This window comes from Haliotis rubra, unplaced genomic scaffold (assembly GCF_003918875.1).
Source record: "Haliotis rubra isolate DU_JTF1 unplaced genomic scaffold, ASM391887v1 Scf1278, whole genome shotgun sequence".
NCBI lineage: Eukaryota > Metazoa > Mollusca > Gastropoda > Lepetellida > Haliotidae > Haliotis > Haliotis rubra.
Genome location: NW_025765201.1, coordinates 75260 through 147348, shown reverse-complemented (window position 1 = coordinate 147348; position 72089 = coordinate 75260). Strand labels below are relative to the sequence as shown.

The following is a 72089-nucleotide window of genomic DNA, read 5'->3' as shown; positions in this document are numbered from 1 at the left end:
ACAAAAGCCACAATTATCCTCTCTCACAAACAGTACCTAGTATTGCAAGTTTTTCCTGAATTCGCGAATTCATTGAAACAGTGACCCTGGCACGCACATAATTCAACAGTTTCCGATACAATATCTTTCATAACCAACACTGTATAGTATGAGGGATGAATTACATTTAATGACAGTCAAATTTCTACCCCTGTCGAGCATTATTTCTTTCTGCTCTTGCCCTCGGTGATTTCAAACGGCGTCAAACAGCTCTGATTCAAAATGTTTTTGCAATGTTTTCAACCACCAAGGGCTTCGCTGAGATATGACACGCTCACCATTTCTGCAACACCTTGTGTCATCATAGTTAGCATATATATTTTGATTATAGAATAGGTTTTTGATTTAAGGGGTTAACGCCCTTGACAGATCTGTGCAATCATCAGTTCACTCGCAAGATGTTATTATATTTTATATAATTGTTCGATTCACTGCTAGCAATGGGAAATGTTCATCATGCATGATGTAGTGTGGTAGCCTGAAGGACAGAATCAATTAGAGAAGCCACACTTTATTGTAGATGAATAATGGAAACATGTCCGCCTCTACAATATTGCCTCTTCCTCATGTGACACATTGCGCTTTGCGTAGCTTTAACAAAGTCAGTAGATTTGAAGAAAACACAAGCAATAGTTGCCATATTTTAATAGATTACATTGTGGATATCCCTTCTTGTAATTCGGTATACAGATAATCATTTTGTTTTCAGTCGAGGAATAAAAAATTACAATTTAAGATTAATTTCGTTAAAGATATTTGTAAATTCCACATCCATCTGGTTTTAATCATTCCAGTTTTTAAGACATACTTGCCAACACAGTAAAAGGTCGTCGGTGAACTTCAACATTGAATCCCAAAAACCGGAACACCTAAATTAACAGGTGGCCACAATGTCTCACGACATAATTCCGTTTCTGCTGTATATGTTTACTGAATGTATTGGGGTGGTGGGTTGATATTGCTGGAATATTGCTAAAAGCGGTGTAAAACTAAACTCACTCACTATTATATACTGAGTCAAAAAAAGAAACTTCACAAAATGTAATTTGAAAAATAATGAATAATTTTTCTCTGATGATTCATCTATGTATCCGAAATGGGATCCCTATCTTTCGACTCAGGTTTTGCACGTGCAGCCGATCACGTGATCTTCGCATCGAAGTTTTCTTCATATGCACGTGTTTGCATTGGCCTCAAGAATTGAAAAAACACTTTTAAACCAGTTCTAACGGTACTTGAAATGCCACGATTGTCAAATGTGCAACGTGAACGTGCCGTTGGCATGTTGCAAGCGGGAAGATCAGTTATTGACGTCGCAAGAGCAATGGGATGCAGCCGTCGTACTGTGTATGACCTGCGAGGTCGTCTACAACAAACTGGCACCACTTCTGATCGCCCAAGGTCGGGTCGTCCACGTGTGACGTCACGAGCAGAAGACCATCAAATCGTCCTACGTCACCTACGTGACAGATTTCTGCCGGCTACACGAACCAGGGCTGAGATGTTTAGAGGTCGACTGTCCTCACAGACCATTCGAAATCGGTTGCGGGCTGCCAATCTCGATTCTCGACGTCCATATCGTGGGCCAATATTGACGCCGTTTCATCAACATCAACGTCTGCTGTGGGCCCAACGTCACCTCCGATGGACCCAGAGAGACTGGAATCGTCTTTAGCGATGAATCCAGGTTTACCCTCAGATTCGCGGACGGCAGGCATAGAGTCTGGAGACGACGTCGTGAACGGTATGCCCAATGTTGTGTACAGGAAGTCGACAGATTCGGGGGCGGAAGTTGCATGGTGTGGGGTGCTTTCTGTGGGAACAACCGTTCACGACTTCTGGTCATCCGTGGAAACCTCACAGCTGCTGCTTACCGCGACCAGGTGCTCACCCCTGAACTCGTTCCTTTCATGGCGGCTCATGGCCCAGGTCTACAGTTCCAGCATGATAATGCTCGGCCGCATACCGCGATGTTGACACGAAATTTCCTTCAAAACGCTGGAATCAACGTCATGGACTGGCCATCGAGGTCCCCTGACCTTAATCCAATAGAGCACGTTTGGGATGCACTTGGGAGAAGGCTTCGTGGTCTTAGGAACCAACCTCAGAATTTGCAGGAACTTGGCGCTACCTTGCAAGAGCAATGGCGCAGAATCCCCAACCACGTGTTCACAAGCATCAGGCAGTCGATGAGGAGACGGTGTTTGGCAGTGGTGAATGCGTGGGGCGGCCACACACGATATTGAACTGAGAAATTTCGCATTTTTATTCTTGTGACTTGACATTCTGTATACCCATGTTTTGGAACGGCGGTGTAGCCTAATGGAACTGATTATGGCACTGTCAGTGTATCGAGTACATCACACAGATCTCAGCAATGAAATAATAACAATTTAACCATCTTACCATCTCTTGTTCTTTTTATAGTGCCCTGCTCTTTTTTGACTCAGTATATGTACGTAAGAAACAACTATTAGAACAAGAGTTGTAAGACTCTATGTTTTGTAACACAGCACTACAACAAAGATGTTAAATTACATTGCTCGAGAGTTTTCCTGAAGTATCCACTTAACATGTCGTCAGATCTATAATCTGATACCTTTTGGTGACGTTGTGTTTCTTTCTTCTAACTTCACTGGACTTTAAGTTACAATCCCAGTATATTCCTTTTTAACTGATGGCTCGATGGATTTACTGCATCTAAAGTCGTTACAACCGGAGGCAGGCATCATGTTTCATCCAATAAAAATAAATTAAAAAAAACATAATGATCTTGACTAATAACTTTTATAGACATCACATTTGACAAGCTTTCCTTCAATGTTCAAATCAACCTTTAATTTTCTTCACATTTAAATCCTAGTTATTTAAGCAACTCTGGATGTCAGGATAAAACCAGATTGTTACTTTATGCCTTGTGGCATGATACAGTCAGTATGATCTACGGATAAACGAGAATAAACTAAGGTGCGTAGGAAGACAATGTTTGCAATACATGTCAGTGAGTAATAAAATTCGTTGGTATGCAAATAGCTGAATTGGCAACTGCGGTCATAACTAACGTTGAGGTAGATCAAGGGGCGGTGGGGTAGCCTAGTGGTTAAAGCGCTGGCTCGTCACGCCGAAGACTTGGGTTCGAATCCCCGCATGGGAACAATGAGTGAAGCCCATTTCTGGTGTCCCCCGCCGTGATATTGCTGGAATATTGCTAAAAGCGGCGTAAAACCAAACTCAGTCAGTCAACAACCTGAGAATTGATGATGCCAACCAACCAACCAAAAGCAAGCAAGTTAAAGACACACGCATATATTTTATGAGTATTTAGGAATGTGGGTGTTCAGTGTCCGATTGTTTATGTCGTGATCTCAACCATAATGGTTTTCTGTTGTAATATGAGGTAGACATCTTAAAGGTATATCGTTTGTAAAACATATGCCATCAGGTTAACGCTTTATGGTTGGGTAATTTGCAGATCACCTAAGGACTGACTGACTGACTGAGTTTGGTTTTACGCTTTTAAGCAATATTTTGCAACATCACGCCGGGGACATCAGAAATGGGCTTCACACTATGTGGGGATTCGAACCCGGGTCTTCGGCGTGACGAGCCAACGCTTTAACCATTAGGCTACCCCACCGCCCCAACACCTAATACACGTCACTGTATAATAAGTCCATGATTATGAAATCTTGTGTGGAATCTCTGAAGTACATTTGGCTATTCATACTGGAATACGAAACGGAAACCGAATATGTCATGGCACGGCAATACGTTTCCATGGCAATAGGCATTGATTACCTCGAGTTCATCTGTTACGTTGCATCATAGGACACTGTAGTCTGTAGTGCTTGTTGCAAAGTTGCATACTGAGAAAAGTAATATGGATAAAAGATACATATGAAAATCGTACGGAAAAATAGAAACATTCTCTTTAAAAATGTGTTAAGATCCGTAACACAAACCCCATTGCGTCTCTTATCGAAGCATGTTTAATGAGGATTGTGTTGTACAAGCTAGACGTCTTTAAAGTCTCCATGCACGGTCTAGATCTAACATGTTTCTATGTGTTCGCATTCTGAACATATTTTTTACATTCGCGACTATAGTCTATTTGCAGTTAAAACGTACCGATGAATTTCACTTTAAACAAGAACGTGAATCAGATCAACAGAAAATAAGATTGCAAATCCTCATAATTTTACCTTGCCAAATAAACATTTACATCTCAGAATTTTATTTAACATAGGATAAAAGTTGTTTAACAAACAATCATAGATTTAAAACTACTATTGGTTTTTATTAAAAGGGTTTAAGCGCGGTAATTGGAACAGGAAACAAATGCAAGTGCGGTACGTGATGAGCGTTAACTTAGACCAATCCTACTTGTACTCGGTGTTTCATTTAATGTGCACACCCCTTGTAATACCAACCGACAATAGCGGCTTGAAACAATGATCGTTTGTTAAACAACTTTTATCCTAAGATGAATACAATTCTGAGATTTAAATGTTCAACTGGCAAGGTAAAATTATGAGGATTCGCAATCTTAATTTCACAATTTCACGAAGTACGTTTTGAATGTCTGACAGTTTTTTCTGTGTTATCGTGTTTAAAATATATTCATTTAAGAAATACAATAGGTGCCTTTAAAGATTATGCAGAAGCAAGTTCCATGTAAGAGCAAATAGGTAACATGGTTGTTCGTTCTGTGCTTCAAATGTCAGTCAGGCTGAAATCATGTATACTCCCCATCAAAAGTTTGTAAATGTAGCAACTTACTTCAGTCAACTGTTCTAAACTTGATTTTGCAAAATATTCCATTCAGTTTAAAAGTACTGTTTACCCATGAACTACAGTATTGTAAAACAAATTCGTAACGTTGAAAAGATTATTGTCATGAGTTCAGTAGAAGATGAAAATCAGTGAAACTTGGCGAATTCTTAACAAAACTTTACACCAAAACACAGCTTTTCACATGAACCATATTTCAACATGCTTTTTAGCAATTTGATGCATGATCCTCGTACAACTCATCTGCATACCCTGAGAGGAACCCTTACCCTGGATACACTAACCTGACATATTTCTCTCAGATCCAGGAAACAAGGACCAACAACATGTGTTCTTGTAACTGTGTGACGGGGCGGTAGGGAAGCCCAGTGGTTAAAGTGTCCGCTCGTCACGCCGAAGACCCAATTTCGATTCCCCACATCAGTACAATGTGTGAAGCCCATTTCTGGTGTCCCCCGCCGTGATATTGCTGGAATATTGCTAAATGCGGCGTAAAACCATACTCACTCACTGTAACCGTGTAACACTATAGCTCAAAAGTAAATTACCATCTCCTCCTACAGGACGAGTTATTGGGTAATTCAGTATTAATATTTTCTATAATTGTGTTTTGAGCAGTCCAGTATATGCATCTTTTCAACGTAACGACAGCATAATGTAGATGTGCGAGAAACACTATTCCGTTAAGGTAGCATTTGAGTAACAACGAGGTTCACCCTACAGTATGTGAATTATCCAGACAGTAAAATATGTTTTAGTAACAGAAAACAACACAATTACACACTCCAACGAATTTTTAATGTGATTTCATGGACAGACATTATTTGCAACATGTAATTATCATACTGTTGTTCAGTCATCATCATCGCTGTTTTGAATTTGGGAAATATGTGTGAAAAATAACTTCCAATGAGATACCATTTTATGACAGTACGTAAATCACAAAATGTTTCAATAGACTGTTATTTATTATTTACATGTAGTGTTTTTGTTTCAAATTATTTGTTCTTTGACGCGGCTCTCAGCAATATTCCAGATACAATGTGGCGGTTTGTAAATAATCGAGTCTGAACCATACAATCCAGTGATTAATAGGATATGATGACGATCTACGCAACTGGGATACGATGACATGTTTCAACCAAGCCAGCGAGCCTGACCACCCGATCCCGTTAACCGCCTCTTACGACAAGCATGGGTTGCTAAAGACTAATTCTAACCCGGATCTTCAATGGTTACGTGTATCAGGCTGTAGACCTTAAGAGGATAACAAAAAATGACATGGTTGTTTTATCTCTGGATTTTAACCAAACCTACATTTCTTGCAAAAAAGGTCTAACAAAGAATTGTTTCAATGTTACATCATGAACATCCTACCACAACAATAGTGACAGTGAAATGCGTCGGAGTGGATCCTTTTTTAAAACAATTCCCATTTCTCAGCTGGTCCTAATTCGATTTTATTAACTCAGTGAACTTTATCTAATGACAATTTCTCTGCTGTCAGCACAAAACAGTAAGTCAGACTATAGGAAACACGAATTAAAGAACAAACTTCAGACGCCAGGTTGCACTCTATGTTACTGATGGCGATATGCAGTCCTAAAAATGTCGATTTTCTCGTGGAACGCTGAAGACTCGATATAGTACTGAGTCTCCATAAAGTCTCCTCATAGCCTTCTCATTTTTCCGCAGTTTCGATGGATTCTTCAGTTCCAGATAAAATACTTCGTGGACAATACGAAAGCTGCAGTGTTGAGCAATAAGAAAACTAGAGCTGAGTCAATTTGATCTTATCAGCTCTCAAGGGCAATTGATTTCTATTTCAAGAGTTGAGTGCATGTAAACTAGTACTGCTATTTTCTAAATGACCTCGTTGAGATACATGTTCATTTATAGCTGACTGGGACTAATGCACCCACACTGTACTGGATGGTCAACTAGATTCTGTGATCACGTACATGTAGACACAACCAGAAGTGGTCTATAGAAAAGAGTGAATGAGTTTGGTTTTACGCTGCTTTTAGCAATCTTCCAGCACTATCACGACGGAGGGACACCAAAAATGGGCTTCACAAATTGTACCCATGTGGGGAATCGAACCTGGGTCTTCGGTGTGACGAGCGAACGCTTTAACCACTTGACTACCCCACCGCCCCTACAGAAAAAGATAAGGTCGGATACAGAGCGCGTCCACAAATGACACTGGTCTGCGAATCCATCATGTCTTCAGATAATTTCATACAGCAAGACTTGGTAGAGTAACTTTTGATACGTTTTCTATGGATTGAACTTTGGGACATTCTTGTATTCTTACATTCTCGCGATCTCGACCTCTGGAATTATGCCATAGGTTCGAGAAATCGAGAAATCGAGAATGTGGTTTTGGTCGATGTCGCGCATTCGCGCTATGGCCTATTTCCTTTCTTTTTTTCTGAAATGACAAATCAGGCCACAAAAAACGAAATCACGACATCGTGTTCTCGCACTGTTCGCACATGTAGTTAGTTTCAAAGGTTGCGATAATGTGACAACACGAGGATATACCTTACAATTATATACTTACAGGTCCATCGAACATCCCAAAAAAAATAATTACGTATCCTAAGGACACAAGCATGCAGTTGGTGTGCAAGCATACTTCGTGGTGGTAGTGTTCAGTTGCCCAACATCTTTCACATATAGCAACATTGTCGTGGTTGCAATCTCCGTTTATGACCAAGGTGGAGTCTTGTGCTGCTTGCTGTAGACTATAGGCGGATCATTAAAGTTTTACACTGAAATCAAAGTGTTAATCTCCCTGTAGTACTTTCTTCTTGGAAAAATTTGGAAAAATCTGTCATCGAAAACCTCCAGTTATAATTCTGTACGCCTCTTCAACAGTCATCGCGACCCGTACATTCCAGACGTGTTATTCTATAACGAGGTACTGATAGTACCACATTATACATCGCATTAACCTGTCGATACAAATGTGTGGTATAATTAAGATGATGTGTTCTCGTAAATTGAATTCTGTATTGCCAGTATGATAGCGTGTCGAAATATTTCATCATTAGGCACCATTCTCTAGACAGCGGTCCACATAATTAAATTATCGATATCGCCATCCCCTAATAACATTTATTACTGGATCTACTTTATGTCATTTAGACAAATGAATGACTTGGTGGTTGCCAGTAAATCCTTAACCTGCAGGTTGGCTGATTTCAATGACTGAATGACTGGCTGAATGCCCAGTGGTATAAGGCAGAACAATTCGATGAGCAGGATCTGCTGATACATCAGTCTGCCACTTTGATCCTTGGTCTGTCAGGACCATGTTTCTTGGTAAGTGTGGACGTGGTAAATGTGGGTGGCCTACTTACACATATAATATCTGAAATACTGTTGAAATACTGTGACATAAAATCAAACTCATTCCCATTATGGCCTTAAGCATACATGGATATCTTAAGTGAAATGTGAGAGTATGTGTCCTAGTGAGTTTAAACCGAAAGACAAAAAGAAAAACAACAACACATTGCTGCTGCTGCTCCTCCTCCTCCTCCTCCTCCTCCTACTCCTACTACTACTACTACTACTACTACTACTACTACTACTACTACTACTACTACTACTACTACTACTACTACTACTACTACTACTACTACCACTACCACTACTACTACTGCGCTTTTTGTCATATACAGAAGTTGGAATGACGCTGACTGTTGCAAATATTCCCGTCCTTACAGCCAAGAGATTTATGTGTCGTGACATGCAGCGTCTGTGTCTATTATCCCGGAAGCACTATGACAATATTTAAAGATTCAATTGTAATCATTTTCCAGGCATGAACCATTTATCATAAGGTCCATCAACCAAGATCTCACTAACAAATTGCTGCAGCATTATCTGTGTTCTGCCTTGACTAATAGCAGAGCTGGAAACTGGTACAAAGAAATATGTGATTTTTCTTAACTGTGGCATTGTAGAAGGCGGTAAATCTTACTTCCCAATGTCAATATCGTGACATTGTTGCCAAATACACTGACGCGATTAGGTTACTGTCAACGTTTGCCTCGAGGGTCTATCATAAACAGATATGTCTCTGTGCATTGCCTAATCTAGAATTCACCATTTCATATAATCAAAGTCGATGAGACATGCGAGAAGGGCATCTGTTTTATAACATGGCTCATGTTTCCCTTGGGTTAAGGTTGTCTAATAGTCCCTGAACCGTATTATTTTCTCTTACGCCAGCAAGGTTAGATTTTCTTCTGAATTTCCCGGATTAATGGAGATCCTTTTCAATTTAATTCAGTTATTTTTTCCATCCCAATGATATATTTTCAAGACATTAAGCATTATTTTGTGCTTTAGGATCATCTTTGGCCTTGATGACGATACCTCAGTGGTTTTTCTTCTTCAGCAGAGATAGCATAAGGGTACAACATATGTATAACTACCGTGAGACAGATGGGAAAGTAGTTGCTGTATTAGTTAGTTTCAGCATCTTCGGAGTCACCTGCATCATCAAAACAATATTTGTGGGACGACATAGCGTCATCATCTCTCGGGACGGATCACTTTTATCATCACCACTTAGGTTATAATATAGTAATCTAGCGCCACAGTTCTGGATCTCAATATACGATGAAATCTCCAAGCCATATTGAACGAGACAAACCTGTGCGCTGCTCTGTTTTCATGCTAACCCAGTTATGTTCGACATTAGGCCAGATTGATATTAATGTGAGTCGTCAACAATGATTTATACATGCTGCACATCATCTGATATATCCCCAAGGGGATATTCTGACGGTCTTAAATGACGTCAATTCAAAATTGATATTCTGCAAATCTATTAACCTACAACGTCTGATTCACCAGACTTGTGTAAATACTGTGTTTGTGGAGAAATATTATCAAGGGAATATTATATATATTAGATATGTATCTTGACTTGCAAAAACTGCAAGCAATTACATCCATCCTCCGTAATACTGCATGAAAAGTGTCATATTAACTAAAGTTTGATGATTTCTATTTATTCCGTAATGAAGTAACATTGTACGTGTCAGTTTCTTTCTTACACAAGATGTGTCTTTCTTGTTAGATAACCTGGACCTATCAGTCAGAAAAATGTTTCCGATAAGACGTCAACATCCCTGTCAGTAACTAGGCACTATCAGGATATAGCTAGATCAGCGAATGGTCAACAGTTTTACTGACACCAGAATGGGGATACAATACACTTGATCATCCGGGATAAACACGAACACTTCATATGTTCATATTACATATCTCCCACCATACTTACAATCAACAAACCCGTGATGATCCGGGATAGAATTCGTTCTCCAGTAACCCATGCTTGTCGTAAGAGGCGACTAACGGGATCGGGTGGTCAGGCTCGCTGACTTGGTTGATACATGTCATCGTATCCCAGTGCTCAGATCAATGCTCATGATGTTAATCACTGGATTGTGTGGTCCAGAATTGATTATTTACAGACCGCCGCCATATAGAGGTTCTTTGCATATGTACCGACTTTCATAAAGCATAAATTCGTACAAGTATGATGGTACTCAGTATCTCCAGATCAACAAACTCCGTGTAGATACAAGCATAAAGTATATCTAAATAGCGCCAGTGGTAAGGAATGATACGTCTAAATTACTCCACAACCAGATTTCTTCTTAGATGTTTCCCCCAAACGGTAGTATCAAATATAATCCTCATATTTCATTGTATTTCCAGCAAAAGCCACAAAGTGCCCACACACTAGTTTTAGTTATTTTCTGACATTTGGGAGTGAGTGAGTTAAGATTTTAAGTCACATCTGCAATATTTCAGCGATATTGTGACTAAATCAAGTTATAGAATTATAATAATAAAAGGTATATTATAAAAAAACCTGTCAACGAAGGACAGTAAAACAGCTATATTATCACAGATATACATTTTAAAACTAGTAATTAAATGTAAAACATTTTAACTATACATGACAAGAGAATATAATAGCTTGCCAACAGCTGAAGGTAGATCACCCTACTAGGGACCACAGGAACTTACAGTACTTTAGCTTCCTGCATGGACCTGACATTTTTGAAGTAATGAATTCCTTTATTAATATGTTAAAAATAAACAGTAGACAGTGATATCCTGTAAATCCACAGTTTGAGGTTCTTATTAAATATCAAATGGGTTTGTCAAAAGGGTAAGAATGTTCTGCCCCACCAGTAACATCTTCACAAATGGTCGTGCATGTAAGTAAAGACGATATATATTTGTATTGAATCTATATAAAACATAGCCATTAGGATACGCCAATGTCGCAAGAAGCCCGCATGTTGGTGAACTATAACATTCTATTTCTACGTTGTTTGACAAGGACCTGTCAAAGAGGTGAGCTGCGAGTGAGTCTTCCTCCAGACAGGCTTGACAAAACAACATCTAGAAAAGAGCGTCCCATTAGCTTAATTATACAAGGCACTATATTCAACTCGATAGGAATTCCGTACAATAACAGAAAGGAAACATCTACCGTTAAAACCGACTCTAAGCAGACCCTCTGTGAGCAGTCTGTAAAGCTTGTGACCCTAACTGCTTATTATAGACGGCAAAGTGTTGGTTTGTCTGGGCAAGAGGCACAGGAGGTCGTTACCGCATGTTTACAGATGAATCAAGGTTGTGAGACGTATTCCTGGGCACCTATTCTTGACAATGATCGGTAAAGGAATAGTACTGTTGTGGTGTGGGCCGTTATTGCACATGACGGGCGAACTGATTTGGTTATTGAGGATGAATTTGTTAATTGTCCACTTGAATATTGACTGGCATGCGATATGTTGACGAAATTGCTTGAATCATCGGCAATTTTAGACCACATTGTAACTGTGCCCAAGCTGACACCGATTATCACTGACGGACTTCGGACTGGCCCACAGAGGCCACCGACATGCTCTCAACTGAGCAGCATTGGGATGATTGGCTAATGAGTGTACTCTAGACACCCTCAAACCCGTCAAAACCCGCCTGGGGTAGCTCTTCTGGCTGAGTGGCGGACAATACCAAGTAGTCCAGTAGCTTAAAGCAATTGAGGGTTTTAAATAAAATATGTTTTAAGATGCACCCTTAACATCTCAAGCGCCAGCAGAGAACCATAAGTTGTGTAGCACAAAATGGAGTACATTCTGTGAAGTCTGTTTACCAAAATGTAGCCGATTATCAAAAGAGGGCCATTTAAAAATAAAAATAACAACAAAAAACTCAAGTCTGCCAAGGTGGCATCAGATAGTTTATTCATCTTTAGTGCCCAAGGGTATGAAATCATGCAAAAATTAGTGGGACCTAAATTTCAAGGTCATGTTAACATTCTGCCGGACTAAAGGGCAACCACAAGCAAGTTTATCCATTGGAAACCTTGCCATCAAGGTGTTGCGAGTGTATCGCCCAAAATGATAAATACCCCAGATTGCCATCAAGGTGTTGCGAGTGTATCGCCAAAAATGATAAATACACCAGATTGCCATCAAGGTGTTGCGAGTGTATTGCCCAAGATGATAAATACACCAGATGTTGGTCTACACGCCCTAAATACATCTTACAGACAATTATTTTCATTACATCTTTACTATCATTTTATCACTTCCCTTGCATGAATCTGAACTCTGTCAGATAAAACCCCCAAACAAATCAGATTTCTCCTAAGCAAAAATCTTATCTTTTCCATTTCTAAATAAGCACACCAATCACCATGACTACATGAATTCATGACTCATAAATATGTGACAGAAATATGATAAATTCCAAATGACTCTTCTCCAAACAGCTGGCCGTTGCAGCTGATGATGTCATCAACTGTTTGTCATTGGTTTGTAAATGTTTTCATCAACTTGCTAGGGTATAATTACGGCTATCAAGGTTTAAAATAAATGCACGTAATTACCTCATCCAATATAAAACCCGTTTTACTGTTTTGTTTACATCTATTTGCTTAATTGATTATCTGAAACAAACACTCTGTTATGTTAGATAACCCGGTCCTGTGAGTCCGAAGAATGTTTCCAAAAAGACTTGAACATCCCTGTCAGTAACTAGGCACTCTCAGGATGTAGCTAGATCAGCGAGGTGAGGTGAGATGAGGTGAAATTGGGTTTAACGTTGTGCTTGAGAATATTTCGCTCATATGACGACGTGCATGCGTGTGTATGTGCGACTGCTTGTACTAGCCCAGACTGAAGCTGGTTTTATAGTGCTAGCCCACTGAGATACCATGCCGCAGTGAAGCATGAATACCCCACTCAGACACATTATACTGACTCCGAGCCGACCAGTCCTTGTTGTACCCATTAATGCCGAACGCCAGGCAGGGACCAACAAGTACCATATTTTAACGTCTTTTGGTATGACGCGGTCGGGGATCGAACCCGCGACCTTCCGCTCTCCGGGCGGACGCTCTAACCACTACACCACGGAGGCGGTCCTAGATCAGCGAATGGTCAACAGTTTTTCTGATACCAGAATGGGGATACAATACACTTGATCGTCGGGGATAAACGCGCACACTTCATATGTACACGTTACATATCTCTAACCATACTTACAATCAATATTCCCCGTGATGATCCGGGATAGAATTGATCTTCAGTAACCCATGCTTGTCGTAAGAGGCGACTAACGGGATCAGGTGGTCAGGGTCGCTGACTTGGTTGACATCGTACCCCAGTTGCGTTGATCGATGTTCATGCTGTTGATCACTGGATTGTCGATTTTGTACAGGCCACCGCCATACAGCAATGGAAATATAAACCCACTCACTCACTTACAATCAACAATTAACTATGACGGGGTACGTGGTAAATACATGGTCACGAAGGTTATCCTTTTATTACATTCAAATGGATGTATTTGGTAGACAGGAATGGAATGAAGATACTTCTAATCCTATTTCAGACCTTTAAATATAAACAATTAAATGAAATGTTTGCATATACTTTTTTAAATGCAGCCTCGGATTTCCAAAAGGGATGCTTGTCTGAGACATAACTCGTAAACGTATTCAAATGTAATTTTGAAAATTAAATTAAATGGCATCATCTTTTTCACGGACAAGGCAACGAGCTTGATGGAGTTTAAATGGCCTTTTTGTCAGTTACCTTCAAGCATGTTTTGGCAACAGCAGGAAAAGTACACATAAAACTGTATTACCCAGAGGGTTTGACATGGCATCACTTCATTGGCACCGGCCTGTTGTCTACAAACTCCGAATGACATGAGACGACGCCATGGCTTAAGATTGTTGACGTCATTAAACAATTGCGGTTTTCGAATATGACCGTGGTACAAAGATATAATGGCATGAGAAAAAGGCTATAATCGACTCAACATAATGCTTTTAATGATACAGATGTTATTCAAATGACATAACCGAAGACAAGGCAGAGAAGTTTAAACTCAATTCTGAAATCCACGGGCAACCAGTGTAGAAAGTATAGAAGAGTAATATGATCATTCTTCCTGGATCTTGTCACAATGCGGGCTGCTACATTCTGGACTCTTTGTAGCTTTCGTATCTGAGACTTGGTTGCACCGGCCAACAGACAGTTGCAATAGTCAAGTCTGCTCATGACAAGGGATAGAACAAGAATTGTTGCTGTTTCCGTTGTCAGGTATTGACGGATATTGCCAATAATAGAAAAGCTACTTTGTAATTGAATTTATACACCAGAGCTATTCATATCTGTGCATTTTCTGTATGAACTTTTGAGCTACTGAGCGAACATGGTTCGGCTGTTTTAGCAATGTCAATGTCTATTGTCCATGTCCAGATGTATGTAATGAATTTTTACCTTGGTGATGAAACGTTCAAGGGAGACTGTTCTCCAACATCTGTTACCATTTCTAGACTAGGGGCAGACGTTGTAAATTGTGCCATGCATGAAATTGAATTGTCTGGTAAGCAGACAAAATATCTGTTGAAAAACCCCAAAACAAATCAAATTTGTTGGACCATGAAGTAGACCGAACGCATTCCCCCTTTACCCCCAACAGGGACATTTATGGTAGAACTGAGATATGTAACTGAATATATCTGTATTGGTTAATTATTGCATGTTCAACGCCCAAATCTAATACACACCGTTTCTTACTGACAATAATCTCTTTAGTTTGTGCTATTTCTTTCGTTCATTCTCTACTTCATCTCTTGAGTAGCGACATGGCGCTCACTGACACGAGCAATTCAACATTACAGGAGGATCAAATTGTATTAGTGTAAAAAGAAATTGCATTTTGCAAGAATATATACCACTCAAAGTTTCCTAAGGGCCACCACATCTAAACGTAACGGTCAACGTGTGTGTATCTGTTGAAATAAACAAAGTCACTAGTGCGTGAAGACATGTTTAATAAACAAAAGTCAGTAGTCATCTGCCAAAGAATGGCAACAAACAGCGCGTGATCAATAATCAGTCTGTTCATCTGTCCCAAATGAAAGCATCTGACCAAAATTGGAATTTCAAATCCTGAACGCCTATTCTCTGACTAAAAACCCTGTCGTTATTGTGTATAGGATCCATGTGATGTGACGACAGTCTGGCACTGTTGTCTCATGATTCTAATAAGTGTCGGGATGCTGGCCAAGGGAAGATTCCACTCCGCAGTAACACCAATGCCGAGTTCATGTACAGGGACGTCGTCAGAAGGCAATATGCAGCTCCTTACGCATGTGTCAAAGCCGAGGCTTGGTGGGCTGGTGAACTGGTCACTCCATGTCGACTATAGTCTCCTGCTGTAAGAAGGCATCAACGACCCTGGCAGTTCTTGCACACGAGGGTGAAATGCGATACATACGGTCTCTCATACACATCAAGAAAAATCATGCCTGTTGTGCACTCTTGTTATCGTGAGCTGCTGCATGAGGTGTAAGGCGTTCTTCAAGCTCAACAAAATCCACCGAACATAATGATTGAACCCCGTCTATACTGGTCATGTTCGACTAGGCTGGAACACTGAAATCTCCTTGTCTACGCCACTCTACGGCTTTACGATCAGTGAAGTCTAGATAGTATCTCAGTTCTTCCCCAAAAAGCCCTTGGTCCCAGTCCTAGTCTGTTCAACACTGACATGATCTTCAGACACAGTCAAAACGTGACATCCTATGCTTGAGATGCAAATGAATGTCCTCCGTGACCAGAGATCAGCCCCATAGAAACAATTACGCCGTGATTAGAAAAGTGGTTAAATGCTGACCCAGTTCAAACGACGTCTTTGTGGCGGAGGGGGCATAAGTGTGTTCAGTATTTGTTGCAATCCTCAGTAGCAGCTGATGTTCTCTCTTTGATATTGATGTTCAACGATTCTGTCACGATGCACACAAAGACAGGTTTTAAAAAGCCGTCACCTCGTGCACATCGTGTTCATGAATGCATGCACTTCCCCGTTCATTATACACGGAGGTACTCTAGCGGTTACCCAAACATTATGTACCGAAAGATTTCAACCCTTTTCATCTGTAACAAATTTTGAGTGGTATATTGTCCTTTTCGCTCCCCGCAAACGTTTTTTTGGCGATATTTGAGCAAGACACACGGAGTACTGGCAATAAGATGGCAGGGAACAGCTTTATTTTCCTCAGAGACAGGGTTTTATGTTTTGCTTGTCAGATAAGCTGAAGGGATGATCGTTCTCAGCCATGTCTATGTAGTGTTGTCTGTAGAGGCTTTCACAGATGCCATCCGTAAGTGTCAGCTTGACCTCACTTTCATCGTATCTCTCGTCTTTCCACAGATAAACTGTAAAACTTATGCGTGCGTGTGCGTGTGCGTGTGCGTGCGCATGTGCATGTGCATGTGCTTGTGTAATACATGTATTATCGGGCTTGGAAACTGAATCGTTATATCTCCATGTGTACATAAATACAAAGAGTAAAAAAGAAATGAATATTTAATTCACCATTTGGAAGTCTATCACTAACGTTGCTTAAGGGCTTCTGTTATGAAGGCTGCGTGAAACAGAAAAACATTTTTATGTGAAATTCATATCAGCTCACATCTCCTTTCCCTGCGGAGCAAACTTCCTGGCTGATATCTCCAGCTGAGCAAATGGAAGAACAGAGTTGGGGAGTAATCTAATTCCTTGCGAAAGAAATGGTAACGGTGTCATGTTGAGATCGTTAATTTCGAACTTTATTGATGTTGAGTCAAGAATCCAGTTATGTTATAAAACACAATGTAAATTACATGCATAAAAGAAAGTGGACAGTTTGTTACAGACGCATCTACAGAGGTTGCTTGAAAGATACACATTTAAATTATTTTCAATACATTATGATATTGTGACCATATTTTTACACTGATTACTGACATAATTTAATCTTTTAAATACACTCTTCAAGGGAAAGAACGCATAGGTGAGTTCGAGAATATTGGACTCATGTAGCTGACCTAAAACAATACATTTTGTCATTCGTATTTGCCTGGAAAAGAGGAAATCATTATGCTACGACTGAGTGCTGCCAATCGAAACATCGCCATAGGCCGCATTGAAGCTGGGCAGTCGCAGTCTGCAGTTGTCCGACATTTCAACCTTCATCAGAGCACCATATCACTCCTTTGGGATAGTTTCCTGCAGACTAATTCCGCCCTTGATATCCCGAGAAGCGGCCTTTCAAGATTAACCACCCAAGCATAGGATCGCAACATCCGGGCTGCTCACTTGCGTCATCGTCTTGTCACAGCCGTGGATACTGCACAACGCATGCCTGGTTTGAGAGGAATTTCCGACCAAACTATCAGGAATCGATTGCGTGAAGTGGGGATTCTACCAAGAAGGCCAGTTGTCGCCCCTGTTTTTGAGAGACTTCCATCGGCGCAAACACTTGCGGTGGTGTCGTAGAATCCGGAACTGGAGCCTTAGAAACTAGAGGCAAGTCTGGTTCAGTGATGAATCACGAGTTCTTCGTCATCGGCGATATGGAAGGCAGCGTGTTTACCGTCGGAGAAACAAACGTTCGGCCTCTAATTGCATTCGACAGGTCGACAGATTCGGTGGAGTTCGTGTCATGGTGTGGGGTGCGATATCCAGAACACAAAGATCTGATTTAGTGGTGGTTCAATGGAATTTGACAACGAATTTGTACATCAACGAAGTTCTTGCACATGTTCCCGATTATGGACCGACAGAGGGAGTTGTTCCAGCATGACAACGCTACTGCACATACAGCATGCGTCACGGTCCGCTACCGTGCCAATTCTAACGTCGATGCCCAGGCATGGCTTTCCCGATCACCAGATCTAAACCCGATAGCACACCTATGGGATGAACTCGATGTGTACGTCAATGTCAAAAGACGCCTCAGACATGTCCAAAACTGGCCATCGCATTGAAGAAGACTTCCGCAAGAGCGACTTCGTCGACTTATCCAGTCATATCGGGACACTTTCACAACTGAAAGTTGTTCGCGACAGAGTTATCTCCCCTTCTGCATGTTATCCCCATGTCCGTTACCAAAAGCAGTAACTTCTGATGGTTAATGGCAAATAACATTTTAACAAGATACAGGTTACTCCGATGCACCTAACCTGACATTTACAGTTATTAGCTTACAATAAACAACTAATCATTTCCCATGTTCATCGATATTTTCAACCGTCAAACATCACGAATAAAATTTTAATAACCTTTTCAGTAGCATTGAGTTCAGCTCCATTTAGACTTTCGTGCTCGCAAAACTTCGTTTTCCACAGGTCATTTATTCATAGAGTTTCCATTGCGAGCTGGTGTAGTTAGATGAATTCTCCAGCTACCTAATACGATATTTTAATTACCGCTAACATAAATATTTAAACCGTCTTTTTACGGAAAATTGCAAATATAACATAACCGGTGTTCATGCAATTTGTTACCCTTAAGAATCATTCATGTAAAGTTTCTCTTAAAACTGAATAAACAGGTTTCATGCCTTTACACGTTGCTTTTCATAATGCTAATGTAGCTGTCATCACCAACACTGTTTAACTCGGGTAAATCAGGTTCAAACAGGTAAAAATAAAACACAAGGATATGTTTGCGATTCCTTTTATTGTATTAATTCATCCAACATAAATGCACTCCATGCTGCTACATATATTTATATGTCATTTCCTGATGACAGATTGGTAAACCAAACAACTTACCATATTAAAACGGCGCTACGGGCTCTGCAGAAAGTGAATTATGCTGTGTAGCCTGCTGGCGATCAACTTTAATATCTAATACAAACACCATCAGCTTACTACTCATGGGCAACACTGACGAAGATAAAGTACGTGGAACATGTAAAGTGTGAGCTTCGGGTCTCTTGTTGTTTGGAGGAAGAGGATATCTCAAACAATCCACACAAATACATAGGCGTAAAGATCATAGCAAGGTCAAATATGCAAATTAGATATGACCCATGCACTCAGTTGTTAGAGCAGACGGATGACCGGACGCCGGATTGCGTGCCATGCCACACGCCTATCGGGCCTTTCAGGCCTGTGGAGCTAAAAATTAAATAACATGAACCATAAAATGAAATTTCCAATCCCATTAGTGACTTAACTTTATTCACCGAACCTTAAACTCATTCAAGAAGCGTTTTTTTTATCTATGTGTTGAGCATTTAATTTAAAAAAACCCATGTAATTATTGCCTACAAAATTTTAACAAACTCATTTCTTATGGAAACATAGGAGGCTTATGACTTCATTGTATTTTACCTTAACCAGGAAGCTAAATTGAAAACACTAAACTGATCGATGTTCCCTACAAACATGAAAAAGTTCGAAAAGCAAGATCAGCTACCTTTTAGCTCTCAAAACTTAATGTAAATACAGTAAGGCGAACCAGAAATGGTTTAACTTTTTGTTTCCGTTATGTTAACGGAAAAATCAAGTTTTGTCTTTGTCAAACTGTAAACATTTAAAAATAAACCTAACGCTATCATTCACAATGTTATTTTCGACATGGGACATTGCTATTCATTCACAGCAATAGGAAACATGTACGCATACTTTTATTTGAAAGCACACTCGTATACAGACTAGATTTTGATGTGCTCCAAACATAATAACATTCTCAAATCAAATAACGGTTTCCTCAAAAGGAGAGGACATACAGACGCACGGTGATATACTGATATTTTATCTCAATCACTTTACATCTTGGTTTCTAAACAACATCCGAATGATATTAAACGTTCATCCAAACATGAGTTTACTCAACCTTGCACACAGCAATCACAAGCTGAAACTATCATACCTCATCCTTAGGTATATTTCATAACAAAGATAATAATAAATTTATTTTTCATGTGGTGAAAAATTATCATCTAAACCAAAAAGCAAGCATAAGCACGGCTTCTTTGCATTCAGCTCTCCTACCCAACCGACATCAACACGGAATTGCTTGCTTGAACAAAAAAATAAGTCTTAAAACAAGACAATATAATTGCATTAAATAGGCAAACTCAATTAGATGTCAAAACATTGACAGAGCATATCTACCCTCCAAAGAATAAAACTGTTAACCATAAAGACAAGAATACAAAGAAGCAAACTACCTGCAGTAGTACAAATTCTTTTACTTTCGTGGTTGAATGATGCGAGTCTCAAACCCACATCTTCGCCACCAGGGCTCACTGTGGTCATAGTTAAAGTCGAGGTTAAAGTGTTGTAAGGCTGAGTTCTGGCGTGAGGTGGTGTCTTACTGAGTTTTAGCCCCTCCTCGAATACAACCACTAAAGTACAGGAATTTGTACTCTTGCAGACAGTGTAATCCAGAAGTCGGCTCCTGTGCATTTGTTCCATTAAAAGAGGAGAAAAAGTTTTGATATTATGTATGCCAATAAAGAAACTTGACTGTCGGCAAAGAGTGCTATATCATGTAGCATATCGCGGCGAGGAAACATCAGACTTTTAACATAATTCTTACTAGTTAAACTTCCTCCTCTGCATGTTAAACACTTCTGTGAGGTGAGACCACTCAGTCTACGTCACTCGAACTAGCTAGTAGTTAACTGTGTGCCAGTTTTCATTTTGACCCTTTTATAATTCTCCAGCAAGGTGATTCGGTTTTGCTTCTGGAGTATTTGTTTCAAGGACGTTTTTCCATGATTACTTGCTCTGAAATACTGTTTAGTTACGATATCGTTAAGTTTTTCTAGCCCCTGCTGTGTAAATCCAATCAAATTTCCATGAATTCCAATCAGTTCAGGAACATGATGCTGAAGGATGTGAATATACGGGGTAACATCACATCTCTGATACGCATCTACATACAGCTTGATCCATTAATTAATCTCAGAAGACACTTCATTCACATTTGGTGCACTTGATTTCACTAAATCGTTTATGGAGTGAAACCCATCCCAGACGGATTGTATAACGCCTGCCCTCTCTTCATCGTCAAGTAATTCAGAGGCTTTAAATACCTTTGAGAGTTTCAATTTCTCGGGACCTTGCAAATCACGAAACTCTATTTTCCGTGTATCTTTGTTGATAAAAAATTCAAAGTTTATCCCTGCTTCTTTTAATTGTTTCTCCAGTCTAGACATGTGTTTAAGCTTATTTCTATCAAGGCCAGCTTTGAAACAAGTGTTTGTCTTTACATTGTCCAACAGTCTCAATTCACACACAAGAAGACTGAACAGCTTATCTGTAACCCTCAGAAAGAGATGCAGTTGGTCAATCACCACGTTTCTTAGAGGTATGTTAGGAAACAAAGGATCGTTTGATAAAGAATAATCAGTTTTTGTTTTTCTCTGCATTTTGTCACTATTCGATGCCTTATAATCAATTCGCGCCCCTTTGTTTGGATCCGACATTGACCATTTTTCTTCGACACGATAACGTTCCTGTTTTGAACACTTGCAGTATATACATGTGTGTTGAGATGCAATAGAACTTATTCCTACAGCAATGAGTAAGAACTTATAATCTCCACCTAGATAAAGAGTAAGTTTCAATTGTACACCAGCTATGGAGATCCACGTTCCATTTAATTCATCTGTTTCCTTCCTTAAATTGGAAAGGGCCTGAGTAAGTTCATAGTGTCGTTCCCTAGTGCATACAATGGCTAGAGGGTAATTTCCCAGCGCAGAACCACATTTACTATCGTTAAGGATAGTAAAAGCCACGTTTATCACATGTAAGTGTTTCCCGATCCGTGTCCCATCTGCCGAGATTTTTACTTTAAGACATATCCCGTCAATATAAGCATCTGGGTCATTTGCGATCAAATTTGGCACAACAGCATGTAACCGCTCTCGGAGTGACTGTTCATATCCTAATCCGTCTGGAGTTTCCTTTATGATAAAGTTACTGTTTAACTGCGAATATGTCTCTTTAATTTTGTGAGATCTGGGAAGATTTTTGAACAGCATAGTAAGTTCATGATAAGCATTGTTGCTTACATTAAACACATCTAATACATACAAGAGTCTATTCAAGCTGTCTTCCTTTATTTCTTTGTCTTTTTCAAGGATAATTTCATCGTGTTTGCCACCCTTTTCTATTAGTATTGACAAAACCTTGGTGTTGTCCTCTTCAACAAAAGATAGTGCATCCTTACACTGCTCAATTTTCCTTTTCTTTGCATAAGAGTGAGTACAGTCAGCTAGTATTTTCCTTTTCCGATCTCTGTCCTGGACCGTCTGGGAGCCTTTACTTTTCAGTTTACATTCGGGTTTTAGTGCTTCCACTAGTTTAGTTTCTAACTGCTGGTTTTCATGTTTTAAATTATCAATGATGCACTCCAAGTTTTGTTTTATTTCATTAACTTTTAATTCACTGCGATGTCCATCTATACTTACATTCCACTTGTATTCTTTTTTAGAAAGATTGGCTAAAAAATGTCTGAACTGCCTTCCACCTTTCCTTTTACACGTTGCTGCTTGTTTTCTGAGTCTGAATAATTCTGATTTCATATTGTCCTTTTCCCTTTCGCTGACAATATAAGACACACCAATTTCGTCCTCTAACTTGCTAATGAAAGATTCCATGTTTTCTTTGGTCAACTGATTTTCCCAAAAGTTACTCTGCAATATGTTAAATAACGTCAGTTTTGAAATGACTACCATGATGAGACGTAAAACTGTAACTTTCATGCTGGACTCTTGCCTATATGACTATAAACTGGTGGCATTGAGGAGATCTTTCAGTCGGGACACGTTTCCTGGGGCTTTGACAAAGGTGAATGAAAGTTGATAGCCTCTATCGAGGAAACACTCCTCTACGTGGTCTGGAAAGACTGTGAAATCAACCAGTGACCTCCGCTTACCAAACCAAAACTTGACTGTGTCAGTTTTGACAAAAAGTTATCACCTTGAGCATTGATGACTCTGTAATCCCACCCGACTCCCAGTATGGGCTCTAAACATTGTCTGGAGGAGATCACGTACACTGTTCTGTCTCTCCTGGTCTGGTAAACCTCACCAATCTGTTTAATTACCTCGAAATCATCACTGGTTATAGGTACTCGAATAAACAACTTGCTGTCTGTGTGTGAGTTATTCAGTGCTTCTTTTATTTCAATCTGTAGTTGTCTAAGTGGTAGTCTGTCTGGTGGAGTAGTGTCAACGATGTCCTCAACCTTAATTACTTCGTCATATGAAGTGCTCCATCCTGAAAAGTAAATCTCTTAAGTTTTGTGTAAGAAAATATTTTGTGATTTTTTATTGTGATTTTAAAAATACTAAACACAAAGGCCCATTTTGGGCGCAGAAATTCAGTTTCAGAAACACAGTTTACAAATATCTGTCGGATAAAGTACGTTTTAGAAGTTCCAAACATCTTCAAACAAAATACAGTGGAATCTGTCATATTCGGACCTTGGGTAATTCGGTTTTCTTTACAGTTCGGACCTTAGTGCTGGTCCCAGCAGAACTTAGTTAAACTATCATTACACAAACGCTGAATAAATCGGTACTAGTGTTTTGTAGAAATTCTACACTTTACCACTAACCACTAGGTTATGTCATTCAATTAGATACCAATGTAATGAACCCGGCAAAATCCTGTCCTTGGTCGGTCGATAATTCTAATGGGATACAACCCAGGTGTCCATGTTTCTTTTTTGATGGAGGTACTGGCCTTACCACAAGTCTACGCCCATCAGCCAAGTCTCTGTAAATGATAAATCTGTCAATCAGGATCTGGATGTAAAGGAAGAATGTTTTTTAAATAACGTTTAATCTCATGTGTAGTAATGATACAAAAATAAATTGAAGATGTATTTTTCCCCAACTAAAATTAAATAAGTTGAAACTACTTTACTAAGTTTCACGGGGTACAAATTCAGGCGTCACCGGTGAGTTTGCAACGTGCCGTCCCACGTGGAATCTTTATTAACGTTTCTACCAAATAATGCTTATATCAGAGTAAAACATCAATTAAAACAAAACGTAGGTTGTTGTTAGATGTTAAGCTTATTTACCTGTAAGAATTGACTTTTGATCCGTCGATATTTATAATTTGTCTTTGACGCAGACGTCTGCTTATTTCTTTCGCCGCCATATTTGTCAGGAGCGACCGAGGGGGAGATAACTCTCATCCATGTGACATAATTTTTCATCTCTGTCTCAATATGCTGTGCCAAGACGGAGCCGAGCAGTAATTGTTGCCAATTGTGGTCAAATAAAGTGTTGACTTTGACGCCATCTTGTGGACTCCAGTAAACAGAAACACAATAATAAAAGCTGTTGTTGTGTTGGCGGTCTATAGACATGTAATTTTTCACCTTTTTTACCCCTGAGATTACATGAAATAATTGCTCTTAAACTAACGCAATACATTCTTCTAAAATGGCTCTTTAAGTCCATAATTATGGAATTTTGTATAAAATCTATGATTAGGTATATTTGGCTATTCATATTAAAATGGCATTTCCATGGCCATAGTCGATTGTCTACCCCGAGTTCATCTGTTATCTATGAAATTACATGACATATTTGCTCTTGAACTAACACAATAACTTCTTCTAGAAATGACTTCTGCGTTTCGTATAAGGGACAAAATCCTTTCAATAGTCATATTAAGAAATTCATTGCACGATTTCGACTATATCATAAGTATAAATACTAATAACTGATTATCAGAGGTTTTCTGAAAAAGATGATAGTATCTTGGCACTAGTGACAAACACTTGCAAAGGCAAGACAAGTGTCTGCCTGAATAAACATGGGGAAACTGGATAGACACATTAGACCTGCATGGGCTTTGTGATCATCGATGCGTCAAGTTTGAAATAGTCTAGTGGTATATATCTACGATAAGACTTGCATAATATTTTACTGAGGTCTTCAATGCTGTAGCCCTAAAATAACGTATGCGCATGAGTTGGATGAAGCTCTTCAGAATCACCAGATGTTCTGTCCTACCAACAACATCGTCTATGCATACAATTGCATAATATATATGTGTTAGTTTCCTGATGTCATCTGCATGCTTGAAGATGATGTTTTAGTAAATCATTATGTATGGATCCAAGTCGCGTTTTCTCAGGTCCCTCATATTTCTAGCTCAGGTAGGTACTGGGATCAGTATCTATTCAACACTATCTGAATCATTTCAGAATATCATTATACACATGTACTCGAAGCTCACTATGTATACAAGTAATTTACATGCGTCAATCTTATTACGCAGATTTCTCGACGGTCTATGTAATAGTGTTCAGTTCCCATGTACACAATTACTATTAGTACGGGTTAAAGGATGCTTACATCTTCTAAATGTACCTGTTATCATGATGATGAGAACATCAAATGCATTGAATGATATTAATTATAATTAAGTAACCTAATATACGAACACCAGAAGTTAGAATGATATGACTACAACGACGGATATTGCATTAGTGAGTATATAGAAATATGTCAGTAATATTACGGACACCAGAAATGGGCTTCACACATTTGCAATCGAACCCATTCTTCGGCGTGACGAGCGTGCGACTTAACCACTAGCCTATTCCACCGCCCCATGTGATGTATTTTGTTGCTTAACGTCGCACTCAGTAATATTCCGGCAATATTCGCGTGTTGACAGACAATCCCGTGATTGACATCATGAGCATCGGTCTAGGCAAATTGGATACGATGACATCTGTCAACCAAGTCAACGAGGGGGACCACTCTATCCCATTAGTCGTCTCTTACGATAAGTTTGGGCTGCCAAAGACCAATTCTATTTGTTTAAGAGTGGCATACATATACACTACTGTGAATGAGTCCATTATGTCCTACTTGTGAACATGAAGTGGGGAACAAAGTCCGAAATGATACAGATGCTATACATGTACTACTTTGGTGAAGCCTGAGAACACGGGTACTTTGCAGAAAAACATAATGAGAGAATCGAACCCACGACGTTTCTTTGACGCCGAAGAGACACATCTGCACAACACAAGCAGCTGCACCTCCTGTTACGTCTGGGCCTCATGTGCACCTTATAACTAACACCCTTCTTATAATAATAACAATAACAATTATAATAATAATAATAGTCCATTTGTAATGCGCATTTCTCCATGCATAATGCATGCTCGAAGCGCCAAATGTTCACAGTACACAGCACAGGATTGAAGTAAGTTCATTTCATACACTTCAGCATGTAGGGTAGGCTTTTTGAAACAGATATGTTTTCACATTTGATCTGAATGCTGAGTATGATGGTGCAGTTCTAAGAGTGTGGGGAAGGCTATTCCATTCCGTGGCTGCATAGAACACAAAGGATCTCTGGCCAAACCTGATGGTTCTGACTCTGGGAACACACAAGAGGTTCTGTTAAGCAGATCTGAGAGGTCTTGCTGGTGTGTACAGCTGGAGTAGTTCACAGAGATAATCAGGAGCAGCACCTGTTACACACTTATAGGTGGTGCACAGAACTTAAAAAAGCAATTCTCTGACGGACAGGTAGCCGGTGCAAGTTCTGAACCACAGGTGTGATATAGACTTTGGACATAGAGTAACTATTCTTGCACAATTATTCTGGATGCGTTGAAGTTTCGAAACTAGCACTTGCGGAGCCCCGGCAAGTAAACTGTTACAATAGTCTAATCTAGACATTACAAGAGACAAAACAAGGATTAGCGTTGACTCTTTGGTCAGATAATTTCTTATTGCTCCTGTATTTCTCAGTTGAAGGGAACAGACTCGCACGAGATGATTGACTTGTTCCACAAGGTCCAGCTCAGGATCAAGGATGACTCCTAAGTCTTTCACTGATGATGACAGCGAAATAAGACAGCCTCCAACCTGAAGAGAGTGTTAGTTACTTCGTGGCCGGTTGAGCTTTGAACCAACGAGCAAACATTCTGTTTTGTCGTCATTGAGCGTGAGTCTATCTTGGAGCATCCATGTCTTGATGTCTTGGCAACATTGTGTTGTCTTGGTTGCTGCTGATGTTGACTTAGATGGTTCAGGATCAAAGATGCTGATTAACTGGAATCATCTGCGTATTGATGCCGCTTTATCTGGTGAGCATCAATCACTTGACAAAGTTGAGTTGTATATAAAGTAAACAACACCGGACCAAGGACTGAACCTTGAGGAACGCCACATGTCAACATACTAACTGTAACCTTATAAAAATTAACGTTCTTAATGTTTTGTTTGTTTGTTGCTTAATATTCCAATATATAGCAATATTCCAGCTATATGACAACGGTCTGTAAATAATCAAGTCAGAACCAGATAATCCAGTGATCAACAGCATGAGCATCAATCTACGCATTTGGGATTCGATGACAAGTTAGCGAGCTTGACCACCCGATCCCATTACTCGCCTCACACCGCACGCATGGGTTGCTGAAGACCAGTTTTAACCCCGGATCTTCACATTATAAACATTTTAAAACGCTTCATCTAACAATCATGGTTAATTTGTACCCTTCCGTTTTAATCCTACTTGATATGTGATATTTCAATATAGCGCTCACACCTTCCATTGAAAAAAACATCTTTTGAAAATACCATGTCTGGTCTATGACAGAGTAAAATTGAAATACATACACAAAAGTCCAGTGGTGTATATGCGGAAGAACTCTAGGGTTTTCATTCCAATATCGTCAGTTGTTAGTCCATTACTTGATACTTATAAGTCCAGTTGTATCCTAACCTCTTCCAGTAGTAAGGGGAGGTACACTATGCAAATTGAGCACATGTGTCACACGCATACGCATTCCTAGTATGCTTAATGTCTTCCGGCAAAGCCTTTTCCGTTTCATAAATCTTTTGCACAACTTTATCATGAGCACATGTTTATAGTCATCACTGGTCGACTAAGAAATACATGTGACTGTGTATTTATCGGGTTCTAGCAGTGTGTGAAAATATATTCGCTGTTCTGATACCTCATAAAGCAGCTTTTGCCGGTGTCATGTTCGTATACTGGGAATATACATATACAGTAAACTTCAGTTTAAACTAAGCGATTTTTGAAGATGCTGAGTCCGAAACAAAAAACCCAGGTCGTTATATTTGTGTTTTCGAGATACGCGAGTTCGTAATAAAAGTAGTTTACGGTACGTATTCAACGAGGCAAACTTGAAGAGCAGGTGACTCAGACTATTAACGTTTTGAGAGCAACAGTTGATGAGATTTTATAGAAATCTCTATACTGCTGCATATACCACAACTCATGTATCAAGACAAAATAATTGTTTTATAAATGCCGTATTTCACAAAGGTGGACATTGATAAGTCGGATCGATACAACACGATATTTTTCTGTCAGGTGGTGCGTTATAACTGAATCAGATTCTATTTGGGGTTTCAGTAGGAGTCTATTTTAGTTCCCGTAATGTCATTTTTATCAAATCCTGAGCTTGAACAATATCTCACTAATATATTTGGACGGCTGCTAACGCTTGGGCAGGGTACGCTCATGGTACAGTCTTTTTGATAGTGATTCATAAGGACCTTCCGTGATCAACGTGATGAGCGCTTTGCACAGCGTATCACTGGTTCACACTGATTGATGAAGCATTCCAATATTTCAGTGGCGACGAACTGCTGCATCTACAGTATATATTTTCTATGTAAAAGGCAACATTTCGTGTAAGAACTGTCACGAAGACAAATTGAGAGTTGGTATTGGTATATCATACTTTACATTATGGAAATAACGCTAACAGTGTGGTCGTATCCGAGACTTTCATGAAAAGGATTATCAATGTGTACAAATGAACGAATGTAGGAGTGTGAATCACTGATTGTATATTGTGACGATGACATACATGTCCATGTGGTTTTACATACACCACAGTTCATCAACTGGTAAGATTTGAAACCAACAGAAGTTCGTTGATAAAGATTACATGTTTTTCCTTTCCAGTCATTTGCTGAAAGGTTTGGAGGAGCAGTTTGCAGAATCGAAACGAAAATGAATAAATCTCAACAGTAAGTTAGTGCAATAATGCATTCCGATCATGACCACACTGGGTTTGGTTACAATAATAAAAAATTGAAATTATAGAGACATAAACAATGTTCGAAATATGCTGACAGAAGAATTGCTTCAAATGTCTTCTGGAGCCAAATCCTCTGTAAGTACCTTCACGACGATTATCGGTTTAATAAGACCGTGGCTTGTTGGCATGTTGCGACTATAACTATTATCTTTTAAGTGAATGTATTTTGACGCTGTTAACAAACAAACAGCTTTTTTAATCTCCTTTAATTCATAGTTTATCTCAAAACATATACATTTGAGGATATTTGCATGGAGAGTAGGAGAATGCTCTGTCAGACTAACCTTTTAAGTAGCTTTGATCTTTTTATCACTGAAAACATTGAATTACATGAATGAATGCAGAATAAAGAAAGCTTGATGAAATGCAATATAAGAGTGGACTATGTTGTCTATTTTGAACGCACTGCCATTACATCTCACATGATAATTAGTTCTTAAAATGTAACGGTATGGTAATTCAGACCCTTGCGCGTGTTGAGCAAATACCAACAAAAGAATAAGTAATTGTAGATGCTATATAAACAACATATTTAAATGGCGACATTCAAACACAGAAATAGAAAACGTCTTATGTTTAAGACGAAGGTACGGTTTCAAGGCAGTGTTAGATTTGATAGAAAATGACTTCATTGAACGTTTATTTTTAAGACTAAGTTCGCGTCTAATACAAATGATATACAACACAGATATACAGTAACGAGCAGAAGAAATGCGACTTTTCACAGAATTAGTTTCAAAATTTATTTACTGATAAATTCAGTTATATTTTTCATACATCGACTCTGGATACTGAAGTTTACATTTATGCAAGTCAATAGTCTGTTAGTCCACCGTTTCTCTCGATGCACTGCTGAATACGGCGTGCCAGGCTGTCAATGAAATTGTCTATGTAGTCCTGGGGGAGGCCCACCCATATTTGACTGATGAGATTAGACCACTCAACGACACTCTTCGGTTTCAACTTTTCCAATTTGTCCTTCATAATCTGCCACACATTTTCAATTGGGTTCAGGTCTGGTGATGCCGCTGGAAATATCTGTAAGGTTACGTGACTCGTTTCAAACCAGTTATAGGTGTGTCTTGACTTGTGTACAGGTGCAGTGTCCTGTAAAAGTTTGAAAGGTATTCCACTCTGTCCTATATGGGATTCCACTATGCCTTCTTTTATAAGTTGACAGTACTTGCGTGAATCCATCCTTCCTGTAATAGTTAGCAGTGGCGCTACCCCGAGTTTGCCTACAGCACCCCAAACCATGGCACTGGGTGAGAACTTCGGAACCATTTTGCAGCTACGTCCACCTCTTGACCTCCTCTTTCTTGTGATCCTATAAAACTGAAACTTTGATTCGTCCGTAAAAATCACATTTGAAAAGTCTGTTCCCTGCATTTCCCTGCACCACTAGAGCCTTTTCTCCATATGTGCTGTTGTCATCAATGGAACTTTCTTCGGCACTCGCTTGACATATCCAGATTGCTTTAAAGATCTTCTGATTGTCCATTCTGATACCTTAGGTGTTCCTTGACGCCTTCACGGCAAGCTGTTTTGCAGTTTTGCAGACCGGTTTTGGTACGCCGCCGCGAGACGCGCGATACGTCGTCTGTCATTTGCCCCAAGAGTAGCACGACGTCCCGATCCAGCCTGTCGCTCTGTCCCGAACCCTGCGTCAAATTTCTTCAAATTTCGGTAAACAGGGGCCCGATGCAGTCCCGTCAGTTTCACCAGTCTAGTTCTGAATGTAATACCTAATATGCCAAGAGTCGATTTCTGTTGTTTTGTAACGTCATGGCAAAGCTTCGGTATCGTCTGCTAGCAACGAGGTCACGTGATCAAGCCATCGCTGAACCCAAGGGAGATAATTCCATACCAACGAGGCAAGCTACTGGCGGCTAGAAACAATGCATTTCGGCATTTTTGATAGTAGGATCGAGTCTACAGAATAAAGTTTTTTGTCGCATTTTTTCTGCTCGTTACTATAGATATGTATCTGTATGATGTAAAACCATCGTCAAGTGACATATTCTAAATTTTCAATGGTACAGATCAAGTATAGGATTTTAATGGAGTAGCTGTTGGCAATTGCTATTGCTCATTGTCAAGAACCGAAGCACAGTCTATGGCAAAAATAGAAGTATATTCTTGTATTAATCACAAGTTTAACAACTCATGAAACTGTTTGTTGTATGTTCATTTTAGCCTGCATGACCATATGAGATTGCTGCAGATGTGTATCCTATGTCTTTGAGACCATTCGTATTTATATGTGTCTCTCATCTTCAACCTCAACCAGAAAAGAAGATAAAGGACAAACAGACAGTGTAGATGTATGTTGGCATTATCCATTGCAACATTCTGACATAAAGCAACATGAATATATAATTCTACTTTTACGATCAAAAGTAGCAACAAAACTCGAATGAAGATTTCCCTATGAGCGAAATTTAAGAGATTATAAACACCTAAGTAATTCCATTAAATGGGTTGATCGAGAGGAAATTAGTGTTGTTCATTTTGAACATCCGTTACAAAATAAGTAAATATTGCTTCGGGAGAAAATGTTCAATTTGTAGAATATGTGTCAAAGCCAAGATACACAGAGAGCAGAGCGCAGAGCCTCCAAGGACAGCGAGCAGAGCCTTCAAACCTTTCAATTCTGTTGGGAACATTTAACGTATGAAAAAACAAACCACTTCCAGTTAACTGAATCCATCTGTTAAGTGATGAGATATCACTCATTGTTTGAAAGACGGCCAGTGCAGTCTGTATTCTGTAGATACCCTGGAAACATCTGTGTTTGTCAGAACAATCACATTATTCATACTGAGCCGTAAAGACAGATTTAAGGAGGCCGAATACCCTTTTTAGCGTAGGTCTTGGAGTTTTACTTAGGAGTAACATATGCTGAGGAAATTCTATACGCATTGACATACTCAAATCTCAGCTTGCAGAAAAATGAATAGGTGTTTTAGGGATTTCAAGAAAACTAGCTGAAACGGCCAACGGATCCACATCAAATGCCCCTGAAAGTTGTGAACCATTGCAAGTATTTCTTGGCTATAGTGTTTCTGACATCTTGACACAGTAGCAGGATAATGTACATGTACTGAGTGAGTGCAGCAGCATCCTTACTTGTTTGTATATGGTGCTGGCAAGAAAGCTATTGCTTTGATCAAGTTAGACTATTGAACAATTCTAACAATAATAACATGATTATGTAATATATTCATGGAGTGTAAAGCATGCTTATCCCATAGGTTCATAAACAGGCTGAGGTTTATTATTCTGATTCAATGATAATGCCAATAAATAATAAAAAATGTGATTCAGGGACGTTTTTCAAAGAAAATCATTGCGTTATTGGTACACTGGATGTACGTCAATACTACTGTGATAGAAATCACCCGGGAATCAATACAAGAACTGATTACAGCAACTGATTACAGCAATACAGACAGCCATCATCGTCTATCAGATCAGGATGTTTTGCCAGCATTTATTTCCTCGATCCAGCATATTATGGTCTAATAATTCGGTGGAACAGTGTCCTGTAACAAACAGTTATAATATAATTTACTCATATCTTAAATCTTGCATTTGACAACATAACTTAGAGGTCCATCGCACAAGTTGATCTACTTTACTAATTTCAAAGATAACAATATATGTTTCCTGTATTAATTGTTTTATCATTGAAATGAACACGTTTTCATCATACATTGGAAAATTCCTTTCTGAAAGGAGTTTTGCTTTGTAAAGAATATGCCACAGACATCCGTCATTTGAAGATGAGTCACTAAAATAAAGGACTTCTTGCTCCTGAGCATTTAGGGTTGAAATATATAGGTCTTCAGTTCCCCGTTAATATTTTTATGTTTCAATTTGCATTTGAAGTAGAAATTGCGGATTCTTTTCAAAACTGTTTAAAGGGTTTGTCTTGTTTTACATGCATACAGAACAGATTTATTCCAATTGGATAGAACTCGTTTCCACTTTTCAATGCTGGCAGAATTTAAAACAAGCAAAGACATACGATGACCTATCCAAATAATGTATTACGGTCGAAGTACAAAAGTATTCTTTCCTATTCTAACAGACCCGAAAAGCCTTTTGAAGAGATACAATTGTATCGCATTGTCACTGGGCTAATGCACACGGTTCTCTTTAGCTACAGCAATTGCCGAATACAAAGGCTACAATTATTTTACGCAGCATAGACTCATACCCATCAACGATCTTAAAGGGAACTCACCTTTATATATTGCAAAAATGAACAGATCACCATTTCCAATCACAACAGAACCATATATGCAGACTGATGTAAATAATGTGTCTTGTGGCTTGGTTTCCAAGGATTGATAAAGAACCGTGTAAACTTTAGCCCAGTTAATATGTAAAATAGTATTTAAATGAAAGCTAATGTATGCCTAAATACGATCTTAGGAAGACTTATTGTCGAAAGGGCACGATAGACACATAATTTTATTCCAGAAGCTTCACTGTATAACACGAGTTGGATATTGTCACTGGATAATTGTATTTGGATATCTGTGTATCCAAAACTAAAACCATCTTTGCCATAGCAGCTTTTCGGTATATGAAGCTGTTTGTCAAAAGCAGTATTTAATGTATGTTTTTGTCAAGAGGTTTACATAACACTTGGATCATTTTCACGGATTCGTTTCTACTTCTAGATTTATTTCTGACATAGCAAAGCTCTTGATTAATATTTACAGGCACTTTATCATGAGCAATACGTCATTACCATATGAATCACACAAAGTTATGATTTATAGAACCCAACTTTTTGCAAGTCTGAGGAGGATCAAGTCGGGTAGGTGGTGGTGTGGTGATGGTGGTGGTGGTTGTAATGGTGGTGGTGGTGGTGGTGGTTGTGGTGGTTGTGGTGTGTGTGTGTGTGAGAGAGATTTAGAACTGTTTTGAGAATGCTTGTACAGATGTAGGTTTCTCGCGGTCAGTTATATAAAATGGTGCACTTCAAGGATACGCGAAATTGACTAATAAGGCCTCTCCGTTTAATATTGCGTGAAATTTCAAATGTGTCCTGCAGAGTGGCATGCAAGACACCACACTGGCTGAGCTTTTACTCAGGAACTAGAAGCGATGAAACCCTTCCCGCATTCATACGAAATTTCTGCTGAAAGCAGAGTCGATTGTACAATTGTGACCATATCGTGAGCATATTTTATTGGGTCAGCAGTATTACAGCTGTACGATGTTATATGCAAACAAACAGTCTGGACCAGAGTGAGTGAGTGAGTGAGTGAGTGAGTTAAGATTTAAAGTCACATCGGCAATATTTCAGCCATATCGTGACTAAAACTAGTTCTAAATTCATACATATAATATATACAACCCTGTCAACGAAGGACAGTAAAATTACTAGATTATCACAGATTGAGTTAAAAGTAGTTAGCATATATCTTTAAAAGTAGAAAATGACTTCTGGACAATATAATGTAAAAATGGGCTATACATCGCCAACAACTGAAGGTAGATCACCATACTAGGGACCATGGGGACTTACAGTGCCTTTTCTACCTGCATGGACCCTAGTTGGATTTACACCATCCCTTCAGTCATTTGTGATTGAAGACAAATCCAGCCATAAATTAAAAGTACACATATTCTACGATTAAAAAAGTGGCAAATTTAAATTTACTTTAAATGTGTTGGGACTTACGTACCCTCTCAGGAGGACAATAATTTTACAATACTTCAACCCCCTTTGAGGGTACAGCCACTAACAATCGAAGTTGATTATCTAAACTACCAATTATAAAACTTTATCTATTTACAAAACATATATCAAAATTCATTTAACAAATCTATCTCTTTTAAAAACTCAATGATTAAATGATAATTAACATTATTAAAAAGGTCCTTTACTGTTTTGATACTGAAATATTTATCCCTTATGATGGAGAATTCAACACAGTCAAGCAGGATATGCTTGACCGTGACTCTCTCATCACAAGGGATACAAAACGGAGGATCCTCGCCTTTCAATAGATAAACATGAGTATATCGTGTGTGGCGAATACGACATCGTCGCATGATGACCTCTTCAAATCTGGACTGACAACCCAAGTAGGTGTAACCAATATAGGGTTTTGTTTCATGTAATTTATTGATACCTACTTGGGTGTCCCACTCCTTCTGCATCAGATCACGGATATAAGATCTAATCAGAGCTTTGCAATCAGAGTATGGAATAAGAAGTGGTGTCACAGATTTGTTGAGTGCTGCCAGCCATTGTGTTCCCAGAAATGCCAACGTGGCTGGGTAACCAACAAAAGACGATGTCGTATTGGCCAGTAGCAAGATCATTGTATAGTTCAACGATTTCAATTAAGAGTGGATGTTTGTAAGAAAGATTTTTAATAGCCTGAAGGCACGAAAGAGAGTCCGATAAAATGATATATTGTTTACAATTAGGGTCTTTTTTTATATATTTAAGCGCTGTTAATATGGCATTTGCTTCGGCTGTAAAAATTTAGCTGTGATCTGGTAATCTTGTAGATATTGTTCTGGATCCAATGACAGTGGCACAAGCAACAGCGCCACCATCCTTGGATCCATCTGTAAATAAGGATTTGTATATATTATATTTACTTTTTCCCGCCGATGTTGCTATATTGCTAAAAGCGGCGTAAAACCAAACTCAGTCTGTCAGTATTTACTTTTTAATTGATTAAATTCTTGTTTAAATTGTAATTCATTAGTTTCTGATTTTTTAAAAGTTGTCAGTGTAAGGTCAACTTCTGGCCTTACCAAATGCCATGGCGGAGAAGGAGGAAGACGGGAAGGAGATATATTCTCTAGCTTAATGCCAGCATCAGAAAGGAAACTTTTAAGGTTTGACTCTTAGTCCCAGAGGCGGAACAAGAGAAGACTTTTTGTTATACAGATCCTCATACAGAGGATGATTAAAAACACACATGTGTGCACGATTGGACTCATTGGAATATAGCTTTGTGATATATTGTAACGATAATTTGATACGTCGATGTTTTAAGGATGGCTCATCAGCCTCGACGTAAAGACTGTCAATAGGAGAAGTTCGGAAAGATCTAAGACACAGTCTTAGACCTTGGTGATGGACAGAATCAAGTAGTTTCAAATTGCTTTTACAGGCTCCACCATAAACGATGGAGCCATAATCAAGTTTCGATCGGACCAGTGATCTATATAAGTGAAGGAGGGTAGTTTGGTCCCTTCCCCACTTAAAATTGGAAACGAGTTTCAGCAGGTCGAGTGCCTTCAAACATTTTGCTTTTAGATATTTAATATGCGGCCTAAAAGTTAAATGGGAGTCAAAGATGACACCAAGGATCTTAGCTTCCTTCACACCCATCAACTTTGATGGGTGTGCCATTTAAAAATAATTCAGGGTCTTTATGAGGTTTGTATTTTTTGCAGAAATGTATACAATTGGTTTTAGATTTAGAAAATTTAAACCCGTTTTCCAGACACCTACTATGAATTTTGTTGAGACAAATTTGTAACTGTCTCTCAATAGTTCGCATATTTTTACCACGGCAAGAAATATTAAAATCATCCACGAAAAGGGATCCATCAATTGAATCACTTTAAACCTTTGAAAGACTATTTATTTTAATACTAAATAGCGTAACAGACAAAATACTGCCTTGTGGGACACCCTGATCCTGATTATAATGGTCAGACAGGGTTGAACCCACTCTGACTTGACATTGCCTGTCTGTTAAAAACGGTGATATAAAAAGAGGTAAACGACCCCTTAAACAAAAATCGTGTAAATCCTTTAAATGCCGTGCTTCCAGGTGGTATCGTACGCTTTCTCGAGATCAAAGAATATCGATACTGCATGTTGTTTATTTACTATAGCATTTTTAATATAGGATTCTAATCGTACCAAATGATCAATGGTACTTCGATTTTTCCTGAAACCACATTGAATGTTTGTGATAAGGTTATTGGTTTCAAGATACCAAATCAATCTATTATTTACCATTCGTTCCATGGTCTTGTAGACACAGCTGGTTAGAGATATGGGTTTGTAATTTGATGGATGATCCCGGCCAGGTTTGTGTATTGGGACTATAATGGCATTACGCCATGACGGAGCCATATTTGATCAAATTTTTCTAAAAGTGTCAAAAGACATGACTCAAATGTTTCAATAACTGATAATGGATATTATCATCACCTGCTGCACTATCATGAGCTTGCTCAAGAGCTGTGAGAAGCTCATACAATGAAAACACTTCATTGTAGTCTTCACCGTTATGTGAATCAAAATTATTTTTTGTCTTTTCCCGTTGCTTCTGATATCTCTGAAACTCAGGGACATAATTTGCCGATGAAGAACTTTTGGCAAGAGTTTCGCCAAGTTTATTTGCAATGTCAGATTTATCAGTTATTAAATTGTCACCATCTTTTATATGGTGGACAGCAGATTTTGAACCTTTGCCTTTTATTCGCTGAACTATGTTCCACACCTTAGACCAGGGTGTGCGCGAATTAATTTTGGAGACATAGTTTCTCCAAGATTGACGCTTGTTTTCGTTTATATGCTCGTCGTGCCTTGGCATTTGTAATTGTAACATTATTTAAGTTATGAACTGTAGGATGTCGGCGGAAATATTTCCCCGCTTTCTTCCTATGTTTCCTGGCTTGTTTGCATTCATTGTTAAACCATGGCTTACGGATATGAGGAGTTGGTCTGGACCAGACAATCCAGTGACTGTCACCATGCAATACGATGACAGAGCATGTGTTTATGAATCACTATCACTTAGCGTATCCTGACCAAGTTGTCAGTGAGTCAATGAGTCAATTGTTCACCTGAAATAATTAGGGAATTCCTGACTTGTGAGAAAGGAGAAATTGATTATCCAGGTCTGTCAGCAGGAGCATGTTGATCTTGAGGGCAAGCGGGGTCTTCTGAATTTAGGAATATGCTTATCAGTAACTATGACGTTGTGAAATCTAAAAGAAATATTTGTTTTATTAAGTAGATGAAATAGTTACTTTATGTCAACGCTTTACTGTCAGAACATGCCCCTTAAACGTGTATTACCATTTGAAAGTTGTAATACTGAGTGGCAAAACAGATGAGTCTATACTGAGTAACGGTCAAAACACAAAAGACAATATGGAAATATGTGATGACACCGTGTGTTCATGTATATTATTTTTTCATTCCAATGCTGCGGTAAACCACTAGTACACTACAAAGAACAGCAAGGGAAGTACTTCACTAATTTCATATTTGCAGCCCCGTGAAAACTAATCACGAATGACAACATAGGGTTATTTATATCAATATCTCTGTAAACAGAAAAAAGAAATTCAAGTATAAGCGTGTACCGACTGTGAAACAAGCCTCCACATGCCATTCTAGTCCAGTTTACAATGTCAGTTTCACACTGTTGGTTACCATAGAGGTCTATGATAAGAAACTGTACTCTCTGAAGTTATATATGGAAGGAATTTTCAAAGGTAAACATTAAAAAAAAAAAGAATGACCAGGAAGTAGTGATGAAATACTACAGCTGTTCAGGAAGGCTTACGGCAATAACACTTTTTTATTTTAACATTCATCTTGTACGTGTCAATAAGTGACTTGGTGCGATTGGAATATAAGTTAGAAAGATCCAGGAAATGTTCATGGTTATTTATCATATACCCACATCCTTGTAATATAACAACCCGTGAAGGTCCGGGTTAGAATATTGATCTTCAATAACCCATGCTTGTCGTAAGAGGCGACTAACGGGATCGGGTGGTCAGGCCCGCTGACTTGGTTAACACATGTCATCGGTTCCCAATTGCGCAGATCGATGCTCATGTTGATCCCTGGATTGTCTGGTCCAGACTCGATTATTTACAGACCGCTGCCATACAGCTGGAATATTGCTGAGTGCGGCGTATAACTAAACTCGATTATCAGAATAAATACAGCCCGATTGGTATCATAGTATTGTATTGCCCATGGCAGTATGGTGGTCTACCTTCGTTTGGTGGCTAGACCGTTTGTATATGGAGTCGTCATGTGCGATAATATAGTTTTAATAGTTTTTATAGTTACACTGCTAGTTTTAATGTAAATTTATGATAGTCTAGTTCTATTAACTGTCATTTGTCGACAGATTTTATTGTCTGAAAATGTATCAATCATGTATGACTTGTTCTAGTCACGATATGGCTGTTCTACTGCCTACGTGACTGTAAAGGTTCACTTACTCAACCATTCCAGATCGATTGGAAAGGTTAAATAATGGTGTTAAATAATGTATGTGTTAGATATGCTCATCATAATAAAGTACATGTATACTTCTTTTTCACCATCCAACTGTTGTTATCAGATCAAATATCTTAGTTGCAATGCGTGAAGCCCATTTATGGTGTCTCCCGCCGTGATATTGCTGGAATATTGCTAAAAGCGGCGTAAAACCCAACTCACTCACTCACTCATTCTTAGTTGCAAAGTTTATCATAAGAGTATTTTCTAATTTTTTAAAATTTACTTACAAGATTGCCGTATACAAATGCTCCAGAAGGGGGGCGAGGGTCGGACAATTGGCAATCATAGCAAGTCTGAATGAAGTCATTCAAAGACCAATTTCTGTGTCTGATGACGATTGATAAAAAATTCAATTTAAAATCGTCCATCAGTCGTCAATCGGTCGTCGTAATTTTAACCTTAATGATTCTTCAAACATTGTTACAGTCCAATATGCCCATTATGGGAAGAAAGTCAAATGAGATCTTGAGTTCCTGTCGACAAAGATGAGGAAATACCTCGAGTTTCCTTCGATGTGAGTTTTGGGAACTATCTGACAAGAAGAGATGAAAGGAAAGCGAGATGCAGTCAAACTTCAAAAGTGCAAAGTGACACTTTGTAAAATGCATGTGTACAAAGAGTATTTCATGTAATATAACTCTTTCAACTCGAGGTCACATTCACAATCCTAGCAGCTCATCCGTAAGCCGAATACGTTTTATGTCGTTTTTGAAACATATCACAGTATAAATGGAATTTTCACGAGCAATATTCAAGGTAGTGGTGTCATTACTCTATGTGTCACAGAAAAACGTTTGCAATAATACACATTGTTTGTAATGTTAGAGAAGGGATCATGTAAACTCCTACCAATCCCTAAGGAACAAAGCTTCTTTAATCTGTTTAATGGTGACATTGAACTTAAACCAAGAGGATGCATTAAGCTGTCAAACAAGTATAGTGATGCATGTCTACTGTTCCAATATGTGTGTTTGTGTGTTTCAAGTTCTTTCCAGAAGTTCTTGTCGGCAATAATAGGATTATAAAGTGCTTACACAACGAACCTTTCCACTTCTTTGACTTAAATTTTAACAGAACATACAATGTAGTACGTTCACATGTGATTATCTTAAATTGTTTCAATTGCAACAGACACATTTCGTTATCAGTTTCAGAGATGTAACTGTATGGTACATAATAATCTATTGGGGTGAGTTATGAAACCAATTTGGTTGCATGTTATACTCAAATGATTAATAAAATAGAACACAAATTGACAACTGGTGTGCGAAAATCATATTGCATCAAAACACTCATAAAAATACTTTTCGAATAAAACCCATTTTACTATAGAAAAACAACCCTTTATCATTTGATAAACCGTTCCCATGGACACTTTAATCACATGTATATAAATATTATTTTTGTTGACAAACTTAAATTAAATGTTATCATAGCTCACATAATTCTTATAACTGTGTTGTAACATTTGTAACACTGTTGTTAGGACGTAATTTGGAGGGATCTATTTTGACTCACATTCTGTGTGATGATGCAAACTCTTGTTGTCAGTGTTTCGTTCAGAACGTGAGCACCCCGTTACAGTTGTATTTAATTACAAATCGGTAACAGACCTTTACAGTAATATTTCCGTTCTCTAAATCAAAGTTATTACCTCCAGCCTTGGTGACGTACGGAGAGTAGAGCGTTTTCTTTTCTCAGGTGACTACAAGAGTTGAACGTTACATTATTCAACCATATATGTGAATACAAATATGTGCTCTTTCAGTGAAGATCAAATATATCACCGCTGGCCTATCTATTTCTTAAAGTCAAACGTGTTTAATATTTTTCCAAAGTTTTGAAAGATCCTTCTTTACAAACGTCCAGGTCTTTTTCTACAAAACGATCTTAGGGTGTCAGCTACTGACTATTTAAGACGGACTTACTACAATCGTAATATTAAAATCGCTCTCCGGAACAGGACCAAGATCGTAGTTTCTAAAAGTCTATATCTTGTTTGCCAGTTGCTATTTCATATTCTGACATGTACCATACTTTCGTGTGTATTCAGGGAGATCAATTGGCTTTGCCTTGTATGTGTTTGTGACACCAAGGAGACAGGACCCGCTCACCTTCCCCAAAACAGCCGGTATCATCAATAGTATTTTTATTGAGTTCAAAGATGGGTTTATGTTGGAAAGAGAATCATAGGATTAACCCTGTTTGGGGGGATTCTTACATTTTTATATGATGGAAGAACGCACAAGTCACATATTCAGACATAATGAAAAATCGAATCAATATTTACGTCTTGAGTAGCTTCGTGAAAATCTCAAGATTATGCGGATCAGACGTATTTAAAGAAGGGTTGCTTAACAACGATTGTTGGCTGATCGACATTAGTTTCTTGCCAGCCAGGTAATGTTAGAGTTTGTGCGACGATCTTTCAAGTTTATGCTTAAAATGTTTTGACCTGAATGGTGACAATTCCACATCACATGGAATCCATTTACAAAAGACATCATGTGGCCCATACCTTCAATCGAAATAAAGGAAATGAAACACTGACTGGTGATAGAGTAACTTGATTACTAGTTTTGTGAGGAGCGTAAGAGTGCAGAGGCGCTCGATAATAGAATTATCAAAACATGATTATCAGTAACAAAGACGTGATCAGAGTAATTCGATATGAAATAGCTTTCCCAAAATATGATGTCAATTCTTTACAAGCCGTTTCTATGTCATATTGTATGAATGTGTCGCCTGTAGTATGTTGTAGATCCTTGGTTCTTTTCTGAATTATTGACTGGAGTACGACAACCCATTACGGTGTGACACTTCAGTTCTAGTCCATTGACACTGTTCACAAAGCGTCATCAATCAACTAATCTCCTTGGGCTTCACGTTGGGAAACATTTCTGAGTTTGAATGAGCTACGTTCAACGCCATTGTGAACAGTATTACAGTTATATGATGGTAAAGCATCATTTTAATCCGTGACGGTGTTTCTATACGTAGATGTATGACAGTTATTGTAACAGCAAATTCTCTAAAGCTTAGGGACATCGTGGAGGCCAAGGCATTAAAATGAAACTCCAGTCTTGGTTTCCCCCACCTAAACATCACCGAGACTTTACTTTGCCCCTCACATCACTGAAATATCAACATTTACATTTGTGTAAAAATGATCAAATAAGGACATAAATCGACTTAAAGTCATTGAATCGTTCATTCTGATAATTTGAACCTCTATTGTTCCTCTGACATGTACAAATATTCACAAAATCAGATATATCTAATCCCAACATGCTATGCGCATACTCTTATGCTAATACTAAGAGAATCAGTTTGAGTCAAACTAAACTAACTTCATTAATCCAAGCAAAAGTGTTAAACATGATCGCCAGTTCCTCCTGTGATATGTATGAAACATGCTGACAGAAGAAAGGGCTTCAAAGGTCTTCTGGGGCCAAATCCTCTGTAAGTACTTTCACAACGATGATCAGTTTAATAAGATCGTGGCTTGTTGCAACTACAGTCGAGCACCGTTGTCTCGATATTAATGGGACCAAGCAAAAAATCGAGTTATCCGAACTTCGAGACATCCGACCAGGGCATATCATGGCATATCACTATGAAAGAAAACAAAACGCTTCTCAGTATGTTTTGATTCGAAACTATAATCCGTTATCAGTAGTGTTTAGTCGTAACAGTGAGTACTTCCTAATTAATTCCTTCTTAGTTAATCCTAATTAAATAACAAACAAGTGACAACTTCAACTCAATTAACCCTAATTAGTTTACACTACCGCATCCCTTTGATTCATGCCTACTGTGTGTAAACGTGTGGAAACAACCTCAGTTCAGAGGGATACTTGCTTCATGAAAAGTAGGTGAATATGGAGTTTCTTTGCAAATATCGAGTTGATAGGGTAATTTTGCTTGTTGGGACCATGGAATTATATCGAGATATCCGAAATATCGAGACATCCGTGTCGAGTTAAAAGAGCTTGAATAATGATGAATTATGAAGGATTTTGCCGGGACCGAGATGTTATATCGAGACAACCGAGATATCGAGTTATCAGAGTTCGACACAACGGTGCTCGACTGTATAACTACATCCAGTGTATATATACTTCCCCCTTCTTCATGTTCCATTATGCTTGACAACGGTACTAGAATCTGTATCTAAACGTCGCACTCACGAATAAAAAGAAGTTGTTATCCATAAAGTTTGTTCTATATTGTACTTCCCAACTTCTAAAATGCCACTCAAAGAAGTTGTGTAACTATTATCTTTTAAATGTATGTATTTTGACGCTGTTAACAAACAAACAGGTTTTTGTGGATATTCTGTATTCAATAATAGATCATCTCCTTTAAATTCATAGTTTTATCTCAAAACATATACTTCTAAGGATATTTGTATGGAGAGTAGAGAAATGCTCTGTCAGACTATATTTAAGCAGCTTTGATCTTTTTATGACTGAAAAACAACGGTAAAACTGAAATACAAAGTAAAGAACGCATTAAATCAAGACAGCTTGATGAAATGGAATAAAAGAGTGAACTATGCTGTCTATTTTGAACGTACTGCCACTACATCTCACATGATTATTAGTTTTTAAAATGTAACGGTATGGTACTTCAGAACCTGTTGAGCGTGTTGAGCAAATACCAACCAAAGAATAAGTAATTGTAGATGCTATATAAACAACATAATTAAATGTCGACATTCAAACACAGAATTAGAAAACGTCTTATGTTTCAGACGAAGGTACGGTTTCAAGGTAGTGTTGTGATACCCCCGGTAGATTTGATAGAAATTGACTTCATTGAACGTTTATTTTTAGGACTAAGTTCGCGTCTAATACAAATGATATACAACACAGATATAGATATGTATCCGTAAGATGTGAAGCCATCGTCATGTGACATATTCTAAATGAGAGTTCTTTTCAATGGTATAGATCAGGTATATGTTCTTAATGGAGTAGCTGGCAATGACAGTCCGACAAATATAGAAGTATATTCTTGTATTAATCACAAGTTCAGACCTCGTGAAACTGTTTGTTTGGTGTTCATTTAACCTTCATGACCATATGAGATTGCTGCAGGTGTGTACGAATTACCCCCGAACCGGCCCCAAGCCGAACCGTCCCCTGCGGGGCCGGTTTGGGTTAAATATCCAGGGGCCGGTTTGGGTTAAATATCCAGGGGCCGGGTCGGCTTGGGGCCGGTTCGGGTGTATCCCGTGTGTACCTATGTCTATGAGACCATTCGTATTTTTATGTGTCTCTCATTTTCAACCTCAACCAGCAAAGTAGATAAAGGACAAACAGACAGTGTACATGTATGTAGGCATTATCCATTACAACATTCTGACATAAAGCAACATGGATATATAATTCTACTTTTACGATTAAATTAGCAACAAAACTCGAATAAAGATTTCCCCATGGGCGAAATTTAAGAGATCATAGACACCCAAGTAATTCCATTAAGTATGAAGATCGAGAAGAAATTGGTGTCGCTCCTTTTGAACATCCGTTACAAACTAAGTAAGTATTGCTTTAGGAGAAAATATTCAATTTGTAGATTATGTGTGAGAGCCACGATACACAGAAAGCAGAGCGCAGAGCCTTCAAGGACAGCGAGCAGAGCCTTCAAACCTTTCAATTCATTTAATGTATGAAAAAAACAAACCACTTCTAGTTAACTGAATCCATCTGTTTAGTGATGAGATATCATTCATTGTTTGAAAGACGACCAGTGCAGTCTGTATTCTGTAGACGGAGAGGGTTTTAATCCTCAGACACCCAGGAAACATCTGTGTTTGTCAGAACAATCACATTATTCATACTGAGCCGTAAAGACAGATTTTAGGAGGCAGCATACCCTTTTAGCGTAGGTCTTGGAGTTTTACTTAGGAGTAACATATGCTGAGGACAGTCTATACGCATTGACACACCCAAATCGCGGCTTGCAGAAAAATGAATAATTGTCTTCGGGATTTCAAGGTTAATAAGCTGAAACGGCCAACGGATCCACATCATTTGCCCCTGAAAGTTGTGAACCATTGCAAATATTTCTTGGCTTTAGTGTTTCTGACATCTTGACACAGTAGCAGGATAATGTACATGCACTGAGTGAGTGCAGCAGCATCCTTACTTGTTTGGGATGAGTGGTATATGGTGCTAGCAAGAAAGCTATTGTTTTGATGTTAGACTATTGAACAATTCTAACAATAATAACATGATCATGTAATATATTTATGGAGTGTAAAGCATGTTTATCCCAAACGTTCATAAACAGGCGTAGGTTTATTATTCTGATTCCATGGTAATGCCAACAAAATGATAATAAATATGAATCAGAGTCGTTTTTCAAAGAAAATCATTGCGTTATTGGTACACTGGATGTACAAAAAACCCCAAACATTTTATACTTTGATAGAAATCACCCGAGAATCAATACAATAACTGATTACAGCAGCTGATTACAATGCAGACAACCTTCATCGTCTATCAGATCAGGATGTTTTGACAGCATCTATTTCCTTGATCGAAAATATTACGGTCTAAAAACTATATGGAACAGTGTGGTGTAGCAAACAGTTATAGTATAGTTTACTCATATCAAAAATCCTGCAATTGGCAACCATCAACGATCTTAAAGGGAGTTTACCTCCTATGAAGTATATATTGTAAAAAATTAACAGATCACCATTTTCAATCACAATATGCAGACTGATATATATAATGTGTCTTGTGGATCAATTTGCAAGGATGGATAAAGAACCATGTAAACTAGTTTATAGGTAACAGAGTATCCAAATGTAAGCTAATATATGATGAAATACAATCTGAGGAAGATGTATTGTCGAAAGGGCACGATGGACACATACTGTTATTTCAGAAGCTGCACTGTATAACATAATTTTGGATATTGTCACTGGATAATCTAATTAGCATATGTGTACATCCAATACTAAAACCATCTTTGTCGTAGCAGCTTCTCGGTAAATCAATATGTGTTTGTCCAAAGCAGTATTTAGTGTCACTTTTTGTAAAGAGGTTTACACAATGCTTGGATCATTTTCACAGATTCGCTTCTACTTTAGATTTATTTCCGTCATAGCAAAGCCCTTGATCAATATTTACAGGCACATTATCATGAGCAATACGTCACTATCATGTGAATCACACAAAGTTATGATTTATAGAAGCAACTTCTTGCAAGTCTGTGTAGAATCAAGTTGGGTGGGGCGTTGGGTGGTGGCGACGGTGTGTGTGTTCCTGTGTGTGTGTGTGTATGCGTGCGTGTGTGTCTGTAAATTTAGAACTGTTTGTGAGAATGCTTCTAAAAAATATAGGTTTTTCTCGGTCAGTTATATACCATGGTACATTTCGACCTAGGTCTTTCAAGAATACGCCAATGTGAGTAATAAGGCCTATCCGTTTAATATGGTGTGAAAGTTCAACCGTGTCCTGGAGAGTGGCCCGGCGTATATGTAAGCAAGACATCACACCGACTGAGCTTTTACTCTAAAGGAAACTGAAGCGACAAAACGCTTTCCACATTCATAAGAAATCTGCTGAAAGCAGAGTCGATTGTACAATTTTTACTATATCGTAAGCATACATTTGTTTCAGCAGCATTGTATGTTTTTGTAAAGAAATCGAGTCTGGACCGGAAAATCCAGTGATTGTCACCATGCTATACGAAGACAGAACATGTGTTTATGAATCACTATGAGATAGTGATGATACCTGGTGTTCGCGAAAAGGTGAGCGTATCCTGACCCATCGGTGGGACCCGTCATAAACATACTAGTATGCAAAGTGTAATCAATTGTTCACCTGAAATAATTAGGGAATTCCTGACTTGTGAGAAAGAAGAAATTGATTATCCAGGTCTGTCAGCAGGAGCATGTTGAGAATTCTTCTGAATTTATGAATATGCTTATCAGTAACTATGACGTTATGAAATCTAAAAGAGAATATTTGTTTTATTAAGTAAATGGAATAGTTACTTTCCGTCAACGCTTAACTCTCAGAACATGTTCCTTACACATGCATTACCATTTGAAAGGTGTAATCATTGGAAACAATGTCATATATTGATAGAGAGTGAGTGAGTTGAGTTTTACATCTAACAATCTGAATGTTTGCGGGGTTTCATCTGTAGATGGTGTGTTTCTCACCGAGTAGTATTGTGATAGCGCAAATGATGTAAAATGATCAAATTAGAAAGAAAGTAAACCTTTAGGATTTTGGCACTCTGACAGCTAATATAATCTCTTATATGTTTCTTTTCACGTTTGTTCTTTCATGGGAAAAAGCAGATATGCCTCATTTGCGTTGATGTGTTTGTCAAAAAAAATGAAAATAATCAATCAACCGGTTGTCAAAAATAACACTTACTCTGTGAGTGTTATATTTTAATGAGACCAAGATCTGTTGACGTATCTCAGCTATTTTTGTTAATTCAATACGTCAGTGTCAGAGAATAGGTTTACAAGGCAAAAAAGCAGTGACAGTGCAACTAGAATCATAAAGTTAAACTTGCCAACGCCAGAGAATAACGAGTCTCGAATTTCGAATATTGAGCGGCAAAACAGATGAGTCTGTACTGAGTAAAAGGTCAAAACACAAAAAACAAATATGTGTACGGATCGCTTGAAATATGTGATGACACCGTGTGTTCATGTATTTTAATTTTAAATATTATGTTTTTCATTTCTGTGCTACGGTAAACCTCTTGCACACTGCAAAGGACAGCAAGGGAAGTACTTCACTAATTTCATATTTGCAACTAATCACGAATCACGCCTGAAGGTTATATATATCAAAATGTCTGTCAACAGAAAAAGATGTTCAAGTATAAGTATCTACCGAAGGCAAATAACGCCTCATCATGCCATTCCAGTCCAGTTAACAATATCAATTTCACACTGTTGGTTACCATAGAGGTCTATGATAAGAAACTGTACTCTCTGAAGTTATATATGGAAGGAATTTTCAAAGGTAAACATTAAAAAAATAGCATGACCAGGGAGTAGTGATGAAATACTACAGCTGCTCAGGAAGGCTTACGGCAATAACACTTTTATTTTAACATTCATCTTGTACGTGTCAATTAGTGGCTCGGTGCGATTGGAATATAAGTTAGAAAGATCCATGAACTGTTCATGGTTATTTATTATATACCAACATGCTATTGATATAACACAGATAACCGTACACGCAAGACATCATATGCCATTTTCATGAAATACAGATCGATTGGTATCTTATTGTACTGTATTGTCCATGACGGTATGGTGGTCTACCTTCGTTTGTAGGCTAGACCGTTTGTATATGGAGTCGTCATGTGCGATAATATAGTTTTAAGTTACACTGCTAGTTATAATACAAATTTATGATAGTCTAGTTTTTTTAACTGTCGTTTGTCGACAGATTTTATTGTCTGAAAATGTATCAATCATGTATGACTTGTTCCAGTCAGGATATGGCTGTTCTACTGCCTACGTGACTGTAAAGGTTCACTTACGCAATCATTACAGATCGATTGGTAAGGTTAAAGTATTGCGTTAAATAGTGTATATCTTAGATATGCTCATTATAATAACATACATGTATACTTCTTTTTCACCATCTAATTGTTCCTATCGGATCAAATATCTCAGTTGCAAAGTTTGTCATTTATCCAAATGTTAAAAGGAAATTATAAAAGTATTCAATGCTGTATTTTCTTCATCAACGTCTGGAAATGGCTGTTTGCCATTCTTAGGGTTCGTTGTCATCATTCCCTCAGAGAAACAAACATAAATAGATTCGTTGGATTCAGAGAATGTAGTCGTTCTTTCACTGAGTGCATGAATATTCATCGCACACTAATTCCATTACTTACATGATTGTCGTATACAAATGCTCCAGAAGGGGGACAAGGGTCGGACAATTGGCAGTCATAGCAAGTCCGAATGAAGTCATTCAAAGACCAGTTTCTGTGCCTGATAACAATTGATAAAAAATTCAATTTAAAATCGTCCATCAGTCGTCAATCGGTCGTCGTAATTCTAACCTTAATGATTTTTTAAACATTGTTACAGTCCAATATGTCCAATATGGGAAGAAAGTCAAATGAGATCTTGAGTTCCTGTCGACAACGGATGAGGAAATACCGGACCTCACATACCAGGAGTTTCCTTCGATGTGAGTTTGAGGAGCTATCTGACAAGAAGAGATGAAAGGAAAGCGAGATGCAGTCAAACATCAAAAGTGCAACGTTTTATAAAAGGCATGTGTACAAAGCGTATTTCATGTGATATAACTCTTTCAACTCGAGCTCACATTCACAACATTGGTAGCTCATCCGTAAGCCAAATACGTTTTATGTCGTTTTTGAAACATATCACAGTATAAATGGAATTTTCACGAGCAATATTCAAGGTGGTGGTGTCATTATTCTATGTGTCTCAGAAAAACGTTTGTAATAATACACATTGTTTGTAATGTTAGAGAAGGGATCATCTAAAATCCTGAGAATTCCTGAGGACCAACGCTTCTTCTATCTGTTTAATGGTGACAGTGAGCTTAAACCAAGAGACTGCATTGAGTTGTCAAACAATTAGTGAGTGAGTGGGCAGTTTATCGATGCATGTCTACTGTTCCGATGTGTGTTTGTATGTTTCCAGTTCTTTCCAGAAGTTCTTGTCGACAATAATATGAATATAAATCGTTTACATAACGAACCTTTCCACTTCTTCAACTCAGATTTTAACAGAACATACAATGTAGTACGTTCACATGTGATTATCTTAAATTGTTCTTTTGCAACAGACACATTTCGTTATCAGTTTCAGAGATATATATGGTACATAATCATCGATTGGGGTGAGTTACCAAATAAAATTTGGTTGCATGTTATACTGAAGTGATCGACAAAATAGAACCAAACTTAACGACTGATGTGCGAAAATCATATTGCGTCAGAACACTCATAGTAATGCTTTTTCAATATAACCCATTTTACTTTAGAACGACAACCCTTTATCCTCTGATAAACCGTTCCCATGGAAACTTTAGTCACACATATGTTTTGTTGACAAAACTAAATGTTATCATAGTCCACAGAATTCTTATAACTGTGTTGTAACACTGTTATTAGGACTTAATTTGGAGGGATCGAGTTGGACTCACATTCTGTGTGATGATGCAAAGTCTTAACTTCTTTGAGAGGCATTTTAGAAGTTGTATATATGAAGGAAAGCCAAGTTCTATGGATAGTCAACTTCTTTATTGCAATGAGAACGACGTTTAGGTACTAACACCGTTGTCAAGCAAGTGATACAGTTAGAACGGTTTATTCTCATAAAGTCACCAACTTGGTAAAACGCTAACCCTACTGGGTGACTTCGTGCTAAATAGTCAATTATTGCAATTACGGGACATAATAGTCAGATTAAATTTACTAATCCGGATTGGGACCGAAGGTGACTGGGGGTAGGGGGGGGGGGGGGGCAGATAATTGGAACTCTTGTCTGGTAGCAGCAGGTAGACCAAGGGTAACATCTGACCGACGTCTGTAACAGCATGGGTGGTGTACAGCTGGTAAAATACGTGAGGCGTCACATAAAACGTACCATCTGCAAAGAAGGTGTCGGCTTGACACAACTTGGAAGTGGTGGCGAATCCCAGGATCTTGTCCTCGTCCCCATCTTCAAATGCCAGGAACTGTTCCCCGCCTTCTGTTGTTTGGTACTGCTCAGGGATTACTAGGTCACGACGATGGGATGGTAGAGGAGGAAATGACTTCTTCCTTGCTCTATACAGGGTGTCCTTCTTCATATGAAACGTAGGTAAGTTGCCAACAAGGGTGGCGTGTTCCGGTGTCCAGTCATCACCCCGCATACTGTCTACTTCTTCCTGGAACAGCTGCGGCAGAGGTCTGATCGTGGCCTTGACTTTTCTTTTAGTGTCTCCATGGTCTCTCTCACCTTGATGTCGGTCTCCACCGGTGGGTGGTTGTGGTTCTGGGAGGGTCTGGTGAGGATATCACTGAGAGTGGTCACGGTCATATGGCAATCCGTGGTCGTACACATCCATACTAAGGTTTCATCACGTTTCCTTGTGTTGACTCTGTACATGAAACCACCCGAAAAAAGATATCTGCCGCCTCTCGAAGTTGGGATGAACTTTTGCCTTTGCCATGGTAGGACTTAGTGACGAAAGTGGTCCGGACCATCTATTTATATTTGTCATAAAATTGTTGAACAGAGTTCACTAATAAATTTCATGTAATTTACAGTTAACCGTTCAGCTCATTGGCGTCTCTCGCTCGAGTGCCCAACTGACTAATCCGTTAATCCCTAATCCGTTAATCCTAATTTGATTAGAAACTTGAAAGCAAAATCGCCAGTGACTTAGTGCGAATAGTGTTCCCCCTACTAGTGACTTCATGAGAAGACACCGTTAGAACATGGAGAATATATACATAGCTGCATAGTGAGTATATGTGATTGTCTATATCACCACCTAATTAGAGATCACCAGCAATCCACCCATACCTCGTCCAATTGCCTTCTATGCTCCCTTTTGTGTATTGTAATCACAACCAATCAATGTGTACATCAACCTACCTTCTTCAACTCACGATTACCATCTCAGTGTACATCAACTCATCTATTGTATAAACTCATTCTGCATATTGTTTTAATCACTATTACTCTGTACATCAGCCTACTCTGCTCAAATCACTAATTAGCAATCCAATGTATATCAACCTTGTCAATTGTATATACTCACTATACAGCTATGTATATATTCTCCATGTTCCAACTCACTCCAATAAGTTGACTATCCATAGAACTTGGTTTTCATTGATGCACACTCAGTGTTTTCAGTGCATCGTTAAGAACGTAAGCACTCCCTTGCAGTTGTATATAATTACAAATCGATAACAGTAATATTTCCGTTCTCTAAATGAAAGTTATTTCCTCCAGCCTTGATGACGCACGGAGGGTAGAGCGTCTTCCTGTCTCAGGTGACTACCAGAGTTGAACATTACATCATTCAACCACATATGTGATTACAAATATGGGCTCTTTCGGTGAAGATCAAATATATCCCCATTGGCCAAGCTTCTTCTTGCAGTCAAACGTGTTTAATATTTTTCCAAAGTCTTGAAAGATCGTTCTTTACAAACGTCCAGGTCTTTTTCTACAAAGCGATCGTAGAGTTTCAGCTACCGACTATTTAAGACGGACTTACTACAATCGTAACACTAAACTCGCACTCCGGAACAGGACCAAGACCATAGTTTCTAAACGTCTATATCTTGTTTGCCAGTTGCTATTTCCTATTCTGACATAAACTATATTTTCGTGTGTATTCAGGGAGATAATTTGACTTTGCCTTGCATGTGTTTGTGACACCAGTGGACAGGACCCGCTTACCTTATTAAAAATAGCTGTTATCATCAACAGTTTTTTAATTGATTCAAAGATGCGTTTATGATGGAAACGGAATCATAGGATTAACCCTTTTAAGGGGGATTCTTACATTCTCATATGATGGTGGGACGCACAAGTCACATATTCAGACAGTGAAAAATCGAATCAATATTTACGTCTTGAGTAGCTTCGTCAAAACCTCGAGATCATGCGGATCAGACGTGTTTAAACAAGGGTGTGCATAACAACGATTGTTGATAGGGTTGATCGTCCTTAGTTTCTTGCCATCCAGGTAATATTAGAGTTCGTGGTATGATAGTTCACGGTTATGCTTGAAATGGTTTAGACCTGAATGGTGACAATCCCCCATCTCCTAGAATTAATTTTATTAAAGACATCATGTTTCCCATACCTTCAATCGAAATCACTGACTGGTGATAGAGTAACTTGATTACTAGTTTTATGAGGAGCGTCAGAGTGCAGAGGTGTTCGATAACAGAATTATCAAAACATGATTATCAGTAACAAAGACGTGATCAGAGTAATGCGTACATGAAACAGCGTTCGAAAATTATGATTTCAAGGCTTTACAATTCTTGCTATATGCCTATGAATGTGTTTTAGATCCTTGGTTCTCTTATGAAGTATTGACTGGAGTACGACACCCCATTACGATGTGACACTTCAGTTCTAGTTCTTCTCTATAAAGTAGTTCCTCACAAAGAGTCCTCAAAGAACAAATAGGCAAATCTGGGGTTTCAGGCTCGGAAGCATTTTTGAGTGTGAGTGGGTTCAGTTAAACCCTGGACAGTATTGGAATTATATGATGGTAAAGTAACGTTGTAATCTATGACGATGTTTCCATACGATGATGTTTGGCAGTTATATTGAAATGTGCCAGGTGTCTACAGCTCAGGGACACAGGATGCCAAGGCATTAAAATGGACCTCCAATCTTGTTTGCACCTAACCGGACATCACCGGAATAATACCAAGAAAAGCGTGAATCCGTATTCAGTCAATTAATAAAATATTCTGCTTACTGGCTACGAGACTACATTGCCCTTCACATCACTGAAATATCATCATTTACATTTGTGCAAAAATGGTCAAATACGGACATAAATCATTGAGGGAATGCCAGAGTAAAAACTCCCCCTTCTTTAAATGTCAACGCTTTCAAATACATATTTAGTGTACTTATAAAAGTCATTGCATCATTCACTTTGAACCTCCATTGTTCCTCTGACATATACAAATGTTTACAATATCAAAGATATCTGATCCCAACATGTCATGGGCAACGTGTTTATACCCTCATGCCGATGCTTAGAGAATGTGTTAAAGCGGAACAAAACTACCTTCAATATTCCTGAAAAATGCATTAAACGTGATCACCAATTCCTCCTTGTGATATGTATTGCGGCAGTATAGCATTGCCTGCGTGAGTACAGCACAGAACATTGCGGTTGATTTAATGTTGGAGCAGTCTTGTCTGTTATCACTGCCTCACTTATCTCGGAACATGGTCAGAGGTTGTCTGGCAAGATTTGTAAGAAATTGGTCAGTGATTGATTATACGACGATGTTGGGCATATGGCCACACACCCTAAAATCAGCTCATACCTTGTAAGGCTTAATGGCTATCTTGATAACCACTAACACACATTTGTCCAACTACCACCTCTATATGTGCAGGAAATTGGCTTAAAAGCAAATAAATGTTGTGCGTATGAGATTGGAACTAGGAATAATTTGTGCTCAAAGACAACATATATAACCAAAGTCTTGAAAATGACTTCCGCAGTTAATTCCAATGCCTAAGTCTCTGAGAGGTCATGCAAACCCACGATGAAATTTTTGTGGCATTCCTGAGGGTCAAAACTCGGCCTCTGAAGGAATAGCTCACCCCTGCCTTTAACCTGAAGTGACACAGGTGAAAGGGTCGGAAAAGTTTTCTGTTGACAATCTTGTTACTTTTGATTCCATAATATATAGTGAAGAATACTCGAATAGAAACTAACGAGTCGATAGGACTGAAGGAGGGAGTTTAGTTTTACGCCGCAGTTAGCAATATTCAAGCTATATGGCGGCGGTCTGTAAATAATCGAGTCTGGACCAGACAATCCAGTGATCAACAGCATGAACATCGATATGCGCAATTGGGAACCGATGACATGTGTCAACCAAGTCAGCGAGCCTGACCACCCGATCCCGTTAGTCGCCTTTTACGACAAGCATAGTCGCCTTTTGTGGCAAGCATGGGTTGCTGAAGACCTATTCTACCCGGGATCTTCACGGGTCCGATAGGACTGAGTGTAGGCTAACAACATTGTGCAGTTAAAACCTCTTTGCAGGGACACGTGTTTGATACGCTACAACCTCTTTATCCTGAAGTGTGGTAAAGGGTAGATGACAGAGTCTGAATTACTTACAGATCAGATTTACAGCAACATTTATGCAATATTGTATCAAGTAAGTCAATTCATAAGTAAACTGAATTCCAACTGAATTTGGAAAACATATTTGCATAATTTTCCACTTTCTTCAAAAGCTGCCCTTAAAGTTTGCGTATCATTAACTGATATTTCTGCTTTTAATGTATTTCCCAGCTTAAATATCGTGTATCTCACATCAGCGATAACGAGGTTGCTTTGAACAGCGTTTCACGCAAGCCCACAGAAACGAAGGCAGTGAGTTCCGGGCAATTACCTACAACACTGTTCGAACTGACTTACCCTTGCCACATAAATGCATGTGATGATTGAGATTTAACCTGCCATTAATACACTCAAATTCATCTGACATGAATCTGATATCTGCCCCTCTTGTATTATGAATTGTTATATAATATCCCCCCCAAAAAGGCATAGGTGTTTTGTATTTTTAAAAATCTATTAATTACCTATTGTGTTCAAACAATCGTCAAAGTATGTAAAAAAGTGTTGATAACATGACATGACTTTACACAATTGCACAAGTGAAAAGTCGACTTTACCTGAAAATGTTGATTTTGATGAGATTTCTTACAAGAATTGAAAAGGCATCACCACAACGCAACAGGAATCACCTTACAGTTGATATTGTGCAGCAAAGATGATGCACTGTCTGGCTATAAAAATCCAGATTACTTTCGGAAATCGGCATCCGTTTTAAAGGAGTTTCAAGGTCAAATCACTACGCCAAGTCTTGACGCTGCGACACGGAACATCGCCATTGGAAGAATGCACACTGGAGCTTACCAATTTTCTGTTGCCAGGCGCCTGAATGTTAGTCTGAGCACGATATCACTGCTTGCAGCTCGTTACAACCAAACGGGTATAACAAATGACCGTCCCCGTACAGGCAGACCACTGCAGCACAAGATCGGTACATCCGGGTATTACATTTGCGTGATCGTAGTGCCACGTGTGAGAGCACAGCAGCCAGGGTGCCTGGACTTCGGAGGATATCCGGTCAAACTGTACGGAACAGATTGAGAGAGATTGGACTGAGAGCCAAGAGACCAGACGTCGGGACCATGCTACGTGGCCACCATCGCGCTCAACGTCTCCGTTATCTAAAAATATCCACTTGGTTGTATAGACATTACCCTCTTCTAAACTGATGTAAAAATTCATTTGTCTATTTGTGGACGAGTTATACATGTTTGAAAATACAACATTTTCGTAACAGATTTCTGGTAATGCGTTTCTTTTTTTTGAACAGTATACATTCATTTTGTGACATATCTCTGTACATGTATTCGATTATCAAAGATGACTTACACAGCTGTCAGATATCACATTTTCAAGTTTTCACGTGTTAAACGAGTGACAACACATCTATTGATATATATCCTTAGCATGTGACGCCATTGTGAAGTGACATGTTTTAAACGAGAGATAGGTTACTTTCAAAGGTACAGATAATATCCAGTATAAATTAATCACGCCTTGGGGATATTTGCATCAGTGTCAACTAAAAAGGAAAACAGCTTTAGAAGTTCAAGCATAAGTGTTTACGGACGTGAAACACGGATCTTCATGCCATGCCAGTCCCAGTTAACAATTTCAATTACACACTGCTGTACGATATTGAAATCTACGATACGATATTGTACTCTCTGAAGTAATATTAGTATATGGAAGAAATTTCCCAATGGTAAACCTTTTTAAAAAATGAAATAGCATGGCCAAGGAGTAGTCTAAAATACAGGAAGGCTCACAGCAATTACACTTTTATCGTGTATTATGTGTCAGTCAATTAGTGGCTCGATTTCATTGGGTCACATGTTCAAGGTAATGTATTGTAAACCCACATCCTATTAATATAATGTACATGTGGAACCATAATAACAGTACGTCGTATGTACAACTGGCACCATATTGTCTTTTCTTAACATTGGTAAATTATTGCCCACCTGAGTATTCTCATATCTACCAGTGTTTTAATCGTGGAACATGTGTTATTTAATTCATGGCTAAATTTGTCTAAATCGCTAACGTCTCACAGCTTGGTGTCAATCCAGCTCGGATCCATGCATGTAGCAGAAGTTCCCAGGGTCCTTAGTATGGTGGTCTGTCATTTGTTGGTGATCTATAGCCCGTTATATATTGTGTACATGTATAGTAATATTGTTTTCTGTTTTCACTACAGTTCCATTGGTAAGGTACAATCATGGTGTTAAACATTGTATGTCTTAGATATGCTCATCATAGTACCGTATACTTCTTTTTCACCTTACAATTATTGTTATCAAATCAAATATCTTAATTTGAAAGCTTATCATTGGGTGATTTTGTAAACTTTACAGTTAATTATTATAAGTATTATTTATGACGGTCATTCTCAGGTTTTGTTGTCGTCATTTACTGAGAGAGACCAAGATAAATACATTTTGTTGAGATCCATTGATTCAAGGAATGGAGTCGTTGTTTCAATCAGTGCATGAATATTTATCGCACTCTAATGACATTACTTACAACGTGATTGCCGTATACAAATACTTCTAAGGGGGTCAAGGATATGGAAATTGGCAGTCCTAGCAAGTCTGAATTAAATCATTCAAACACCAATTTCTGTGTCTGATGACACACATCTGATGATGTAGGTCGGTTAATAATTCAATATAATACCACCAACCAATCGTCACTCCGTGGTCGCATTTGCAACCTTAATGGTTGCTTAAACATTGTTTCAGTCCAATAAGCCCAATATGGGAGAAGAGTCAAATGAGAACCAGAGTTCCTGTCGACAACGGATGAGAGAAAACTAGACCTCCCATACCCGGTTTTTCCTACGACGTGAATCTGAAGAAGTATCTGACAAAAGAGATGAAAGGAAAGCAAGATGCAGTCAAACTTCAAAAGGACAGAATGACCCTATGTAAAAGGCATGTGTACAAAGCGTATTTTATGTAATGTAATTCATCCTTATCCAACTCGAGCACACACTGACAACATTGACAGCTCATCCTTAAGCCAAATACGTGTTATGACGTTTTTGAAACGTATCGCAGTATAAATGGAATTTTCACGAGCGTTACTCATAGTGGTGGTGTCATTACCCCATCTGTCACAGAACAAAAACCGTGCAATAATACATATTGTTTGTAATGTTAGAGAAGGGATCATCTAAAATCCTGCCAATGCCTGAGGATCAAAGCTGCTTTTATCTGTCTAATTCTGATGTTGAGCTTAAGCCAAGATGATGCATTAAGCTGTCAAACGCACTTAAGGTGAATGGACAGTTTATCGATGCATGTCTACTGTTTTGATATGTATGTTTGTATGTAGGAAAGTAAAAGTACTTCCTTTCCAGAAGTTTTTGTCGACAACAATAAAGTTATAAAGTGTTTACATAACGAATTTGACGGTTGTTCTTTCTATTTCTTTATTTCTGATTTCAACAGCACTGTATTCAGTGATTAATAAACCAGAAAAAACTGATGGACGAAAACCATATTGCGTCAGAACACTGATTTAAATGCTTTCTCAGCGTCACCCATTTTGCTTTAGAAAGACAACCCTTCATCCTTTAATAGCCCGTTCCCACGGAAACTTAAGTCACACTGTTTCGTTGTTTTTGGCAGATGAAAAGAGATCTCAGATAGTACTGTTTGAATTGGTTCACGATAGGCATAATTCAACTTGACAAAATTTAATATGATCACAGCCTGCAGATTTCTTATAACTGTAACAGCTGTAACACTGTTGTTATGACTTAATTTGAAGAGATCGTTTTTAATCTGCCTTCCACATGATGATACAAAGTCTTGTTTTCAACGTGTCGTTAAGAACGTTAACATTTCGTTACAGTTAAATATCATTACCAAACAGTAGGCCTGACAAACAGGCCTTTAGATTAATATTTCCGCTCTTTAAATCAACTTTTGTCACGGCAGCCTTCATGACATGTACACTGAGTAGAGTACAGTGTGTACAGTATCTTCTAACAGATGATGTTACTTATATCACATAGGGGAACACTAAAGTTGAACATTGAACTCTTTCAATGACGATCAAAGCAATTATATCCTAACTGGTCCATACCTCTTCTCGAAGTCATGATCCTGTCTAAAGTTTTCCACAGTAATGAATGATCCTTCTTCGCAAACGGTTAGAGGTTCTTCTACGAAGTGATCCTAGCGTATAATCTGTAGACTACTTAACACAAACTTACGACAATCGTAGAACATTCAAAGTCACTCCACTCAATCGTAGAATATGTGTCATTTTAATGTTTGGCTAGATTTCTCCGAATTGCTAACAGCTGAAGGGAGGGTGTCAATCCAGCTAGAGTCCTTGCAGGAAGCAAATGTACTGTAAGTCCCCATGGCCTCTAGTATGGTGATCTACCTTCAGTTGTTGGCAATCTATAGCATGTTTTTATATTGTATTGTTCTCTTAAAAATATCGTTTTATGATAACATGCTAGTTTTACTTTAATATCTGTGATACACTGGTAGTTTTACTGTTCTTCGTCAACAGGTTTTTAATTTCTAACTTTATTGTTCTATAATACAATAATTAATTGTTCTCGTCACGATATGGCTGATATATTGCCGATGTAACGATAAATATTAACCCTCAATCACTACGACAATCGTAGGACTGATATAGGTTTCCAGAACAGTGCCCAGGCCATGGCTTTAAACGCCTCTATCTGGTTTACCAGATGGCATTTCTTATTCTGACATGTGTTATGTTTTCGTGAGTATTCTGGGGAACATTTGACTTTCCTTTGCGTGTGTTTGTGACACCAATGGGCACCGCTCACCTTTCCACCAACAGCTGGTGTCACCCCTTTTTGTTATTGTATGTTGTAGAATTGACTCTGAGGGTATTGTTACATTTTCATATGATGGAGTGATATATAAACACTAGTTTGTCTGCTCACCCATTCTTCGGATCACCAGGGTCGTTGTATGTTGTAGAATTGATCCTGATTGTATTGTTACATTTTCATGATGGAGTATGATATAAAACATTGATTTTCCGGCCCATCTATGCTATGGGTCGTAATATAAAAATGATCTTGATTGCTGTCGGTATGCTATGGCTAAAACATTGATTGCTGTCGGTATGCTATGGCTAAAATATTGATTGCTGTGGATGTCGGGAGAAGATCAACAGGATTCAAATGTCCCCTTTGAAATCAGTATGGAGAGAGAATTCTCGATTGCGTCCAAGTTGTGAAATATGAGTGGATCTGTTCGAATATTACACAACATGAAGGTGCAACTCACTATTGAAAAGTTCAGTCATCCCTTGTGTTATTCAGTCAGGGCTGTCCTCATCGTCCCCTCAAAATACCAGGTACATTTCTGACAGGATGGACAAATGAAACTGTGATGATTTCATGGGTTCATTTCAATTTCTGATTCACCACATAATCAACACATTGAAGCATGGAATCACTATCTATGTCTTGAGTAGCTTCGTCAAAACCTCAGGATAATGTGGATCAGACGTATTTAAAAGACGACGTGCTTAATAACGACTGTCGATAGGGCTAATAGGGCTAACTGACCTTAGTAAAAGCTATTATCAGAGTTTGAGCGACGATCTTTTAAGTTTATGCTTAAAATGGTTTTGACGTGAATGGAATCCATTTACAAAAGACATCATGTTGCCCGTGTCTTCAATCGAAATAAAGGAAATGAAATACTGACTGGTGATAGAGTAACTTAATGACTAGTTTTGTGAGGAGCGAAAGAGTGCAGAGGTAATAGAATTATCAAAACATGATTATCAGTAACAAAGACGTGATCAGAGTAAGTCGATATGAAATAGCTTTCCCAAAATATGATGTCAATTCTTTACAAGCCGTTTCTTTATCATATTGTATGAATGTGTCGCCTGTAGTATGTTGTAGATCCTTTGCTCTTTTATGAAATATTGACTTGAGTACGACAACGATGTGACCCTTCAGTTCTAGTTCATTAACACAACTCTGTAAATTAGTTCCTCACAAAAAGTAATTAAACAACAAATAGGCAAATCCTTGGGCTTTACGTTCAGAAGCCATTTTGAGTGTGCGTGAGTTGGGTTAAATCAGCATTCCAGTTAGATGCTGGTAAAGCATCATTTTAATCTATTTACTTTTCGAAAATATGTCATTTATTTTTATGCATGTGCATATAGTAATATTGTAAAATTATTTACAACGGGAACAGGGACATTGAGTGGGCCCATGCATTGAAATGGAACTCCAGTCTTGGTTTCCCCATTTAGACACCACTGGAATGATAAGCGTGAATCCGTATTCAGCCACTCAATAAACTTTTCTGCTTACTAGCGACGCGACGCCATTTCGTCCATCACATCACATTTTTGTGTAAAAATTATCAAATAAAGTCAAATATTTGAGGATGTCAAAGGAAAATCCTCTTTCTTTGAATATCAAGGCTTACAAATACACATTCAGTGTATTGTCGATTTATTGTCACTGAATCGTTCATTCTGATAAACCGGTTTATATTTGAACCTCTATACTTCCTCTGACATAGTACTAATTATTTACAAAATCAAATATATCTGATCCCAACATTTTATGGACAACGCGTTTATATCCCCTCATGCTGATGCTCCGTTACGGCGGAACTAAACTGACCTCATTAGTCCTACAAAGACGCATTAAACGAGATCACCATTTCCTCCTGTATTGCGGCAATATAGCATTGGCTGCGTCAGTACAGCACAGTACATTGCGGTTGATTTCATGTCGGGCAGTTTTGCCTGTTATTGCTGCCATCTGGGAACATGGTCAGAGGTTGTCTGGCAATACTTGTAAGAAATTGGTCAGTCATTGATTATACGGCGATGTTGGGCATATGGCCACACAGCCCAAAATCAGCACATGCTTTGTAAGGCTAAACTACTGTCTTTATCGCCACTGAAACACATTTGTCCAACAACCACCTCTGTATCTGGAGGTAATTGACTTAACAGCAAATACTTCATGTACGTATGAGAATAAAACTAGGAATATCCGGCGCTCAAAGGCAATTTATATCTTCCCATGGCCTCTGCCGTTAAAGCTAATGCCTAAGTCTGTGAGATGTTTGAGATGAGCTGTCGAACGGTGATTCAAACCCACAGTGATAGTTCTGTTGGATGCCTGAGGGAGGAAACTCGGCCACTGAATTGCAGCGCCAAAGACAAATGGGTCACTCATGCCTATCACATAAAGTGACACCATTGATACTTGGGTGATAGGGACGGAACGGATTCTGTTCACAATCTTGTTACTTTTGATTCCATTATTTATTCGGAAGAATACTCGAATGGAAACTCACCAGTCGAATTGAGCATAAGCTAACAATATTAGTGCAGTAAAATCCTCGGGTGGAGGTAATGGTCTGAATTATTTACAGATCAGATTTACAGCAACATTTATGCAATAATGTACCAAATAAGTAAATTTATGAGAAAATTGAATTCCAACTGAATTTAGAAAACATATTTACATAAGTTTCAATTTTCTTCAAAAGCAGCCCTTAAAGTTTGCGTATCATCAACTGATTATTAAATAAATATATTTAGGAGTAAGCGGTCGCCCGAAAAACTGCAAAATTGCGTTAAGCAATATTTAATCAGTACTTATGACGACGCGGAATATGGAAAACGTATTTGTATTATTTTGAATTTTTTAAAAAGCTGCCCTTAATCTTTGTGTATCATCAACTGACACATTTGCTTTTGATGTGTTTCACGGCTGCTATATCGTGTATATCACCTCAGTGATAACGACGTTGCTTTCAACAGCGTTTTAGCTGTATCACTTTATAAGAAGGACAAGCGAAAAGATACGGAGGCAGTGGTGTTTACCACATTGCTAAAAACCCTCGAATAAACATGCCGTGCAAATTAAATCGGCGAGTTCTTGGCAATTATCCACAAAAGTTCTGACTGACTTGCCCTTGTCACAGAAATGCAAAACTGTATGTGTTAATTGAGTTTCAACACGCCTTTTACACACTCAGATTCAACTGACATAAGCAGCTTCAGCTAATACCTGTTAGTGATGCATTACCTTATATGTTTATTCTGAGACATATTACTGTACATGGAACGATAATCACAGATGACTTACACAACGGTCAAATACGCGGATAGAGTATTGAACAGTACACACTGTATCCTGTAACTCATGAATTATATAGGACATAATGCGTTACCACGTTAAACTTACAGAAAGCAAACAAATGTGGGTTTATGCAAGTGAGAACCTGAATGACTGACTGCCTGCCTGAGTTTGGCTTTACGCCGCTTTTAGCAATATTCCAGCAACATCACGGCGGGGGACACCAGAAATGGGCTTCACACATTGTGCCCATTTGGGGATTCGAACCCGGGTCTTCGGCGTGACGAGCCAACGCTTTAACCATTAGGCTACCCCACCGCCCCTGAGAACCTGAATGAAGAAATGAGACGTAACTTCTTCAACTGGCGTTTAGAAGTTGGTGTGATGAACAAGGGGGGCAGTTCAAACAATATACTTCCTTATTACAATATATGCCACGTTTCGGTGTAGATGCTAACACCGTTATCAAGCAAGTGATAATGAATTTATGTACATCAGTAGAGTTATGTATACAGTTTAAGTACAGGCTGATATTGTTGATGATGTTTACATAATAGATTAGGGTGTTTCACAAAGCGAGATGATTGTTTTCACGTGGAAGAATTAACAAGGGAGAGATAAACGAGGAAGCCAGTTAGGGGATGGACAATGAGAATAATGGAATTAAAGTTGCTCAGTGATGAGTTGATGGTGGGCAGTATGGGTGTAATAACCTTAGTCTCGGTTTATGGCAGTGTATGAAATAAGGCCCGTCCGACCGCCCGAGACGGGCTAGATTTCTGCCGGACGGTCTAATTTTACAGCTAGCCAGCCCGATGGACGGGTGAAAAAACATTATTCAGATAACGTGTCCATTGGCACTGTCTATTTAGTATTTAAGAAGGACTGGTTAAATCTCTTCTGAGCTGGTAAGTTTTTGAAGCTACCAGCCCAGATGTCTGGCTGGGTTTTTGGCTTATTTCATACACTGTTTATGGCCGGATGGCGCCTCTTGATGTTGGGGCTTCTGGAGGTTTCCTGATCTTGTAGGGCCTGTATTGCTGGTGAGTACGTAGGTACTGTTCAAAAAGATATTGTGGCCTGGATACACTTGGTTGGGTAAGAGATGGTGGACTGAAAGTCTTTGTCTCTTCACTGAGGTTTGGTGTTATATAATTTTGAAGGAGGAGGGGCCTTGAAGTTTCCACCACGGTCACACTGTATGTGGTAAGCTGCACCTATGGGGTCTTCCTTAGTTGTATGGGTTGGTCGCCATTGGCTTAAAGAATGTTCTGTATGGTATCAATGCTTGACATGGATTTTTCTTTATGCTGCGGATATCAGTCTCATTACCTTTTCCCTGTAGCGTTTTCTTTATGCGATAAATGATCGAAGGTTCAATCGCCTGTCTCAGTGTCACACGAAATACGTTAAAGGATGTTAGTTGTTGTTGACTGGCATTCGGCATTGAGTTTAAAACAAGTACTGGTCGGCTAACCGTCATTATAATGTATCTCAGTCAGTGTCCACTCAGTGGGCTGGCAGAATAAAATAGGCATAGGTCTAAATTAGTATAGGTAGTCGCACAGATACAGGTGCTTGCAAGTGGCTGTGTAAGTGCAACATTCTTGAAGGCACTCAGTATGAGTCAATTGTAAATGTGGCTTCAGAAATGCGGGTTTTTTAAATGGAAAGAGCTTTAATTTTCTTCCTTTCAATGATTATCATCCAAACGGAAATCGAAACTTGCAATCACAAATGTTCACCAAATGAATATCGTGGTATTTGATGTATAACAGTAACGTCTAAAACATGGACGGAAATACAGACATGTTCATGTTGAAGCTAAGAAAAACATAAAGTATCACAAAGAAGGACGAATATAACAAATATCATCTACCAGGTGTTCCATATGACAAAGGTCGTAATTGTTGACTTGAGCACGTATAGTGCGATGCCGAGTTGTTTATAGATATTCATGTAAGGCATGTAGCTATAAATGATATCGAAAACGTGGCTGATTGCTCCGAATGCATGGGACGTTGCTTATAATATCAGTCACTCTTTCGTATGGTCAAGAGTCGTATGCTCAATGCCCACACTCATAAAGAGACATTTCTCACCACACTACACGATCAACAAAATACACCTAAGAGCTTACTGTTCCGTGTGATCATCCTGGCACAGTACATCTTCACATCCGCTTGGTTGTAGCCTGTTTGAAATATCGGTTCGTGTGATAAGCTCTGAACCCATGATGGTTTAAAGTGAAAAGAACGTTAACGTCATCAACAATTTTACAGATCAGCTGTCCAGAAAAGCTCAATAATACGTGAGACTTCGTCAATCTAATTGGGCACTGATGTTCTCAGCATGATGATTTACAATCCTTTCAATTTGACTGTAATAACACAGACAATCCACATTATGCATTGAATAGCAAATTAAGCCATACATCAAACAGCAAAACAGCATACACAGAAATAATCGTTAACTTGTTCACTTTGACGACATTGGTTCCGATGCATTTTAGATTTGTCATGTAACGCAGGTGAAAAATCTGTTTCATCTTCGTGGATAATTTGAAGGAATTCAAAGGCCTTACCCTGTAAGTAGTGCCACAACAAAAATCACCAAACTGTAAAGGATTAAGACGTGCTCACGTTTTAAAACCTTTCTTCCATTAACATCAAAATGAATTTTGGGAGAGAATTGATTTTGACACAACAAACATAGCAACCGAAGAGTTGAAACGTAGGCTTCAAGTGTATGTGCATATTGGTTGTCTTTAATAATTCTTTTTTTTCGTTACTGATGCGTCACAGTTCGAAATGTCATCCACATGTCTATTATACAGATTTAAGAAAGTTCTACAGAGGCTTTGAATGCTTTAATCCTGATCAAACATCTTTGACTTGTGACCACATCTTCGTAGAAGAAGCAAACTCGATTGTACCTCAAAAGTAGTCAAATTTAAAGCATCGCTTCTTTGTTTGTGTCCGTGCGTTAACTAACCAAAACATTAGTTAAAGAACGGACGGAACTCAGACATTCCTTTTCACACACTTTATTCAGAAATAACAGAATGAACCCGAAATCACTTTTTCACGACAACATTCAGTGAAATTTGAACATGATCATTCACAGTAGTTCACAGTTGGCACACTGGTCACAGTTGCATTGGCTTTTGGATCAATTTCTTCCCTTGACTGACGTCACTAGCAGCTGCTTCCTCTTCAGTGCTGCCCCGTTCATACTTCCTCACTGCATTGCTACTGTGGCTGGTTGTCTTGGCAATAAACTGCTCGTCAAAATACATTCTTGTTAAATGCTACGTTGAAAAGTACACAGACAAGCCTTGACAAAGATTCAAATTCATCGCCATATCTATTTGTTACCAAACATCAAAGGGTTTTTCTAGTTTGTACTTCCTTAAGATGTACACAACAAGACAGACAAGGCTTCCCATTTTAGTCGGGTTTCTGCTGCAGACAAGATGCCGACCCCTTCCCTTTCGAATTCAGACTGGGTTTCCACGAAAACCTGTACGTGCAGCTGTCATGAATAACCGTAAAGAGGTAGCTAGACAAGTTACCTTGAAATAAGGCACTACTGCACATCCCCCCAAGGGTCTGCTTGAGTGTACTTTTTCTCATTGGTTGAACACTGAACAATTGCTCATCTCTTCTGTTGGGGACGTAAATACAAATCATCTTGCGCGTTCTTTGGTCGAAGGGACATGTATTGTCGGAATATTCTTACAATGTACTTGGTTAGTTTAGTAAGATTAGCGCAAGATATTACAGATTTCGTTAAAATCCTTGAGCTGAGCCCTATCTGAAAGCATTTACTGAAAAACGTTTTCGGTTTACCTCAAGTCTTCCCCATGCTCATTCTCACTAATCTCATTCCACTAACCAAAGTGGAAGGATCTGATGAACCGAAAATTCCTTTGTCCCACAGGATACGTTCTTGTTCGAAAGTGATGACGTTTGCTTGTCTTGTACGCATACCAATACCATTACGGGATTCCATTTTCATCATACTGTAGAATGTATTACGAAATATCTTGTCCGATAACAGTTCCACAGGTATGCCGAAATTGCCCAAATGCATTTGACAAGTTGCCTCAACGTCTTTTGAGGGTACTCGCTTCCGTCCACTTTGCGAACTTCCGACACAAACCTGCACAAACAGTAGTTCAGTTCATCGTCAATGAGCCCTCCAATTTATGGTTAATAACGCTCAATATCTGTCCATGTGTATTTCCTTGTATAATATGTCGGTTTCTGTTCACCCTGCAAGTTTCAAAGATATTACCTGCCCAACGTAACGATCACTTCGCTCGTTCTGGAAGTTTACTTCAAGACAAATTGGCTATTTTGTCGTTCGTCTTTGGAGTAGTACATCGTTCCCTTGGTAAAGAATTGTTCCACGTGCTTGACGAAGCATTGAAATAGTCAGTTGTATCAATATTTATCAAATCAGAAGACACGTCTTCATCTCTAATATCGATCATTGTAATGTGGCAACTGATTTACCTTGTTTTGTGACTGTTGTATTGCATCAGATCTACTATTAATCAGTTCATCGTAACTTAAATTAAATTCATTTTGTGTACCGAAAACGCTTGAGATGAGGGAAATAATTCGTCCGACTCGGTATCCGACATGACTACACCGAAGAACATGTGAATGTCGAATGCAATGGCGAGAATAGCATGTGCACATCGTTGTTTGTTATGGTTTTCGTTAAGGGCCCACATTGTTTGTCTACAAGCCACTGAATGCGTTTATAATATCACATAGTCCGAATGAAATGCACGTGCATTTCTTGCTGCTCATATTTAGAAGTCTCGCTCATCGTACAATAACGAACAATTTCAACCATTCGAGACCAAGTCCGAGTGCTCTAACCTGTACACAGACACCAAACGCCGGGGCCGCTGCATTATTGCTCGGCATATCAAGAGAACATTGACGACTGGAAAGTTCGTCTCTATGAATCTTTATATGCAGCTCTAAATACGAAATAGGTGACGCAGTCTCACTATATTCCTTGTGTTGAATTTTGGACTCCGTGCAGAAATTCCGATTCATTTGCAATAAGACCCTAACAACAACAGATCAGCAAGAACTGAACAAATTGTGCCATTAGGAGGACACATTCCTGCATATCTGTGTAACCCCAAATGTTTACAGTTATATTATTAATGATAAAGTCCAACATTTCCCATATTTGTTTCTTTGTAAACTTAAAATGTGCTTGATCTCTAACGATAAGAATGCAACAATCTCTGCAGTCATCACGTTTAGTCAAATGGAGTTTTATCATTATGTACTGACTAAATTCTCTCTAATTAATTCAGCATGTTCCTAAAACTTGTTTGTCCATTTTATTTTGAATAGTTCTTAACGAAACGAAACATGTGACTTCCTGCTTACGTAAAACGTGATAGCTTGAATTAAATTTTTCCCTGGGCTACACGGAAGATGTTTAAATTCGTCATGAAATTGAGACAAACTGTCGATGACATTTAATAGGCAGAACAGGATCCATACTACATTACTTTGGAAGCTTTGATTATTCACTTGAAAAGAAATATAAATGCCTGTCATTCTTCATATTGGAATCCTGCCTAAACGTAAGGTTGGAAACCCAGCTTATAAATTTATTAACCCTACTTTATATGTTCAAACATAGGAAGGTGGCATAAACCCAATTCACTTCACTTCACTCCACAATGTCACATTTTCCCAAAATGTATTATCAACCATTCCTACGCTAATTCCAACACTAAAACTAAACATGTGACTTTCTGCTTACGTAAAAGGCGATATTCTGAAATATTTTTATCCTGGGCGAACCCGGAAGATAGTAACATTCGTCACGAAATTGAGACAAACAGTGTCGATGACATTTGATAGGCAGAACAAGATCATATGATACGTTATTGATGTCAAATACTGATGAAAGCATAAGAAATAAGTTACCTAAATGTTATTCTATTTGAAGAGATTTTAATAACGTTTGTGTCTTAGTGGATCTGTTTATGATACCTGAAACGTGATACACAAGCAACTGACAAAAGTCAATACACATAAAAAGTTATCGCGTTCATGCTGAGAGGAACTATTTCTTCCAACCATCAGCTTATGTTTGCAAGACAGAAACTGCTTCAAAATAGTATGATAATGCAATAATAAATGCCAATTATTGTAGAAATCATTTTGTGGTTAGTAAAACAAGCTTATCTTTCTTCTTCTGTTGACAGATGAAGACGAAATTGGATCTGTGATAATGCTGACAAGTGAATAATTAATTAATAACTGGCGTTTTAAAAAGAAGAGGTTTGATGTTACATGATGACATTACCTTTACACAGAAATATCTGCTGAGGAAAAAATAATTGCAACCAAAGGTCATTGGCGGGTCTTGTTCCCCAAAGCGCCATAAAAAGCAGTGAAGAGATGCGCCAAATAGTGATGCCAAAACATGAACTTTGGGTCGAATCAAGATTCGCGCAGAATAAGGGTCTAGGATTATCACCACCGTCGTGGGCTATGGTGTGGGCGTTGGTAGATTGGTTTCACGGTATCTTTGTTCAAATTCTCACACAGGAAAGAGCCAGACAGAACTTTCATCAGTAAAGAAAACATTATCCCAATCTTGATTTTCGTGAGCCCTACACCAGTTTAAACGGTTTTCTTTTTGTGCATCTTTCATCAATGAACTTCCTCTATTAATCATCTCATTTCTGATATTCTCAACGGTTTCAATTTCCCCTACTTACAATCTGACCAAGTAGCCGGCGATCCGTAGTACTGAACTTCCTTGGCCTCCCTGCCTCTGTCTTGTGGTCAATCCCAACTCCTAACTGAATATTCTTAAAATTCTGTATACTGTAGACAGAGGAATGTCATGTCTACCAGTTAACTCGTTTTCAATAATTTCTGAGAAAACCCTACAATCCACTTGGAGACTAATGTGAACAATAATGTTTTCAGGAATTTTCACAAATCATATTAAATTTCTGATTCATGCAAAATGGCTAATTACCCCAGTTGTGTCACGTTTTCATTAATTGCGGGACGGCTTATATCAACGTGACGCCAATAGATTGATTGAGCTGGTGTCTCCACTTGTGGTCCAGAAATACATGTTTACGTTATAAATTTCCTGTGGGTAATTTTAAAATACCTCGGCAATCCCTGTGTCCTCGAAGGTTCATGGTTTTCTGTCTTAGTCTGCTCATATTGCAAATCAAGTAATAAGCATATCATGGTCTACAAAGTTGGTTTAACATGAGTTACGTCTTACCAAACTAGACAAACTTGTGAAAGAAATCAGTCATTGTGTATTTATTCGTTGCCATTTATTTGGCTACCTATACGTGTAGAATGTCAATATATGCATTGTAAGATCAACACATTTTCCCCAGAACCAGTTTTGTTTGCTAAGATTCTTGAAGATCGCGATGTCAGGCATCGCAACTAACTGATCTATATGAATTCATCAGCGAAACGTTGGTGGTGATGTTTTGATTCATTTTGGTATGTGTACTTTTGATACTTCAATATAATAATCAGTATCACTACTCAATATCGTTTAGGTTCCAGGTGGTGCCAGCTGAAATATAAGCATTGTCAAGAATAATCCATATCAACGGGAGAACAGATAGCATAGTCTAATATTATTCTTAATATCTCCATGCCTTTGAATCTAGAAACCAGTAATGACACTTGATTAAAACAGTGATGACTTTGAACATGTATACTACTGGAATAAAGTAAGTGTGCATTATTTGATGTTATGCATTTTTGTAATGCAAAAAGATAATAACATGATTTGTGGTGTTTAGAAGTATATTGCAATGAGGACATATTCAAACAGAATCCAAATGAACATGGATATATGACAACAAAATGACAGCTTTCACGATAATTTCATCGAAATATATTTAATAGATGGGAATATAGTGTTTGTGAATATTTCGTGTTCAAAGCCTCTGAGAATCGTGATTCCTGCTTTTAATTAATTAACTGAACGCATTTAAACGCCGTTGCTATTCATACCATTTTATCAGTAGATCTTCCATGCCTATACGAGACAAATATGTACATTGTGTATGTATACATGCAGCAGTGGTAGAAATCCGTGCACTCAAAGCAATTTGTAATGATGAAATATTTGTGACTGAATACGGTGTGCAAAGGAATAACAAAATTCCACTGTCCAAGGCAACTGGATCTGAAGCTTGAAAATTGTGCATCTGTGGCTTTTATTAAGATTCCATAAGTTGGAGTGTGTTCCTGTGGCTTTTAAACACAGTCAACAACAAACCGCTCGCTTGTCTGATACTGTTTACACCCGCAATGTAAAATATATCCCCACCAAACGAATGGTCTTTTCATGGATGTTTACCGTCAGATCGTTTGATGATTACGAGCACAAACAAAATTTAGACGTGTGATTATGTCTT

At 38.5% G+C, this 72089-nt stretch overlaps 1 long non-coding RNA gene across 1 annotated transcript; it reads right to left on the bottom strand.

Moving 5' to 3' along the window:
• Positions 1–43368: 43368 nt before the first annotated feature.
• Positions 43369–51396, bottom strand: LOC124266735. The gene is made up of 3 exons (XR_006895837.1): positions 51284–51396; positions 49007–49008; positions 43369–43381 (listed from the first exon to the last, which is right to left on the bottom strand). It is a non-coding gene; the product is annotated as an uncharacterized LOC124266735 (long non-coding RNA).
• Between the last annotated feature and the right edge of the window lie 20693 nt (positions 51397–72089).